This window comes from Tursiops truncatus, chromosome 8 (genome assembly GCF_011762595.2).
Source record: "Tursiops truncatus isolate mTurTru1 chromosome 8, mTurTru1.mat.Y, whole genome shotgun sequence".
In the NCBI taxonomy this organism is placed as follows: Eukaryota; Metazoa; Chordata; class Mammalia; order Artiodactyla; family Delphinidae; genus Tursiops; species Tursiops truncatus.
In genome coordinates, this window is record NC_047041.1 from 61,407,425 (window position 1) to 61,478,461 (window position 71,037).

General features: G+C 47.1%; 3 protein-coding genes and 1 long non-coding RNA gene across 4 annotated transcripts; 2 read left to right on the forward strand and 2 right to left on the reverse strand.

Moving 5' to 3' along the window:
* Positions 1–1,407: 1,407 nt before the first annotated feature.
* OR10A3 (olfactory receptor family 10 subfamily A member 3) lies at positions 1,408–2,066 on the reverse strand. The gene is given in 2 exon segments (XM_033861706.2): positions 1,408–1,800; positions 1,803–2,066. Coding segments are annotated over 2 exon segments (657 nt in total).
* Positions 2,067–16,363: 14,297 nt separating this feature from the next.
* NLRP10 (NLR family pyrin domain containing 10) lies at positions 16,364–20,926 on the reverse strand. Its single transcript, XM_004332584.3, is given in 11 exon segments — positions 16,364–16,511; positions 16,991–17,055; positions 17,057–17,583; positions 17,586–17,778; positions 17,781–17,874; positions 17,876–18,048; positions 18,051–18,268; positions 18,271–18,384; positions 18,387–18,461; positions 18,464–18,528; positions 20,916–20,926. Coding segments are annotated over 11 exon segments (1,683 nt in total).
* A 147-nt stretch (positions 20,927–21,073) lies between these two features.
* EIF3F (eukaryotic translation initiation factor 3 subunit F) lies at positions 21,074–28,434 on the forward strand. The gene is made up of 8 exons (XM_004320727.4): positions 21,074–21,481; positions 24,682–24,752; positions 24,991–25,070; positions 25,504–25,641; positions 26,954–27,045; positions 27,467–27,603; positions 27,732–27,845; positions 28,201–28,434. Exons 1-8 carry the CDS (start codon positions 21,100–21,102, stop codon positions 28,276–28,278), a joined length of 1,092 nt encoding a protein of 363 aa, XP_004320775.3. The 5' UTR covers positions 21,074–21,099; the 3' UTR covers positions 28,279–28,434.
* Positions 28,435–31,706: 3,272 nt separating this feature from the next.
* Positions 31,707–42,485, forward strand: LOC141279361 (uncharacterized). The gene is made up of 4 exons (XR_012333445.1): positions 31,707–31,835; positions 35,969–36,109; positions 37,016–37,218; positions 42,399–42,485. It is a non-coding gene; the product is annotated as an uncharacterized lncRNA (long non-coding RNA).
* The last annotated feature ends 28,552 nt before the right edge of the window (positions 42,486–71,037 follow it).

The window sequence follows — 71,037 nt, forward strand, 5'->3', positions numbered from 1 at the left end:
AGAATTGTACTGGACAAAGTTAAACAGGCAAAAGAGACTTTGTTCAAGATTATTGCAGCAGGGGAGATAGACTGACTCAACCTCTGCTGAACAAAGAGCTGGAGAGATTTTAAAAGCTGGAAGGAGGAAAACCATAAGCTACTTGTGCTTGCTAAATGGCTACCCAAAGGAAAAATAAACTTTCTCGTATCTTCATGACAGGGGTAGTTTCAAAGGAGGAAGAGAAAGAATGTGTGCTTACAAGTTTTCTAAAGCGCTCTGAGAAAAGGAAGGTCAGAGTCTATGGGCAGGAAAAAAGCCTGTCTAAAGTTTACTCAAGCTGAGGGGGACTGTGAAGGCCATCTTGGTTAGAGAATTCATGTCATTTAAAAGTCTAGCTCATAGAAATAGAGAGTAGAATGGTGGTTGCCAGGGGCTGGCTGGGGCGGGGTAAGGGGGACGTTGTGGGGAGATGGGGAGATTTTGGTGGAAGAGTAAAAACTTTCTGTTACTAAGTGAATAATGTACCACATGGTAACTACAGTCAACAATAATGTATTGTATACTTGAAATTTGCTAAGAGAGTAGATCTCAGGTGTTCTCAAACCCCCCAAAAAGGTAACTATGTGAGGTAATGGATGTGTTAATTAACTTGATTGTGGTAATCATTTCACAATGTATATGTGTGTCAAATCATCATTTTGTACACTATAAATACATACAATTTTATTTGTCAACTATATCTCAAAACTGGGAAAAAGACTAAAATACAGGCATTTTAAAAAGAAAAATTGGTTTATATAATCAATAAATGAACAAATGAACTAAAGAATGATTAAAAGGAAACTATTTAGTTTCATTTGATTGCTTGTTTGTTTTAGATAAGCCTTACTTAATTGGTCCTTTTAAGAGCTATGAGAAAGAAATTTCAGGATATCAAGGGATGAGATTCAATCAAAGTTTTTTGCTGATGCTCCTTTGATGTCTAACTGAGAACATTATGATACAGCATTCAGATATTTTCCACAAGGTTTCAGCAATCTGCTAATGTAATTTCTTTGTTTTGTTTTGATTTTTTTGAAAGTTGAATCAGATTTGCACTCCACTACCATTTTTGGCAGGGGTAGGTATGAATATAAAGAAAAGTTTTTTTCCATCAAAAGGAATGTTTCATAAAGAGAAAATGCTCCAACCTCTTTTTTATCTCACCCAAAGCATAAACGAACGGTGGTGCTCCTTTGATGTAGGTTCAATGAGTCGGATACTTTCTATTGCCTACTAGCAATATTAAAATAAGAAGCAAGAATGAAGTATTATGTTTGTCACAGTGTCTATTCTTTCTGGGAAAGATACACACAGATTGAAACGATTCATGGATAATAGAAAATAGGCACAACTTATCATATTTATGTTCTACAAGAAAAAAATTCATATATTGTTTGACAAATGTTGAGGGCATTTTTGCCCTATAACAGAAATTTCACCAGTGAATGCATAGATTTCAAATAAAAGGATGTCTGCACATGCAAGCTCTAGCCTTGGGGGAGTCTCACAGAAAAGATGATTAATTTCATTGGGGCCACAGAAGGGAAAACTAAAAACCCATGAGGTCTGCACAGTAGCCACCATGATCCCTGAGACCCATGAGAATATAACTAATTTCATGAAAACCCTTTTGTTCATAATCATTGGGTAGCTCAGAGGACGGCAGATTGCAGCAAATTGGTCATAAGCCATTGCCCCCAGAAAACATTCGGTCCCACCAAAAAGAAGAATGAAATACGTCTGTGCAAAACAGCCTGCAAAGGTGATCATACTTTTTTTTCATTGGAGAGGGCCACCAGCATTTCAGGCATAATGACTGCACTGAAACTCACATGCACCACAGACAAGTTCAGGAGAAACAAATACATGGGAACGTATAAGCGCTGTTCCAGGGAAATGATGACTATAATGATGGCATTTCCCATCAGAGTCACCAGGTAATCAACCAAGAAAACCCCAAAGAGCTGCCCTTGGAGTTCAGGAAAATTAGAAAAGCCCGAGAGGATGAATTCAACCACAGAGCTTTGGTTTTGCCTTTTCATTTCAGTAGTGGAGTGTATATCGTTTTTATGGACCATGTATGTAAATTATAAAGTAACAATCCAATAGCTGAGAGTTCAAGTCTGATATTCTTGACAGCAGATAAAATGATGAGTTCATTTTGACAAATCAACCTGAAAATTTTGAGAATGGCCAGTTACTGGAATAGTGAATCTTTCAAACATAAATAAAGAAGTGAAGAATTTTGGCTCGGAAATCTTGTCTCAAAAGTACAAAATAACAGCAGGTGTTCTCTGGCAACATTTTTGCCAGGTGGAAAATTAATCCTTTCCTTAAAACACAAACAGACATTATATTACTTAGAATCTATTGTCTATTACATTGACGTATGCATCTCTGTTCTTTTCAGTTGTATGTTTATATATGAATTTTCAAATAAAGTGTTTCAAATAAACAAAAAGCAAAAAATATCCAGAAAAAATTACAACTAATAATTCAAAACTAAAACAAATGTGGTGAGTATTTACGATAAATGTTAAGGTTCAAAATGCATTTATAATACTTTGTTTAGAATGAAATATATGAATAATACACCCCAACAAATACAGAAACACTAAAAAGGGGTTGAATTTAAATGCACTTATCTCAGATGAACATAAGTAAATTGCTTTAAGCACACTGGTTTCTGTTCAGAGTGGATTTGCCTAATTATACTGAAATTTGCCTGAATGGGAAAGTTCAGAGGTCAGTTCTCCATGGACTATCCTTGTGACCATAAAGTAGCTACCAAGGCTATAACCATGCCACTTCTATCTTTCTGATCCTGTGGTTTAACTCTCTCTCTTCCCCCTACACCAGCATTCTTTGAGTCCCACATCTCCCTGTTTTATTTTTTGCCATAACTCATCACCAACTGAAATAACACATATTTATTTGAGTTTTATGCTTATTATTTAACCCCCCCACTTCTGGAATATAAGCTCCAGGAGGACAGAAACTTTGTTCAGGTGTGCATTGTATTCTCAGAGCCTAGAGTAGATACTAACTTATATAATAGATGCTACACCAATATTTATTGAAGAGATGGAATAATAAATACTAAAATTAGGAAAACCCAGAATCTGCCCTTAAGGAATACAGTGTCTGAAGGAAAAATAAATCAAATTCAAAGAAATAGAGAGCCCCAGAATTAATCCATGGCTTCTGTAGAAGTTTGAGGCCCCCTGTGGGATTGGAAATACCACTAGACTGGCAGATTCAGCTTTAGTCCTGACTTTGCTACTACCTCCAAGGTGAGTCTCTGCTTCTCTCTGCACTCAGGCTCCCCGGTGTGGTTGGGGGCAGGAAAATAACCCAGGACATCTCTTCTGGCTCTGACATGCGTGTTTCTCTGATTTATTCAGGGAAAACTGCTGGCTGCAAGGCTTCCCCTCCATTCATATGACAGCCAGGCTGAAGGAAAGCTGGAACAGGGGTGGGTGGGCAGCACGTAGAAGGCACACGTGCTGCCTGAGTCCTAGGGGCCAGTCAGCCCCAAGCAGAGCTGACCATCTTCCTACCAGTTCAGCTGCTCTTCCTGAGCCCCTCTCTGGGCAGAGCACCTCACTCCTCCCCTGATCTCCCCTCCAGTCACCCAAACCAATTCTCCCCTGTCCCCAGCATCCTACTCACTGTTGGACACTTGGATCTTTAAAATCTGGAGTCCCTCTGGGCTCAGCAAGTTCATCACCACTGACACTGCTCCAGCTCACTGCCTCTTTTCCTCCCCCTTCAAACTCCCCCCATTGTTAAATGTTTTCCTAACTGGCTTCTCCAGGTTTTGTAACTTCTCCTCCAACCTATCCCTCATACCTCAACCAAAATAAGATCATCCTCCCTCCCCGAACTTTCAGAGTCTCCTTTTATCAGTAAAATAAAACACCCACTTCTCAGGCTGCCATTTAAGGGAAACCAGAGTCAGAGTAAGTATTCTAGAAATTTAAAGAGGGAAATATTACTTCTGAATGGAGTGCGAGAGTGAACAACCATAAGCGCAGGATGTCATGGTTAGAAGGGCCATTAAGTGGAAGGGAGAAGGCTGGCTTGCTGAAATCAAAAGTATTCCATGACATCTTAGTACTCGACTTGGCCTTTGGAGGGTGCTTTGAAAACTAGCAGAATTTCACTGTAGTTACATGAGGAAGCCAGGAGGACAGAAGGACAAGCAAGTGGAAGACAATGTAATGTGGTCTTGAGCTCAGATCATTAGGACAATAGCAGAGAATAAAAAGGTAAGTCGATTTACTGAATTTGGCCATAGCAATATATTAAAATCAAATGTCTATGTTAACTTTTTTTTTTTTTTTTTTTTTGTGGTACGCGGGCCTCTCACTGTCGTGGTCTCTCCCGTTGCGGAGCACAGGCTCCGGACGCGCAGGCTCAGCGGCCATGGCTCACGGGCCCAGCCACTCCGCAGCATGTGGGATCCTCCCGGACCGGGGCACGAACCCGTGTCCCCTGCATCGGCAGGCGGACTCTCAACCACTGCGCCACCAGGGAAGCCCCTATATTAACTTTAATAGTTATATTTTGGATATCAAAAAATCTCCCAAAATTAGTAAAGTGAACTCTACAGGAAAAAAAAAACAACCCTTTTTAAGGACCATTTCTAGTAGACAAAAGTATGTATTAAGCTCCAGGTGTATAAAACCAAATTAGTTTTGAAAATAAGAAAATTTTGAGTATCCTATTAAAAACATACAAACTTGAGGAATTCCCTGGCTGTCCAGTTGTTAGGACTCCACGCTCTCACTGCCAAGGGCCCGGGTTCAATCCCTGGTTGGGGAACTAAAATCCCACAGGCTGCACGGAGTGGCCAAAAAATACACACACACACACACACACACACACACACACACACACACACACACAAACTTCTGGGGCTGATAAAGTCAGAAAACAAATCTAAGTTGCTGTCTTCATGAGAGATTAAAAAAACAAGAAAAAGGGCTTCCCTGGTGGCGCAGTGGTTGAGAGTCCGCCTGCTGATGCAGGGGACACGGGTTCGTGCCCTGGTCCGGGAAGATTCCACATGCCGTGGAGCAGCTGGGTCCGTGAGCCATGGCCGCTGAGCCTGTGCGTCTGGAGCCTGTGCTCCACAACGGGAGAGGCCACGACAGTGAGAGGCCCACGTACCGCAAAAAAAAAAAAAGAAGAAAAACGGAACCCAAAGTCTCCACCTTTTCCCTTTAACACAAACTACAAATGCTGGCCTGACATTCACTGACATGTTCTTCTGGCTCTAATGCTAACTTTTTGCACGACCTTGGGCAAATCACTTCCTCCTCTGGGTTTCATCTTTCTCCATGACTGGCCTTATTTATGACCACTTTCCACCCCAGCTACAAACTTTTATGAATTAATGAGTAGTGCAAGCAAACTACTTATAGCTCTAATTATTACTCAAACTTTGATGTGAATGTGAAAGGCCGAGTACCTGGCATTCTTACATGAGCACTGATAGGCATCTCCAATTATCAGCAAGAAGAACTATAAATGGTAAACTCACTGACAGGTACGTAAGCAGAATCTCCAGTTCCTTACCTAATGATTGCCTCTGATTTTCATCCCATTTAAACAGATGTTTCACTTCTTTAGTTAAGAAACCCTCCCATAAATACAACTCAGTGATTCAGTGCACTGATTTTATAACATTAGATGACACTGAATTGTTTGCCTTGGGAGAATCTTTCTCTGGAGGACTTACTAACAATTTTTATAGATTTTCCCATATGGACATAAGAAAGCTCAGTTGCACAAACTTGGAGCAACATTTTCAGTTTCTACAGGGAATAAACACCTCTTCACTCAGGAGGCTTAATTCCACCATGACCTCCCCCATTAAGAAATTCTTCAGGGAATTCCCTGACGGTCCAATGGTTAAGACTGTCTATTCAGTTTCTCTGCCCATTTTTATTTTTTATTTATTTATTTTTGGCTGCATTGGGTCTTCATTGCTGCACGGGCTTTCTCTAGTTGCAGAGAGCAGGGGCTAGCCTTCATTGCAGTGCATGGGCTTCTTATTGCGGTGGCTTCTCTTGTTGCAGAGCACAGGCTCTAGGCATGCGGGCTTCAGTAGTTGTGGCACATGGGCTCAGTAGTGTGGCTCACGGGCTCTAGAGCACAGGCTCAGTAGTTGTGGCGCACGGGCTTAGCTGCTCCGCAGTATGTGGGATCTTCCTGGACCAAGGATCAAACCTGTGTCCCTTGAATTGGCAGGCAGATTCTTACCACTGTGCCACCAGGGAAGTCCCTCTGCCCATTTTTAAACTGGATTTCTGTTGTTGTTGTTGCTGTTATAGAGTTGTATGCATTCTTTACATACTTTGAATATTAACCCTTTTTCAGATATATAGTTTGCAAATATTTTATCCCATTCTGTAGGTTGGCTTTTCATTTTGTTGATTATTTCTTTTGCTGTGTAGAGTTCTTTTAGTTTGATTAGGCCCACTTGTTCATTTTTGCTTTTGTTGCTTGTACTTTTGGTGTCATATACAAAAAATAATTGCCAAATATACCCTGAGAAAACTGTAATTCAAAGAGTCATGTACCACAATGTTCATTGCAGCTCTATTTACCAGGACATGGAAGCAACCTAATTGTCCATCGACAGATGAATGGATAAAGAAGATGTGGCACATATATACAATGGAATATTACTCAGCCATAGAAAGAAACAAAATTGAGTTATTTGTAGTGAGGTGGATGGACCTAGAGAGTCTGTCATACGGAGTGAAGTAGTCAGAAAGAGAAAAAAAATTCCATATGCTAACACATATGTATGGAATCTAAAAAAAAAAAAGGTCATGAAGAATCTAGGAGCAGGACGGGAATAAAGATGCAGACCTACTAGAGAATGGACTTGAGGACACGGGGAGGGGGAAGGGTAAGCTGAGACAAAGTGAGAGAGTGGCACGGACATATATACACTACCAAATGTAAAACCAACAGCTAGTGGGAAGCAGCCACATAGCACAAGGAGATCAGCTCGGTGCTTTGTTACCACCTAGAGGGGTGGGATAGGGAGGGTGGGAGGGAGGGAGACGCAAGAGGGAAGAGATATGGGGATATATGTATATGTATAGCTGATTCACTCTGTTATAAAGCAGAAACTAACACACCATTGTAAAGCAATTATACTCCAATAAAGATGTTAAAAAAATAAATAAAATAATTGCCAAGATCAAAATCAAGGAATTTCTTCCCTAAGTTTTCTATTAAGAGATTTATGGTTTCAGGTCTTATGTTTAAGTCTTTAATCCATCTTGAGTTAATTTTTGTGAGTGGTGTAAAATAGGGGTCCAATTTCATTTTTTCAGCGTATGGTTATCCACATTTTTGAACACCATTTATTGAAGAGATTATCCTTTCTGCATTGAGTCTTCTTGGCTCCCTTATCAAGAACTAGTTGACTGTATATGTGGGGTGTTATTTCTAGGATATCTGTTCTGTTCTATTGATCTATGTATCAATTTTTAATGCCAGTAACATACTGTTTTAATTACTATAGCTTTGTATTATAGTTTGAAATCAGGAAGTGTGATGCCTCCAGCTTTGTTCTTTCTTAGGATTGCTTTGGCTATTTGGGGTCTTTTGTGGTTCCATATAAAATTCAGGATTGTTTTTCTATTTCTTCAAAAAATGTCATTGGAATTTTGATAGGGACTGCATTGAATCTAAAGATGGCTTTGCATAGTACAGACAGTTAAAAAAAATTAATTCTTCCAATTCATGAACATGAGGTATCTTTCATTTGTGTCTTCTTCAGTTTCTTTCATCAGAATCTTACAGTTTTCATTATACAGCTCTTTTACTTCCTTGGTTAAATTTATTCCTAATATTTTAGTATTTTTGATGTTATTGTGAATGGGATTGTTTTCTTTATATATTTTTCAGATATTTCATTGTTACTGTATAGAATCAGAAACTGATTTCTGTAGGTTGATTTTACATCCTGCAATGTTATTGAATTTGTTGGTTAGTTCCAACAGTTTCTTGTTTGAGTCATTAGAATTTCCTATATATAAGATCATATGATCTGCAAATAAGGACAATTTTACTCATTCCTTTTGATTTGGTTGTCTTTTGTTTCTTTATCTTGCCTGATTGCTCTAGCTAGGACTTCCAGTACCATGTTGAGTAAGAGTGGTGAAAGTGGGCACCACTGTGTTGTTTCTGACATTAGAAGAAAAGCTTTCAATCTTTCACCATTGAGTAGGATGTCGTCTGTGTTTGTTGCATAGGGACTTTATTATGTTGAGGTATGTTCTTTCTATACCCAATTTGTTGAGGGTTACTGCTCCAATCTTGAACCCTGGCAGAGGCATCATCATGAATACTTACGAGACCCTTGTTCTATCATGGCTGATGTGCCTCTAGACCCCTCTGGCATTGTACTGAGGGTTTTCTGCATCCACTTTTGTCATGATTGTCACTGACAATGTTCCTTCTCAGATAAGTTAGAATTTTCTCTTCCCTTTTTGGAACACTGGCAGAAATACTACCCCATCTTTACCTTTAAAAAGTGGCTACTGACGGTACTTACTCTGTTGTTTTTCTTCTTAGTTCGCAAGAGACTCAGGAAGAAAATAATATCTTTGTGTCACACTTCCTGTTCCCCACTTCCAGGTTTCTTACCATGATAGAAGGTGACTGGAAAATCCACACAGGGTTCCTAGCAATGCCTTTTATAGTCAGACACTCAGATTGTTCAATGAAGGAATGGTCAATTCCAAGGTCTTCTCATTAGTAGGATGAGTGACTATTTGCCCCTTGACTTCCTTTGTATCCCTTTCTCCCTCACTCCAGGACTTGGGAACTAACTCCTAAAGTGTGAAAAGTCCTTGAAGTGATTCATTTATGGACTTCCCTTACTGTTTCCATTTGTTCCCCATCCTCCCTTTCACCAAGATTTGAAATCCTCTCTTCTTCACCCACCACATCCATGTCCTTCAGGACTATCAATGAAACTGTTTGTAAGGTTTCTTGTTTTCCCATCCATTCTACCCTATCTATACTTCTTTCCAGCGTCTTGCAAAAACAACTAATGAAATTTGAATGGGTCTCAGCTTACCTCCTTGTATTTATACAATAATTTAAAGTAGGCAATGTGCTTTCTCATATGTATAGGGACATTTGAGTATTGACTCACCATCATTCATTGGCCTCCTTCCCCTGCTAACAATACCTTTATTTCTCTTGGGGAATCTTTTCATTAAACCATTTCAGGTATGCATAGCTGGGATTGATGCTATTCCCAGCTATGGAGTAGGGGCCATGAGAAGTGCATATCAGCAGCATTTCCCATTCTAGTCACCATCACAGTGTCTTGTTCGTGGCTTCACAGGTGATCCCACTACAGTGAACAATATGGGAGGCGTCCTTGAATGGGTTTTTGTGAATGAAAACCTTTGTTCCGCTGGATAACTGATATGTTTCCCACAAGACACAGATTAGAGAAAATGTATCCCTAAGTGTTGTTGACAGCCTATTGCCTCTAGGAGGGGAGAGTTTCCTTGAGAATGGAATCTACCCTAAGGAAGCAGAGATGAGAAATACAGAAAGGGAACACAGGTCATGGTTATATCATCAGAGTTCTGGATAAAGCCAAGCCTGCAGGTTCATTCATCCCTATATTCTGCTGGGACTGAAGCAACGATCTTATTGACTATTCAACTCAGTGTAGACTGAACACTGAGTCCTCTGGTTCTAACACATAACCCTGTGAGATTAATAACATTATCTTTATTTTAGCAGAAAAGTAATAGAGCCAGAGAAGTTACATATTTGCTCAAAGTTACATAGCTAGTCCAGAAGTTTTAACTCCAAGTTAAAAAGCACCAACTATAAAATCATCTGAATGACTTTTTCCCACTTAAATTTTCAGTGTTACCATATTCGTACTAGAAAATATTAAACATTTTGGTAATGACATCCAGGCTTTCCACAAGGTAACTTCAATGTACTTGTCTTAATATATTTCCTATCACTGCAGAATTTTTTTTTAGCCACACCGTGTGGTTTTTGGGACCTTAGTTCTGTGACCAGGGATCGAACCTGGGCCCACGGCAATGAAAGTGCCAAGTCCTAACCACTGGACCGCCAGGGAATTTCCTGAACTTCAGATTTGAGGAGTCATTGCCATACAGGTCCAGTTACACCACTAGCAACCCCTAAAGTTAGGATGTAAGGAGAGAAAGGGGTCAAAAGAGAATCACAGGGAACATTAACATTTAAGTCTCAGAAGACCGCGAAGGAGTTGATCAGACACATGAGAAGAACTAGACAATAGTGTCCCTGTAGTCACAGAAAATTTCAGGAAGGAAGGAATGACCAAGGTTAGCATCTCTGACCCTCCAGGAATCCTGAACCACCTTTCATATAAAAAGAGGAGCACAGTTTTCCCCAGACCTCTTATTATATTTCATAAGAAATGTTAGCGGGAGGAAAACCTCCCAGTTGCTTTATGCAAAAAACTATACGAAAAGTAATAGGGGAATAGTCCAAACCTTAGGCAAAGAGAGTCAGAAGTAGTCCTAGGAATGAGGTTCGGAGCTTCAAAAGTGACCCTAAAATGGCTCCTTAGAAATGACAGCAACAATGCAAACCCCACTTCAGAGAGGTGGACAAAAATCTTTAGCTGGATTAAACAACAGAAAAGGATAAAGAGGTTATCCCCATACTATATTTAAGGAGGGAAGGCCTATGGGTGGCAGTGCCTTTGTACATCTGGGGAGGGATCAAAATTTATAACCAATTTTCTGCCTCTGTACCCTGGGTCTAGTGAACTTAATTCCAGTTTTATCCATACCTGTCCACATGCTGATGTGAAAAAGACATACTAAAAGCAAGAAACAGGCAGAGTTGGGTGATCTTTGTAAGTGCCCAGCCACCTCACACATATCCGACTTCATGTATTCTCTGCCAATCACTCCCTACCTGGTAACCATGACCCAGATGTCACTGGACAGTGCAGGCTATCGTCAAGTGTAGCATACCAACCCAATCTCAAGGCTGCCATGGATTTACTAACATAAGTTCAGTCTTTTCCTGGTAACCCTTCCCCAAATATTCCCAAGAATACCCAGAAGCATTCACATTTTAACCTGCTACAGGATCCTCACCAGTTTATGAGTTGTACAAGGGGCCTCTTTCCTTTTAAGAGTCCCAGGGAAGGCAAGGAGAGGCGGGGGATTTCAGCAGTAGTTGGAGCTATGGAAGCTGATATCTTACTCCACATGACTCATGGCTGCTGCCTGTTCTACCATCACCCTGCTCCACATAGGGCAGCCAGATTGAGCAAATAAAAATATCGGATGCCCAGTCTGAATTTGAGTTTCAGACACACGACAAATAATATTTTAATATAAGGATGTCCCATGTAAAAAAAATTATTCGTTGTCCATCTGAAATTCAAATTTAACTGGGCATCTTGTATTTTGTCTGATACCCTCTTCCATCTGCCACTCTCAAACCCCACTCTTTCAGAAGAGGTTCCCACAGCTGTTATCTAGGGACGGAGTTCTTTTTTTTTTTTTTTTTTTTTTTTTTGCGGGTACGCGGGCCTCTTCCTGTTGTGGCCTCTCCCGTTGCGGAGCACAGGCTCCGGACGCACAGGCTCAGCGGCCATGGCTCACAGGCCCAGCCGCTCCGCGGCATGTGGGATCTTCCTGGACTGGGGCACGAACCCATGTTCGCTGCATTGGCAGGCGGACTCTCAACCACTGCGCCACCAGGGAAGCCCAGTTTTTTCCTTTTGACCACAGCCTTTTCTTTCCCATGGTTCACACCTCCTGCCCCCCAAAGGGAAGCTAAGTAAAGACCAGATGAGGAGAGCAGCCAAGACGGTGGAGTAGAGAGGCTCTCAGAGCTCACCTCCTCTCGGGAGGACATCAAAATCACAACTATCTGCAGAACAACCATCAGTGAAAAAGACTGGAACCTACCAGAAGGAATCTTCTAAAGCTAAAGACATAAAGAAGGAACCAAAATGAAACCAAGACCAGTGGTAGGAGGGGGAAACTCAAACAAATCAAACCCTATACCCCTCAGGTGGGCGATACACAAACTGGGGAATAATTATAGTGCAGAGGTTCTCCCACAGGAGCGAGAGTTCTGAGCCCCACGTCAGGCTCCCCAGCCCGGGGGTCTGGCACCGGGAAGACAAGCCCCCAGAGCATTTGGCTTTGAAGGCCAGCTGGGCTTAATTGCAGGAGCCCCTCAGGACCAGGGGAAATAGAGACTCCACTCTCAGAGGGCGCACGGAAAACCTCATGTGCACCAGGACCCAGGGCAAGAGCAGTAATTGATAAGAGCCTGGGCCAGACCTACCTGCTGGTCTTGGAGAGACTTCTGGAGAGGCGGGTGCGGCTCACCCTGGGAACATAGACACCGGCAGCAGCCGTATTTGGGAGCTCGTTCTACCGTGAGGAAGGCGGTGCCGGCGGGCGCCATTGTGTGGGCTCCTCCCTCTCGCATTTAGCACCAAGACGTGGCCCCGCCCAACAGCCTGCAGGTGCCGCTGGGACGCCTCAGGCCAAACAACCAAGGGGGCGGGGACACAACCCACTCATCAGCGACAGGCTGTCTAAGGACTAAAGAGCCCACAGCCGCCTGTAGACGCAGCCCTAGACACGGCCCTGCCCACCAGAGGGCCAGGACCCAGCTCTACCCACCAGGGGCAGCCACCAGAAGCAGAAAACTATGATTCTCCAACGCAGGCCAGACCCTACCCACACCCTACCCTGGGACCAGCTGGGCCCTGGCCTTTGCCCACCAGAAGGCCCATGCAACCTTCAGGACACCCCCGACCCCATACCCAACAGTGTCAGGAACAGCCTCCCACACCCACCAAGGATCTGAAATGGGCCCTGGGATGCCTGGGTCCTGCAGCCAGACTCCAGGAACCAGCTCTGCCTGCCTGTAGTCCCGCACTAACCCCAGGCCCTGGCTTCACCTGCCAGTGGGTGGGCAGCAGCCCCAGAATCTTCGGGACCCTGACTCTGCCCACCAGTGAGCCAGCCCTAGCCCCGGGGCCTCCTGGGGTTCCGCGACCAGCCACCTCGTGGCCAGGCCCCGCTAAACAGCAGCCAGCAGCATCTGCACGAGGGAGGGCCTGGCAGCCATCCAGACTAGGGGCCAACAAAGCCCACCAGACGACCCACACAGTCAACCCGCCACAACAGAAGGACCCACACGGCCCTCTTAGGGGGCATCGCTAGAGCGTATAGCTTGGGGAATGAGAGGGGAGTGCACTGCTGGGATGCACAGGATGCCTCCTGCAGAGGGCCACTTCTCCAAGGTCGAGAAACATAACTAACCTACCACACACATAGAAATACAAACAGCAACTTAGAATGAAGCAGCAGAGGAATATGTTTCAGACTAAGGAACAAGGTAAAACCCCAGAAGAAGAACTAAATGAAGTGGAGATAGGCAATCGCCCAGAGAAAGAGTTCAGAGTAATGATCATAAAGATGATCAAATAACTCAAAGGGAGAACAGATGCACAGAGTAAGAAATTTCTTTGTTAAGAAATTTAACAAAGAATTAGAAAATATAGAGAACAACCAAATTGAGATGAATACAATAACTGAAATGAAAAATGCACTAGAAAGAATCAATAACAGACTAAATGATACAGAAGATCAGTGAGCTGAAAGACAGAAATCACTGCTACTGAATAGAAAAGGAAACATAAATAAATAAAAGGACCAGATGAGCCCAGCTTCTCTCTGCACCTGGAATCACTGCTCCTTCCAGCCACCAGGTCCCATAGCCTGGTTGGGCCCATTCTTCAAGACTTCTACACATGGGGATCCCATTGGTTCTCCCTCTTACCCAGCCCTCTCAGGGTACCGCAGTCCATCAGACACACGTTATCTGTATACAGTATGATATATTATTTTGTCTACTCAGAACCCTTTCCTTTGGAGATCCACTCTTCCATTCCCTGTGTTTTAGGAGGTGCTGGTCCTTTCTTACTCAGCCCTTGGAATGTGGCCTAGGCCATGAGATTCACCCAAGCCAGAGAAGTTCATCTTCCAGACCAAAGAGATTGTTCAAGGCTTGACACCTGCTCAGGGTCAGGTCAGAATCCTTCCCCAATTTCCCTGTGGGAGATAAAGACTATTCCCTCCCTATGGGATTATTGGCTGTAAGGGTGGTTTATGTTGACTCCCCTTATGGCCATCTTCTCTACACATAAGGGTCACTCTCCGAAATAAGAGCAAAAGGCAACTATAGAAAGAGCAACAGAGGGAAGAGAGTGGAAGCCCAGATGACATTGTTAGAAAGAGCCAGACAGACCTAACTAGAAATCAGCTTAAAAAAAAAGAAAAAAAAAGAGAATATAGTTGGTCATTTAATTTTTGCTTAATCGTGTTTGATTTGAATGTAAATCCTAAGTGAAATAACGTGTCTAAACATCAACTGGATATTACATCCATGTTTTTTTAAACAGACCTCCTTGGCCCCATGAAAATCCAGCAATGTGGCTGGGCACCTGTTTTGCTGTTTGCAAAAAAATCTCTATGATACTCAGGAGTTGGTCAGCTGGGAGCATTCAGGCTCTCTAGGGGACAACACAGCCTAGCTCAGTGGGTTCCACCAGCCTCTTCAGTAACCCAGTACAAATTGCTCTTTAATTAAGTACATGGGCAGACATGCAGTTTCTTACACAGATTCTGTATATACACACAATCTACGTGCTCAACAGGCTACGTATATAATTATCAAATGTGGAGACACCAAACTTCCTGTGTGAAGAAGAGTTCATAATAATTAGTGTCATGGGGTCCCAAGTTGATCAGTCGAGGCTGAGTTACCTTGGATTCAGGTATCTGGGCACGTCCAGCAGATTTCTGGAATTGGTACACGTGAAATCAACTTGTGAGAAGTCATGACAACAGTAAAACTGTGTGAAAAACAAAAAGAGGGGTGTCTGTAACCTTCCTGTTACAGGAAGGGGCACGGAGGGTCCGAGGCAGCATCAGCCGTCCGCAGCAACTGCTGGGTGGGGGTAGGTTTGCGGCGCCTGCACAGTCCTTGAGGACCTCTACACAGTGGGCTGAGGTGTGGGAGCTAAGAGAGCTCCCTGAGGAACCCCAGAAACTGATGGGGCTCCTGACTGACCTTCAATTTCCTCATCTGTAAAATGAGGGCTGGGAACTGACCACACCTACATCTAGAATTCCCTTTTTCTTCTTTTCTCTACAGAGGGAACCAAAGCAGAAAAAAGAGATTAAGAGTTAGCGCTTAGAACTGACTGACATTTCCAGAAAGAAAAGTCAGTTAACGGCACCTCTGGGGACAGTCATGACATGTTATTAGCATGGAGCTAAATCGAATCACAGTAGAGCTTCCAGGACTAAAGGTCTGTGACAAGCCATGGCTCATTCCCAACATGGAAAATTGAGAAGTTTCTAGAAAGATGGGAAGCTACTGTTTAAGCAGCAGTAAGTCACAAATACAGAGTCAAAGGGTCATTCCATTATACCACAGTACAATACTTCTTTTATTTATTTATTTATTTTTGGCTGCGTTGGGTCTTCATTGCTGTGCGTGGGCTTTCTCTAGTTGCAGCGAGCGGGGGTTACTCTTCTTTGCGGTGTGCGGGCCTCTCATTGCGGTGGCCTCTCTTGTTTTGGAGCACGGGCTCTAGGCGCATGGACTTCAGTAGTTGTGGCTCATGAGCTCTAGAGCACAGGCTCAGTAGTTGTGGCGCACGGGCCTCGTTGCTCCACAGCACGTGGGATCTTCCCGGACCAGGGCTCGAACCCGTGTCCCCTGCACTGGCAGGCGGATTCCTAACCACTGCGCCACCAGGGAAGCCCAATACTTGTTTTAAATGTTAGCACTGATATGCTTCACATTTTCCAATATTGTGGAATGAGCACAGTCCACATTTTATTATATTAGGGAGTTTATTTCACAGGAAAGAGTCAAATGTCAGAATCACATGCTTGGTCACTGACATTAACATATAAGAGGAGCTACTGAAATAAGACTCTGCACTATCGAAACAGCCTGGAGTGGGGGGATGGGTGCTAAATAAGTGAATTTGAGCCATTGATGGCAAAAGTGGTTATTCCTAAGGGCTCATTCCACACGGCCTTTCCCCATGTCCTATGTTCCAAGTCTTCTGATCCCCTATTATCTAATCTCTTTCTTTTTGCTCTTCTGTCCTTATACCCCTTCCAGTATGCATTAGTCTAATCTCACATCTCTCCATTCCTTCCTACTGTCTGTCTTCCCCCATCCTCCTGTCCCTCCACCCCACCATTCTCCTAACCCTTCACCTCTACTGTCCCCACTTCTCTGCCCCACGTCCTGTTGCTCCTAATCCCCTTGTCTCTAGTTCCTCTGTCCCTCTGCCTTTTCCACTAGACGCTGACTTTTGGATCCCTGCTCTATTACTTTTGCCCACAATTGGATATTTTTTCTCCTTTCTGTTGTCAATGAAAATTGACAACCAAGTTAAGCCAAACTGAAGCTTATAACCCACAAGACAGGCTCTCAGAAGCTCTGAGAACTGTTCCACCTGTTAGAAGTCGAAGGCACAGTCATAGATTTTTGAGACAAAGGATCGTACATCAAAATGACGTACTGATATTCTACATAAAGTTCACCAAAGGTAAGTAGTTCAGGTAAGCATGTACAAAGCGAGCGGTAAGCCACCATGACCCACATACAGAGTTGGGAAAGAAAGCGAATCTTTTAAGAAGTTACACTGCTAGCATCAGAAGGAAGGGAAAGAAATGATCTTTACAGTTGAGCAGGCATTCCCACCGTTGAGGAGCTCTGGTTAACATGTAATGCAGATGCACACCACACGTCAGGGAGGGAGGGAGGAGGTCCAAACGGGCAGAGAGAATTTGATGTTTAAATTTTCTCGTCCTGCCTTAAAGTATAAATTTTATTTCATCACTGTCCATTACTCAAGCTGATTTTGACAGAAAATGAGTTCCTTCTATGGAATTTCTTTTCACTGAAAATGTTCCATCTTAAACGATACATCACTCATCCGAACACCCTTTATCAAACCCTTTACTTTAGATCCATACAGGGAGAATTCCAAATCCCAAGTCCTGAAATGCTTTATGGAATCCACTCGTTCTTTGAGGCACTTCAGATCCTGCTTTATCGAGGGAGAAATTTTGAGGCAGAACTTTAGCTCCCAGTTCGAGGAGCCCTCTTTTTTCGATATGTCCAATAAAAACTGCATACTGAGGGCCATCGCCTCACCCCCTGTCTGCTTCTTTTCATCTAGCAGCCTATTCACTTCTCTGCAGCACTCTCCCCCACCCCCCGCCAGCTGGCTCCGGTCCTCTTCCACCAGGTAGGACATGGCATGAAAAAATTCCTATAAGCTAATGCGGTAAAAGCTGTACTTCTTGATGTCAAGTCCCTCTTGGTAGCTGTTGCTGCTCACGAAAGCAGCAAGGCTGAGCCCATCTAAACTGTGCTTCCTGACGTCACCTTCTTCAAACACGATGCCCTCAGCTGCCAAGGGGCACAGCCCCTCAGGACCTTGTCCCGGGTAGGCTCAGAGCAGACCCCAGGGGCACTGTGGGGCAGGAAGGTGGAGACGTAGGCCGTGAAGATGTCAGTACAATTACCAGGCATCTCCAAGACCTCTCTGCCTTGCTCCATCTGCCCCTTCAGCCAGGAGCAGACCACGCAGCAAATGCCTGGAACCTGACATGGCTTTGTTAGAGAACATCATTTCTTTGTACAATGTCAAGGGCATTTCTGGCTTGCTCCTTATCTGTGAAGTAGGAGTTGAAATACCTCCTCCTCTCAGGCTTCTCTGAGGATGTGGACATGGGGTGGTTCTCTCAGCAAGGACTCCAGATTTCACAAAGCCAGCACCCGGGTGGTGACGAGAAGGGCGGACCTGGGAGCATTAGCATTCCTCCCCAACAGAAGGTGCAGCACATCCTCCGTGGGACTGGACCTCGGCGTCGTCACCCTCTCTGCAAAGGGCCCCTCTGCAGCTCATCACAGTCATCCAGGATGAACAGGAGCCATTCCAGCTGCCTCAGAGTCTCTGTGATGGGAGCTTGATTTTCCCCACAACGCCAGAAGAGGAGCTGGTCCAGTCTGCCCTCCGGCAGCAGGACCACTTCTCTGCAGCTCACATAAAAGACATCATCCAACTGGCCCGGATACAGGGTGCCAGTGGTCCAGTCCAGCACCATTTTCTGGCCAGTGTTGTCTTTCCCATGCCAGCCGACCCCTGTAGCACCACTATGGGTGGGACCTGGGAGGACTTTCCCCCTGGATCTAACAGAGCCTCCACTGTAACAGAGTCACAGTGGGCTGGGGCAGACAGGCTGATGACGCTGGGCTCCCTGAGCTGGGCGTGGCCACCAGGAGCAGCTGGTTGTAGCCGCCCTGATGCCCCCTTCTTGCCGCTCCTCTAGGCCGTGCACATGCTCTCGGTACATTTCTCCATAATCTGCACTATACAAGTGAGGTGTTAGGGGTGAGATGGGAATAAAAAGAGACAGACTCCGGCCTCTGCCCTTTGGTTTCATCTTCTGTGCCCCAGAACTTGTATCTCTCTGAAAGTTATACTTCTAGGGGCATGGGGAGGGACCGCTGCTCGTGTGTATGAGGGTGTGTATGCATGTGTGATGTGCACGTGCCCATCTGTACGAGTGTGTGAGGGTATGTTCTGTGTGTGTGGGGGGGTGTCCGTGGGGTGTGAGTGAATGCTTATTTCCCCATGTGCTCACGGGAGTGTGCTATGGACGCTTGTGTATTTTTGTGTGGGGAAGGTGTGTCAGTGTGCAACGGCACGTGTGTTTGTAAGAATACGTATACATGCAAAAGTCACCCTGTGTGTGAATGTCTGAGTGTTCATGTGAAATGTCCCCATGTGAGATGGTGAGGACAGAGAGAGAGGAGAAAGGAAAGGGAAACTGGAGAACGGCGAAGTCACAGGAGCCTGTTCCTGGTAAAGATCAAGCCAGGTGCTAAAGATGAGCCAGCTCCTGACTCTGAGTCAGCCTAAATTGTCCCCATCTCAATCCTACTGTTCCCCCTGCTACTGCTTTAAATGTCTCCTTTCCTTCCCAGGCAGTTTCCTTGAGAGAGTAGCCAGTACTCACTACCATGAGTCAACTCCCAAATTCTGGTTTCCATGCCCACCCCCTCCCCGCAGTTCCACTGGCACGGCTCTACCAGGGTTGGTAAAGATCCAAGTCATCAAATTCAAGGCTCGCTTTTCAATCATTTCCGGATACGCTGTTTACCTGAGTTTGGAGGAATGAAAAGAAAGAATGTGTGCCCACCCGGAGTACTGACAGGGGAGCAGGATCATGTGAATTCTAACTAGAAAAGGTAGATCCAGGGAGAAAGCAGCTCTTGGGCACGAGAGTCAGGGCTACATAATCCAACTTCACCCATCGACCTTGCCAGCTGGACGCTGGCACTTGACCCAGCCAAGGGAGTGGGCAAGTTCCTGACGGGCAGATGTTATCATCCTCGCCACACCAAGAAGGAAACTGAGGCTCAGGAAAAACAAACAAACCAACCTGTAGATTGCCCAAAGTTACACAGGAAGTTAGGATTGGAGCTCCTTCCACACATAGTAATGAGCATAGCAACCTTGTAATACTAATAACTAATGTACTTCTGGCATATGCTAAGAACTTTACAGAGCATCACCTCATTTAATCCTCTCCCATAGTACAGACTAGTATCTCCACCAGATCACTCCACACTTCTGCTTGCATGTCTAATCGACATCTCAAGGGTGACACATCCCAAAGTGAGCTTGGGATTTTTTCCCCAAAACCTACTCCACTTGTAGGTTTCATCATCTCAATTGACAACAGCCTCTTCATACTAGTCCGCTCAACACAAAAAATTGGAGTCATCCTTGACTCCTCTCACACCTCACATACAATTTCTCAGAAAGTCCTATTGCCTCTACCCTCAAAATATGTCCATCATTTCCCTACCTCTCATCGCTTCCACTGCTGCTGTCCTGGTCCCAGCCACCCTCATTTCTCATTTAGATTACCTGGCAATCTAACGTGTCTCTCTGCTCTTTCTCTCTCACCTCGCTCTGCCCAGTAACCACTCCCCCTTTCTATTCTTCTCAAAGCAGCCAAAGTGTGATTCTTTTAAAACTAAGACAGAGCATGACCCTCCCGGCTCAAAACTCCATCTGACTCAGACTAAAACTCAAAGTCCTTACATGGCCTGGTAAGTCCTTAATGATCTGCTCCCCAAGCCCTATGGAGAGATCCATGTCCTGCTACTCCCCGCCTTGATCCTAACACTCCAGCCATGAAATAGCCTCAAACACACCAGGCCTGCTCCTGCCTTAAGGTCTTTGCACTCTGTTCCCTCTACCTGGAGGTTCTTCTCCCCAATAATGGTTATACCCCTCGTCTCCTTTAAATCCACTCAAATCTCACATTCCCATTTTGACCTGCTCTAACTCCTCACGACTCCTGATTTCCTCCTTATTTTCAGCTAATTTTTCCTTTTTCATAGCACTTATCACCTAATACATTCTATAATGTACTTATTTGTCTCTCTCCAGTAGAATGTATACTTTTCGAGGACAGTGATCTTTGTTTTGTTCACTGATATATCCCAAAGCTCCAAAAGAGCATCTGGCACATATTCAAATTGTTGAATGAATGACTCACTGCATTGACACCTTAGGATGCTGTCAAGAACAAAGTCCTTTAAAAGGCACCTTGATGTCGATTATCCCATTGAAGTACCAATTGAGACCCTTGCGCCGCTCTCTGGCTCCATCTGGTGGCAGCTGTTTCTCTCCTCTCAGTGCGGTTCCAAGTTTACTCGGAACTACTTAGCTCGTTTCTCACCGAGTGCGCATCGGACCGAAATCAAAGAGCACAAACGCAGAGCAGAAAATTGTAGCCGTGAGTAGCATCATCAGAAGCCAATAAGCACAAAGATCTACTTCACGTGGTGCAGGTTCAGCCTATCGTGCTCCTAATCTTTGTCAACTCACTCCCTTCCGCTCCTGGCTCCTTCCTTCTCGACAAGATGGCCACACCGGCGGTACCGCCGAGCACGCCTCCCGCCACCCCAACCGAAACCCCGGCTGCGGCCTCAGACCCGGCCCCGGCTCCATCCCCAGCCTCAGTCTCAGCGCCGGCTCCAGCGCCGGTTCCTGCTCCAACGCCGGCTCCAGCCTCATCCTCAGACCCGGCGGCAGCAGCGGCTACGACCGCAGCTCCGGGCCAGACCCCGGCCTCAGCGCCAGCCCCAGCGCAGGCCCCGGCACAGTCGCTGCCTGGCCCGGCTCTCCCAGGCCCCTTCCCTGGCGGCCGCGTGGTCCGGCTGCACCCGGTCATTTTGGCCTCCATCGTGGACAGCTACGAGCGACGCAACGAGGGCGCTGCCCGAGTCATCGGGACCCTGCTGGGTGAGTGGTCAGAGAAAATTGACGTTCTCTTCTACTTCCCACCTCTCGTTTATCTTGTTCCCCTCACTTCCCACCCCCATTGAATAAATATTGTGCCAAGTGATTTACATTTTATCTTTAATCTTCCCCGTAGCATTTCACATCAAGTATGACTAATTCCAGTCTACGAAAAATGAATTCAAACTCTGACTAGGACGTCAAAAACCTTTGACTCCCTAAGCCCAGTGACCACGTTTTCCCCCCTTATCTACTGGTAAACGTCTTTATTTTCCAGGTGTTAAAAGAGAAGTTTTTCCTAACCACTTGGCATTGGAGTGGGGACACCTGTAAAAAGATATCCCTCTCACCAAGTAGACCGGTTTGGCAGGAACCCATTTAAGGTTTCAGTAATGTTCTGCTTTCCTAAACGTCTAAGCCTGAGCCTCTGTTCTTCAGTCTCCCTAATATTAGTCCCCAGTGAGATATGGACCCCGTTCCCCCAGTGCAGTCTCTGATTCTCCATTTGGACACAGACAATTGTATTATCTATTATTTGTATTAACGTGCACATGGAGGAATAACCTTTTCCCTGCCCACGTTCCAAATTTGGGAAATTGATATTTCATGTTACAGTAAAATTGAGAAGCCGTAAAGAGGGATTTCTGACAATATATCCCTTTCTCTGGGGACTGCTGGTCCCATCAGATTAATTTGCACTCCATCTTGGTCACAGAATTTGGACACTTGTGAATCCAGTTTAGTCGCATGTATCGTTTCTTTTTCTTACCCTTGAACATGTAATAGTTTCCATCGTAGAAGACAATGGGTGTATTGCGAAGAGGATGATAGTTGTCGGCAGACTCCAGCACGTATTAGCGAAGTCTGTTTCCTTCAGGGCCTACTTTAGATTTAGTCTGTGAGCACTAAATTATCACAGAAGGCGTCTAACTGTGCTGGCACAGACTAGGTAGAAAACAGCTGTTGGTTGCCATCTTCCACCACATCAGGCACCCTCCTGACACAGACACACACTGTCTCCCTCTTTATCTTTGAGAGTGTAGCATTTTACAGAAACTTCAGTTGGTCCATTGTCTTTCAAGCATTGCTATAGCTGGCTCAGATCAAGCCTTTGTATTCTCTTTGCCTGTTCTCCCTTATTTTATCCTTTAAGTTTCACTCATCTTCCAGGTTCCCAGGAAAAGTTTTCACTCTCAGTCCTTCATCCCATATCCCCACCCTCACCCCTATTCTTAACCTTCCAAAGTATGCCATCCTTCTGTGACTGCCCTGCTTTGAGCTTCTGTAGTAAATGGTTCTTGCGTCACTGACTTGGCACTCGATAAATACTAGCTTGCTCTTTCAGCTGCACTGTCAAATTTTCCAAACTCACTAGAGCTGTTTAACGAAATAAACAATTTTCCACCCTAGGTTTGTGCTAAGTGCCCCCAAATATTAGTGACCCTAGTTAGAACAACTGTAATCTAGATTTTTCAGATCCTCTTTCAGAATGGAGTCATGGTACAAGGCTAGGTGTTACAGAGGCATTGCTTACTGAAGAATGAAGCATAGATTCTGCTTGCTAGGAACTTAGACATTTTCAGTTAGAAATCAATTCACGAGACATATTCCATTTGGTTAAATGAAATCAGTGGTGCCTTTTATGTACCATAAAACTATTAGGTACTTAGAATTCAAAGTTTGATCAAACAAGCTCACTCTTAACCTTAAATTCAAGATGAAGATATACTCTTATAGGCAAATAATTAGAATATAATGTGATAAATGCTCTAGTAGAAGGGTGTTACGGTGGCATGCAAATATAGAAGACTTAACTATTTCAGATGCTTGAAGTGGTCAAGTCTGTTGACAAGAGGTCAAATAGGATAAAGAGTATGTATCGACACTCCTGTATATAAAATGAAGAACAAGGGCTTGCTGTATAGCACAGGGAACTGTACTCAATATCTTTTTTTAAATTTTATTTACTTATTTATTTATTTATGGCTGCATCGGGTCTTCGTTGCTGCGCGCGGGCTTTCTCTAGTTGTGGCGAGCGGGGGCTACTCTTCGTTGCGGTGTGTGGGCTTCTCATTGCAGTGGCTTCTCTTGTTACGGAGCACCGGCTCTAGATGCGAGGGCTTCAGTAGCTGTGTCTCTTGGGCTCTAGAGCGCAGGCTCACTAGTTGTGGCACACGGGCTTAGTTGCTCTGCGGCATGTGGGATCTTCCTGGACCAGGGCTCGAACCCATGTCCCCTGCATTGGCAGGCAGATTCTTAACCACTGTGCCAGCAGGGAAGTCCTCAATATCTTGTAATAACAAAATGGAAAAGGATCTGAAAAAGAATGTATATGTGTGTGTGTATGTGTATACATACATAACTGAATCACTTTTCTGTACACATGTAACATTGTAAATCAACTACTTCAATTAAGAAAAAGAAGTATGTATCCATTTGGTTTGGGGGCATAGTTTCAGCTAAGGGGGCAGAAACCATAGTGAAGTGGAATTAAACAGACGCTGATGGGTATAGGCAACATTGTGGTCTGTGGTGGAGAGGGAAGCACTTGAAGCCTGGGTGGGCAGTGCCAGTAGATGAGAAAAAAAATGGAGAGGTCAAGGGACCAGCAGTCTTAGTGAGGACAAGAAACAAATGTAGCTGGAGTAAAAGTATCAGAACTAGAAGAATAAAAGTTCGTGGTATGATGTTTAAGGTTCACAGGGAGAAGGTTTCTGGTTGATGGTAGGGTTAAGGTTGTGACTGTGGGACCATGGCTGAAGGGAGGTACAGGGGAAGCTCCCTAAGATTGAGCTCTCAGGATAGGCTACTATATGAGTGGTCTCTGTAGTCGTGATTAGAATCTTCCAGGGAGCTCTGCAGATGAAATTATATTAAGGAGAAAGTCTGGAGACTGAAAAATGAAGGTCACAGAGTGAAGATCTGGAGTAGGGCTGGTAGCAGGAAGTGACAGACAGGCAAAAGGAGACCTTGCGAAGTAAGAACAGACCCTGTTTGCTGATAGTTAAAGAAGAGAGTTGGAGATGGCTCCAGAGTTTCATTTCTCTGGAAAATCCTGGTTCCATTGGTGCTCATGGCTGAACTTGGAGCTTATGAGCCCAGTTTGGGTTTTTGTTTCCCTGACTTTGAGGAGACCTCTTGAAAGCATTTGGGACAGTTGGGAGCCCAAGGTTTTATAACACATGGACAATACTCTCTCACAGGAACCGTTGACAAGCACTCAGTGGAAGTCACCAACTGCTTTTCAGTGCCGCACAATGAGTCAGAAGATGAGGTGAGTGGGAATTTGAGACCCCTGTGCGGTCTGTGGCTACTCATTGGCTGGACTCTGTGAGGCCCCTCCTGCGCCACAGCGTGCTGTGCTCATAACTAGAGCTGCAGCTAAAGAGCTTCGTCCCATTTGTACATACTTCCCGGGCCTCTTCTGTCTGTTGGGAGTGGCCTCTTGTCCTGTTTATCCATTTGCTGTGGACTCTTGGCTTCTTAGCTTCCGTTCCTGCCTTCCTTCTCAGGTGGCTGTTGACATGGAATTTGCTAAGAACATGTATGAATTGCACAAGAAAGTCTCTCCAAATGAGCTCATCCTGGGCTGGTAAGTTGGGACGAGGGGATGGAAAGTCTCGGTGGTTGAGTGCCAACATCTTTTGTCACCTGACTAGGTATCGTACACCCTCTCTTGGAGACAGAGTATTGAAAGTGTATTATCTCAAGGAGCTATGAGTTCCGTGTGTTTTGCTGGCGGTTCTGATCCTGTGAGGCCAAGAATACTTATTTTGGACTGCAGCTTTTACTGAGCAAGTCTTTTTTGCCTTGCTGGTGACTTAGAATTTTCAAGAGCACTAAGGCAGCCCTTATTTGATTTGATACAGTTTTCAGTGTGCGTATTTTTTTGGCATGTGTTGTCCCTGGGCGTATAACTACACCCCGACTAGGGGTGTTGGGTACCTAGAGACACGCATGCCACCATCCTGTTTGGTATTGATGTCGCACGTAGACATGAGTCCACAACTGTGTTCCATTTCCAGGTATGCTACGGGCCATGACATCACAGAGCACTCCGTGCTGATCCACGAGTACTACAGCCGGGAAGCCCCCAACCCCATTCACCTCACAGTGGACACGAGCCTGCAGAACGGCCGCATGAGCATTAAGGCCTACGTCAGGTGACCAGAGTCTTGGGCAACAAGGGCATGAAAAGCTACCTCGTTCATACTGTGCCTGGGTGCCACCCCTGCCTCCACCCCCCGCAGGTGTCATCCTTCAGTGTGCAGCTCGCTGCCTAAGGAAGCCCCTTCCTCACTTTCAGGAGTTATCGCTGGAGAGGTTTTATTCCGAAACAAACTCTGTCCCTGAAATTTCCACCCACTGATCCTTGCCTACCCAGATTCCTGCTCTTTGCTCATAACTGACTTCAAAGGGCAGCCCTTTAGGTATTTGAGCAAGCTCGTTTTTCCTGTCATCTTTTCTAGAAGTTAACTGTTGCACAACTCCTACAGCCGATCCTCACACAGTGTTCTGGCCATGATTTCTTCTCCACATTCACTGATTTTCTGAGTTGCCCTTCAGTTTGTCGTTATCACTAAAACTGTGCATAGGACACAGGGTGGTACAGATTAAAGAATAGCTGTCCTTGTTTTGAACATGTCTATTAACTGGGGGTAGAGTACAGTTTGGATGACAGTAACATTACCCTGTTGGGACATTAAGCAGCTAGAATGCTGGTTGATGGGAGATATTGGGAAAGGCTCTAGAGGCATGCCGAAGAAGGGGCGGCTGTAGGCGTTGGAAGGATTTTATTTTCTGCTTAGAATGAAGCCCTTTGTTAGCACATCTCTTACTTTAACTTTGTGCCATTTTTGTGTGTGACACTGAAGTGACCAGTTACCTATTATGTGGTAGGACAAAGATGGTGGATGTCAAGTCCTCATGGGCCAGTTGATGTACCACGAACCTCTAGCTGTTGCCTGATTCCTTAGCCTTTCCAGGTATTTCAGACTCTTCAAGATGCAGTGAAAGTATAGTTGACACAGTAAAGGCAGTCACCTTTGCTAAGATTACTTACAGCGCCCAGTCTGACCTTGATGGGCCAGAGTCGACTTTTTTTTTTTCAATGCTGATGAGGAACTCGGTCCCAGAGAAGACCTGTCCTGTCACTTCTTTCTGTGAGGAAGGATGTCTAGGCAACTAGTTCCACAGGGAAATCCAGTGTCCTGTCCTCAACACTGAGATTTCAGTGTGTGAAGTAACTCGGTCCAAAAGCTGAGTCCCTTCTCTCAGGCCAAGGGTTTGATGTGTGGAATGAGCTAAGGGAAGAAAGTGACTTGTTCCCTTTAGCGCTCTGGGCTTCAAGTGGCCCAGCTCTCTTCTTTCAGAACCGTGGAAGCCATACTCTTGGTATGACTGCTTTCCCAGCCTGAACTAGACATGAAACCCCCTCCCAAGTCCATCTGTTAACCTTGGCTTTTCTCTCCCCAGCACTTTAATGGGTGTTCCTGGGAGGACCATGGGGGTGATGTTCACCCCTCTGACAGTGAAATACGCATATTACGACACTGAACGCATTGGAGGTGAGTGACTTGCCCATACCCGCTTTCTAGGTCTTGGGCATTTTTCAGGGGAGGGGGTTTCTGTTCTGTAACAAGGATGGAGGGCCTTGGGTGTGTTAAGAGGAACGGTTGATGTCAGGTTTGTGACAACTAGAAGTCATTCTTCTGTAGAAATGGGACTTAAGGAATTATTTGTGAAGTTGTTAGAGGTGGGAAGTCATCAGCACCAGAGGCTACACGGCCATTCATATGAGACCAGAACCAGTGATTAGCATACTGGGTGTAGGAGTTGAACTCTCTCCAGAGAAAGAAAAGCTAGTAAGGGCAGGGCAGGGGGGTTTGGGGAAGCTGACTCAGTCCAAAGGGAGGTGGTTAGAGATCTCTTTCCTGATGGGATGACTGAATTCTCTGTGTCACTTCTACCCCCAACCCACTCCCACAGTTGACCTGATCATGAAGACCTGTTTTAGCCCCAACCGGGTAATCGGCCTCTCCAGTGACTTGCAGCAAGTGGGAGGGGCATCGGCCCGCATCCAGGATGCCCTCAGCACAGTGTTGCAGTATGCGGAGGACGTGCTGGTGAGCAGCGGAGGGAAAAGGAAGGAGGAGGGCATGATCTCCACTCTGAGATGGCTGGGGATGTGCTGGTGAAGTGACGGTCTCGGTGGTGAGAATTAACTGTTCCTCGTTGACTCTTTGGTGCTCAGTCTGGAAAGGTGTCAGCTGACAATACCGTGGGCCGCTTCTTGATGAGTCTGGTTAACCAAGTACCCAAAATAGTTCCTGAGGACTTCGAGACCATGCTCAACAGCAACATCAACGTGAGTGCCATCCCTGGGCTTCTGGGAGCCTGTGCCTTCCCCCACCTCAGCCGTACACGTGTGGAGGGGGTTGGGAAAGGTGACCTGGAAGGGATAGAGGAGTCCAGGCTCGGTGCTCGGAGATGCCCCTCCTGCTGTTTCCTTGCTTCCTGTGGCTCGGGTGTATCAGTGGAGATGAGAAAGTGTTCTCGGGCATTTCCTTCCTGCCTTCCACCTTCCACTCTTGCTCAGCCTCTCCCAGCTCTTGTTTCCCAGGACTGCCCTCACCCAGCGTCCACCGTACAACTGGCCAAGACCAGCCTCTCGGCTCACTCTTTACCCAACCTCTCACTCATCCTGATTCCTTCTCTTCCAGGACCTGCTGATGGTGACGTACCTGGCCAATCTCACGCAGTCACAGATTGCCCTCAATGAGAAACTTGTGAACCTGTGAATGGTCCGCAAGCAGCCCTCTACCAGGCTGGGCCCCAGCCAACCCTGGGACTCAGAATGGAGTGAAGGAGAAATGGTTTCTTTGTGGTTTGAGTCACACTGAGTCAGTCAACTGCTTGTGACTGTAAATAAACATAGCCTACCTTTTGTAAATGAATTCCATATTATGTGAGTTTACCTCTGGGTGGAAGGGAGAAGACAGTTCTGGAGCTCACACGGAAACCAGGAAGCGAGTACCCTGGTGGAAGTTGGTTTGTGTGTGGCCTCACTCGTCTTCAGTAGTCGCACCCACAGCCCGAGCTGCTTTAGCTGCTTCTGACCTGAGACCAGATAGCCTTCTCAGCAACCTGCTGGTACAGGGGCACTTGCTCCCCACTCTTTTGCCTACGTTCAGAGCAAACTATCTCCCCCAAAAATGATTTTTACCACTTTTCTTCCATAGCATTTTAAATGGATGGCAGTATAAAGAGTTGCTTTGTGCAGTTTGAAGTACCTGGAGGTGTGCTAGTGAAGGGAGAGGGGTGGGAGAAAAGGGAAGGAGTGGATACAGACCTCTGCCCTGAGACCCATGAGTGTGCGCTGGTGGAAAGACAGCCTTCTCTGTGGTGAGGATAACTGTGCTTTACCAAATTTTTAACTTTGATTTTCAACCTGGAAAGGTGTCCACTGACAGTACTGTGAACCATTTCTTGATGGGTCATGTGGTTTCCACAGGAAATGAAGATGAGAATCCATGGAGGGAGAATCATTGAGAGACTTGGGTACTTAACCTGAACTGAAAGAGTAAAGGGTGTGGTCAGTGTTTTAAAGCGCCTGAATCATAGGACAGAGCTGTTTGCCGTGTGGTCCAGGGAGGTAGGATTAAGATCTGTAGGTTGTTTCCCTCCGTTTTGGTAGGGAAAACAGAAAAGTGAATAATCAGTTGAAAAACAGAAAGTCAGTGCTGGGTCTAACATTTTTTGAGCTCTTCCTATGTTTGGGGGCAGTTTTAATTATCTTTATATTGCGAAAGGAGCTAGGGTTCAGAGCAGTTGAGTACATTGCTTGAGGCGACACAATTAGTAAGTGATGAAACAGGATATGAATCCAGGTCTGGATTTTTTTCACGTGCCACCCTCTGCTTCACAGTTTAGCGGCCCGATGAAATTAATAAAGCAAAAATGCAACATAACAGGCATATATAAGGGTGGACCAGCTCTGTCAGAGAGAGTCTACCTAGGACGCGATATCCGAGCTGGTGTTTTTTGTTTTTAAACCAGGAAATCAGGAAATGGTGATCGGCACAGAGGAAGTAGATGTTAAAAAGCTTAACCCGTTCAGAATCCAAGGAGACGTATGCAGGAGCCAGACCGTAAGGCTGTCAGCCAGTGGAGGTTGGATTTTTATCCTGGAAGTCGTGGGGGAAAGCCCTCGTGTAGAGGAAGGAGGGAAAGGGAGAAAAACAGAAGGCAGGGAGACAGAGAGTCGCCGTGATTGTTGAGAGGTGATGAGCGCCCAGACTAAGGCAGGGGCAGTGGGGATGGTGACGGAGACTTGGATTCAGGGGGACTTGGAGTCTGGTTGACACCTGGATGGTGAGGGATGGGACGAGTCTAGGATGTTGCCTGGTTTCTGATAAAGGTGATTGAGAGGGTAGTGGTGTATGGAAACCCTGGCTACTCAAGAGTGGTGGGAGCTGAGGATGCAGAGAGGTGTGTCCAGAGTTAAGGTTACAGGAGTCATTTATCAAATGAAGTTTTAAATGCAAATAAATAATTGTGACTTATTTGGTAAACTGTGGGACCGCACCAGATCTTTTGAGGAAAGGCTGAAGAATTCAAATTACCTGTTTGCTTATGTTAATATTTAACTAAATGCTAACCAGTGTGCTAAGCAAAAGGTCCTGGTGCCTGCTTAGAATCTATGGGAGGGACAGACAAGTAAAGAGACCATCACCTTGGGAATCACAAGGTGTTGTAGGTCATGGAAAGCTTCCAGTTAGGGAATGAAATCTAAGCTGGACTTGAAGAATGAAAAAGAGACCGAAAAAGAAGAGAGAGGAAAATAAGGCATTCTATGCACAGAAAATAGGGTGTGCAAAGGCTCAGTGTCACCCGTGTCACTTCATCGTTGCCCACTCCTGTCTGTGGAGGTGTTCATAAGTCAGACACTCCTCTGTGCCTAAAAGGATGCTGGCTTCCCCAGCCTTTGCCTGTATGTGCACAAGTTTGTCTCCTGTGAAATGTGTGTTCACACGTTCTCTTTGTATGTGGTTGTGCCTGTGCTGAGAACACTGCAGGGTGTGTCTGGGCATGACATCTGGTAACTAACTGGTCCCTCCTCCTCTGACACCTCTCCCCACAACCGTTCCATACCCCAGGGTTCTGGCCTGGGTCCTCTGCCTGGAGGAGCTCAGGGAAGCCTGGGACTGATTACTGCCTGTGCGTTAAAGATGCCCAGGCTCCAGCTCCGGCCCCAATTCAGAACTGGTTTCCTGATTCCAGACTAGTTAAATGAACATCATATCTCTCACCTGGATGTCTCAGAAGCATCTTAAATTCAGCACTTTTCATATTGAATTGATTGTCTCTTCCTCACCCACAAATCACTTTCTCAGGTGATGCAACCATGTCCCCAGTTGTCAAAGCCAGAAACCTTGGATGAATCCTTGATTCCCCCTCCCCCCATCATGCCTCAACCAATTCACCACAACTCTGCCATCACTCTTGCCCTCTGTGATATAATAAGAAATACATATTTTCATCCACGTTCCTAGGTTCCTGGCATGCAGCTCTTAAACTCTTTGGAATTTCGTAAGTGATAAGACATACAAAGATGTCGAGAGACTCTTGTTATTCCTAACCAGCCTCTTTCAACCACACCTGAGTTTATGTTAATGACGTGATTTTTGGAAAGCTCCTAGATAACCGCAGGATGGGGGCTGGTTGCCATGTGAACCGACCATGTGATTGGCGCCCAGGGTGGGGAGAGGGGCTGAAGGTTGCATCACAATGACCACAGGTTTAATCAATTGTGCCTGTGTGATGGGGCCTCCATTAAAAGCCCAAAAGGACAAAGTTTGGAGAGCTGGGTTGGTGAACGAGAATGTGTCCAGGAGCAAGACACGTGCCAGGAAGATAGCGTGCCCCAAACTCCACAGGGGCAGTTGCTCTTGTGCCTGGGACCCTTGCAGACCTCGCCCTGTGTGCCTCTTCATCTGCTGTTCAGTCCTACCCTTTAATATCCTTTGGAACAAAGCAGAAATGGTAAGTAGACTTTTCCTGAGTTCTGTGAGCTGCTCTGGCAAGTTAATTAAACCCGAGGAGGGCGTTGGGGAGCCTCGCGTTTATGGCCGGTGGATGAGAAGCACTGGTGCCAACCTGGACTTGTGACTGGCATCTTAATGGGGGGCGGGGGGCGGGGAGCAGTCTTGTGGGACTGAGTCTTTAGCCTTAGGATCTGGCGCTGTCTCCAGGTAGATGATGTCAGAACTGAGTTAGACCGGAGGATGCTCAGCTGGTATCGGCATTGCTTGGTGTGAGGAAATCAGCTGCATATCTGGTCACAGAAGTGTTTGATGTGAGTAGTCAGCGTGGCGTAGAGGAAAACAGGTTCCCTATTCCCCCTCTTCCACCCCTTCTCACAGCAGGCGCACTGCTCTTGTAAATCCGACCAGCACGCACCTCAGATGAAGTTCAGGGGTGTCTTATTGCCAGGGTGAAGTCAGACGTCTACCACAACCTGTAGGCTCATCGTGGCCTCGCCTGCCTCTCCAGCTCTGCCCCGTACACTCAGCCTGGGCCGCCTTTGCTCTGTCCTCTGCCTAGAGCACAGCCCCTTTAGCTGGCTTAGTACTACTACTCCTTCAGGGTTAGTCTGGATGCTGACTCCTCTTGGAAGGTGCTCCTGTACCACGATCCCACAACTTCCTCCTACTTAGCATCTGTCTCACCATTTTGGACTTGTCTGTTTATGCTCTGTAAGAACACAAGCTCTCTGAGAGCAAGGACTGTCTGTTCTTTTGGTTGTTAGATCCCAGAGCAACCCATATACAGATTAGGTTCTCAGTAAATGTATGTGATGTGAATACATGAATGGATGGCTTGTCGGATAATTAGCATGAGACACTCTGGGCATAGTAAGTTCATCAGGGGCACCGGGATCCTTTGGGGAGGGGCTGGAGGGAAGGAGCACGCCAGACAGGTCATTTGTTTAACTCATTTATTCTGCAAATATTTAGTGTACGCCAGACCTAGTGTAGGATGCTGGGGATACAGAAGTAGATGAACTGTGCTCTCTGCCCCCTATGGGTTTCAGTCTTGGAGTGGAGACGCACAAAAATAAACAATTGTGACAAAATGGAATAATTGCTGTAAAAGAAATAGGAACAAATCTTGGGGAGGCACAGTAGAGGGCATGCTTAAATCTGCCTGAGAGCTAGAGAGGGAATTCAGTCTTGAAAGACATTGGGAATTGACTGGACACAAAACAGGAAGAGCTTTGAAGAAACTGGGGTGAAGATCAAAATATTACTCAATTTTACAATGACCTGTCTATAGGGAGTTGTGTTTCCAAGGATGCAGCAGCCTAGAGGTAAAAATTGAGTTGTGATAACAGCCACGACAGAGTTTCTGTTGCCCTGCTTTCTCTGTGGGGTCACCTGCTTCCTCAGATCCTCCCCAGAAGTCGTCTGGCGTGTCTCACAAGTTCTCTGAACCTGGGGTTGATTATGTATTTTGAAATTTCAACTAAATTTTATAAAATAATTTTTTAAATAGTATAAAGTACTCATTATCCATGCCATTAAGCCTTCCAAAACCTTATTTTGAATAGTTTCATAAATTTCTATTACATGGACAAGCTCTAAACAATTTTTTAGTGTTGGACTTGTGGGTTGTTTCCAGTCTTGTGCTAACATCATTTCATGGTGAACAACTGTGTGCAGACGTGAATGTCTGGCTTTCCATTTCTTTGGGATGATCTGTGTCCCCTACTTTGTGCACACATTGTCACCTGGGAAGCCCACACAGTGCCGTCCAACCTCTGCATGTGAAGGACACCTTTGTGAGAGTAAATCCCAGCTTCCTCTTGCCCTCTCTCCACTGTGGAGGGAGGGAGTGGGAAACTGAGGGGACCAGAGACAATATGATCCCCCTCTGCCCTCCATGGGTCCATAATCACCATAAAACTCTCCTCCATCAGCCCAAACCAGAGTCCCAGTAAAAATGAACTCAATCAAAGTAGCCTTGGAGAGCACGGGAGAGTCTAGGGACGTGGAAATCTGGACACGGTTCCCTGTTCCTAACTCCAGCCTATCTGCTCTCTTGAGCCTGTGGGCTCCTTGGCCGCAAGAGAGGCCTTGGGCTCTGCTGGAGTCCCAAGAGAGAGAATTACTTTAGAGCTTTGTCCCTGGTGGGCCAGGAGCGTGCTGGGAGGCCGATACGGAGAGGTCTTTGGCAAGACCAGGAAGCTCTGGATCCCGTGAAGAACATGGCCCACAGCCACTGGTGGACTCTTGAAGGCAGCAGGTGTGGGGTCTTAACTGGATTCTTGCTCTGGTCAAGAAAGATGGAACAGGTAAACTGAGCCGTCCTACCCCCTGAGGCAGGGAGTCTGAGGCAAGGGCTTCAGCAGGGGATTGGCGTCTTGCTTGTTTCTGCTCAGCTCGTCCTAGGCAGAGAGACCATTTCACCTTCCAGCACCCACAGAATTTCCAGCAATGGCCAGGCTCTACTCCACAGCAGGTCTCACTCAGGCCTCCTTGAAGAATCAAGGAGCCCTTTCTTACTGCAAGTTTGCTTGGCACAGCGTATGACTGTGATGTCAGGTTCCAAGCATAGATGAAATTAGCATTTCTCCCACGTGCTAGCCACGGTCAGCATTTCCAGGAACGTTCAAACAGGGCCCAACTGCCGGAACTGAGTTGCTTTTACACTTACCGTAATGTCTAGGAATACATGCACTTTCAGTAGTGCAAGCTCTAACAGGGTTAGCGAAATTTCAGATGTCCCCCTTTGCCCCAGTGACGTCTCCCAGAAGGGAAAACAGTTGCATTTGGTGATGATCTAGGCTGTGATTAGGTCCGTTTGTTCCATGATGGTCTGTCTGATCCTTCCTGGTCTATCTTCTACCTTATTCGGGTTGCCAGTCCTGTGTTTATGTCTCTGTCTCATGATGATGGCCATCAGTCTTATAATGGTCTCCATGTCCCACTATGTTGGTCCCTCTGCCACTTTGTTCCCTGAGAGCACTGCTCTATGTCTGAGGCTTTCTGAGTCATGGCCACCAGAGGGCGCCCTTGCGCTACTTAAAGTCTGTTGGTTGCCAGTTTACATTCCTTTTTCTGAGTAGTTTTCCAAGGGCCTGGTAAAGAAAAAGCACCTTCTGCTTTGGAGAGGCTAGATGGGTACACGGTAAGTGACCAAAGCTGCTGGAGATTCTTCTCTTGGTCGCCTTTGAGCCATAGAGTGATGACACCCAAGTATCTTACTCTATGCCCACCCCAATATCACTCCAAATAAGCATACTTCTTTTCAAAACATGGTTTGGAAACACAGTTTTAAGTAAATCTTCTAGGGCCCACTCTCCCTCCAATCAGATTGTAATCTACAAGCCCTTCTATACAGAAGTCCTGGAGCTTCCACTTTCCAGGAGAAACCCGGGCCCTGACCACCAAAATGAAGTTTCTGGGGCTTTCCAGCCAGGGAAGGAGTGGTACCAAAGCTCATATATAGTCCTGGGCACCCTATGAAAGAGCCTGGCCTCTCTGTATGTTACTAGAGTTTTGGGCAGGTGAGTGAGGGACCCTCTCCAAACTCTGGAGCTTGGAAGAAAGGATATGGTACAAGGCAGGAGCACGTCCCAACAGTCCCAGGTAAGACTACCTGGCTGATTGGGGTGCAAGAGATGGATCGAGGTAAGGGTTAGCTGAGAAACCCCAAAATGCAGCTGGAGAGGGGACATACATAGTGTGGGTCCCCTGAAAGTAAAACATGTGACGAGGACTCGTGGGGAAGGTAGTTGCTGGGGAAGGCAATCTGTATTAGATTCCTAGGGTTGTCATAAAAAAGTACCACAAACTTGGTGTCTCATGACCACAGAAACTTACTCTCTCACAGTTCTGGAGGCTGGAAGTCTGAAATCAAGGGGTTTGTGGGCCGTGCTCCCTCTGAAGCCTCTGGAGGAGGACCCTTCCTTGCCTTTCCCAGCTTCCGGTAGCCCCAGCTGTTCCTTGGTTGGCAGCTGCAGCACTTCAGTCTCTGCCCCTGTTGTCATCTGGCATTCTCCTCGTGGTCTGTTTCCAGACATCCCTCTTGTAAGGACACCAGTCATATTGGATTAGGGCTCGCCCTATTGACCTCATCTTAATTTGTTTACATCTTCAGAATCCTATTGCCAAATAAGGTCACGTTTCCAGATACCAGGGCTTAGGATTTCAACATATCTTTTGGGAGGGACACAATCAGCCCATAATATGCTCCAAGAAGCAGAAGTGAATGGAGACAAGGAAGGGAGGAAAGCCTGCCATACAATCTATGGTATTAAGCTGGTCGTTTCCATTCCACTGAGAATCTTCTAAGGAGCTGTGTAAAATACCCCTGAGAATTCTCCCGCTGAAAGACTTGAAGGCTGGGACATTTAACCAGTTCTCCCGTTGGTTGAAGAACTTCTTAGGAGGTTAACTTCCTCATACTTACAGGCTGCATCTACAGGTGGGCTGAGCGTACTTCGCTAGCTGATAAGGAGAGCTTGCAGTGGGCTGTGAACGCTGTGCGAGGAGCTGTCCACCACAGCTGTGCTGAAGTCGGGGAGGTTATGGGCTATGGCACAGGGAACAAAAAGTGTCTGTGAAGGTAGGTACACCCTTTGTATCACTCAGATCTGCTCATGACCCACAATAAGTCCACTCTGTCGTTGACTCTTAAAGGCAGTGGTCAGTTGCAAGCTGTGTTTAAAAAAAAAAACAACAACTTTCAACAGGAGAGTCAGTGGAATATAATTCCCCTGCTGTGGTGGCTCCTAAGCCACTAGTAATATTCATCATCTCCTTCCCAAAACCCGGCAGCCAGCGCTGGTCTGGATTGCGTGTCCTGAGGGTCTGAGCCCTTGGCTTCTTTGCCGTCATCAGGCTTTGTTGGCTGTGATTGCCTAGTCACTGTCATCACCAGGCCTGAAAGCACCAAGAGCCACTCCAGCACCCAGGTGTCAGGTGAATCCTGCCTGACCCCATTATACAGAGTATCCTTATCTCTTCTGGACAGTCAGGGATGATTGCTCTCTCCAATATGATAACTCTCTTTTTGCCTCATGGTCCACTGGCACGAGGAGCCCAAAATGGAAAGCTTCCCATGTTAACCAGGGGAAGATGTCCCCCACAGGGTCAGGTCCTCTAATATAACAGAGCCAGTCGCAGAAATGGCAAAGAGTTTCTGCAAGGAGGTCCCCGGGGTGATGATGAAAGGGGTCAGTTCTACTTCACCCCTTGGCTTCTTGGCCCTGTGTATTCTAACTACCGGGGACATAGCGCTGTATATCGGCTGATAGTTTAATGCATATACTGCACCCTGGAGGACAGTGTCCTAATCCACAGGGTGTCATCCTAAAGCTGGCTCCCTGGCTGACCCTTTAAGAGGGAATTCCCACTTTCTACCCTCTGCTTCCGGGTAACGAAGTATATGGTAAGACCCCTTGTTTTACAGAACCGTTGTCACAGTGCTTTACCATGATACACACTCTTCAGCTGAGATTTCACTCTACAGGATCCCAGGTTGATAATGAGACATTCTATAAGTCACTGGAGAAATGCTACAGCATGGAAGATAAATCCATATTCAGAAAAGCTTTCGGTTCCAGTAAGGAGAAGAAGTCTGATGCAATCAACTTGCCAAGTGCTGGGGTAGTCTCCTCAAGGAATGACACCATAATGAGATCCAGCCTCTGCGATGAGCGTTCAGTAGCAGCAGTAGGTATCCATAAATCAGCCTTGGTGAGAGGAATCCCTGTCATTGGGCCTATGCAGAGCTTCCAGCTCTGCCACCTTCCCACTCTGTTCGTGGGCCCAAGCACTTCCTTGGTTGAGGATAGAAACCAACTGGTAGCCACCAAACACGTCATTCTGTGTACCTGGTTGTTGAGGGCCTCCTCTTCAGCAGCAGTTGCTTTCTGATGAGCAGTGACTGGAGACAAAGATCTGCCCAATCTGACGCCTCTACTATTAGTCCATCCACTCACCTTTCCCCCAGACTTCCTTCTCCAGTATTCCAATCTTCCTTCACCCAGGCCTCTGACCAACCAATTGAGTTATTCTCCACTGCTCAGAAGTCCATGTATATTCTCACCTCAGACCACGCCTCCCTACATGCAAAGTTGATGGCCAAGTGTACTGCCCACGAGGAGGGTTTCCCTCACCACCCACTCACTTTTAGCACTTGTCCCAAGTGGGTGTGCGGTATGGCTGCAATTCAGTTTTGGTTTGTACCATTGTGTCAAGCCAACCCATCCATATGCCGGGTTCAGATTTTTTCCTCCTACAGCTGTCGTGGTCGGGAACCCCCCACATGCGTGAACGTGAGCTGAGGGAGCAGGTTGGTGCAGCAGGGGTATATGACATGGAGTCTAAGCCACCTTTCCGTGCAGCTCACTTGTGCCCTCTGAGCCTGACCTAAAAGTACCATTGTCATCATACAATGAAGCATCCTTTCAAGACTGGTGAACTAGCGAACATAATCGCCCAGTTCATGACTAGGCCAACTTATGACTGGTGGCCCAGACGGCAGTGGGCATTTCTAGTCGTACAGTGTCTTGATGTCCCATTTTCAGGTCTTTGCAGGCTGTACTTGGGCCTGGTGGCACACCATGAGCTGCTTTTTCAAACGAGTAGCTCTGTGCTGCAGAAGGCGTGGCTTAGCTCTCAAACCTGAAAGGTCTCCTTTTGGAACTTCCCACAGACTCCATCCACACAGTGTTCCCATCTAACACAGAGGCCTCTGGCACTGTTGGACTTTCAGGTCATAGAACTCAAGAGTCAGGGCAGCTGGGACCTCAGCTTGAACCTGCTGAAGATGCCTTTCTTGCTTTTAGAACTAAAAAGAGATAGTGGGTTGTCTGGTCTCATGTAATAAATCCATTCCAACGTACCTACCTCCCCGAGCCCCCCGACACTCAGTAACTGCCAACGTAGTTCCTTTCTCAGGGTGGGTTCTCCAGAGCCAGACTCTGAAGTGAATACTTACGTACAAGTGATTTGTTAAGGAAGTGCCCTAGTGGTGTGATGGTAAATGATTAACAACGGGCTCTTTGGAAAGAAAGCCTTGATTTGTAGTGTTTGCCCATTTCCATGAACACTCTGTGGTGAATGCTCCCACCATGGCCAATTTAAAGCTACCAACAGGACCTTTCTGAACATGGAGTTGAGAAGAGATGCTAACAATTGGCTTCTGGTTCTGGTCAGCTCCAGCACGCTGCTGAGATGCCTCTGCAGGAGACAGGGAAAGGAGTGGGTGCAGGAGGACACGGAAGTAAAGCGAGAATGTGATCTCAGAGACCACAGGGAGGCCCCGGAGCACAAGTTACACCTCCGTGTTGCACGTGCCCAAGGCAAGGATGCTGCACTTTCATACCCCTGCACCTAGAAGGTGTTAGGCGAGGGCCACCCAGGGTGGAAGTACATTCCTAGGTACCTACGGCTCTTTGTGTAGCTTCGTAGTATGAAGGCAGTCCTCTGAGGAAGAGGTGCAGGAGTTGGATTTTAGAAGCAAGAGTACCTAAAAGCTGTCGGTGAAAGTGAAAGGTGGGCAGGACACACAGAGGAATAGGAAAAAGGGACCCAAAAGGATCGGAGCAAAGCACCAATGTTGTCCTCTACACACCTCACTGCAGGGCCATCACCATATCCAAGCTTTAGGGAGTGATCGCAGCAAATGTGTCAGACCAGCTCCCGTTGCCCTTGCCTGAGCATTCAATCCCAAATCACGGGAGAGTGCTCCCAGGTCAGTAAATTCTCCCCACCCCAGTCCCAGCCCAACAGCCTCAAGTTCTGCTCCCACGTTTGCTCTCCATGGGCCTACAACTGTGTATCAGACAGGGTTCAAGCAGAGGAGAACACACTCTCCAAAAGAGGACAGAGACCTTTGTCTATCTCTGAGTGATATCCCTTCTAGCTGAGTCACATGCCCCTTTTGATATCATGTAACTTAAATCCTGAAATTAGATTACTATTTACACGTCTCGTATTAGATGGTAAGGGAATGGGAGAAGTGAAGGAAAAATATCGCTTAATATATACACAAACATATTCAGATCAGGAGAGGAAGAGCTCTTTCTACCAGCAACGGAGCCTCAGCATAATTTAGGGGTTCAAGGCCCCCACCTTCATCAAAATCTGCTCACGTGTCCTCATCCCAGTTTTCAGGTCCTCCCCAACCCCAATCTCTTTAATGAGACTCTGAGTGGTTGAGAATATAATTTGCATTATACTCTCAACCACCCAGGGGATTAGTCTCTGGATTTGGGTTTGGTTTTCAGGAATCTTGGCCCTGAAGCTACCAAAAAATAAGTTTCTTTTTGTTGTTGTTGTTGTTTTTGGGGTTTTTTTTGTGGTATGCGGGCCTCTCACTGTTGTGGCCTCTCCCGTTGCGGAGCACAGGCTCTGGACGCGCAGGCTCAGCGGCCATGGCTCACGGGCCCAACCGCTCCGCGGCATGTGGGATCTTCCCAAACCGGGGCACGAACCCGTATTCCCTGCATCGGCAGGCGGACTCTCAACCACTGCGCCACCAGAGAAGCCCAAAATAACAGTTTCTTTCAGGGCAACTAGAGAAGATTTTATGTCCCTTACCAGGAAGAAGACCTTGAACTAGGAATTTAAAACACTGACCGTATCATTTTTTCCCAGGTTCTCCATCTGCGCATAGAAGCAAATGGTCAACCCCATTATACTCTTTATTTTCACTAAAATGTTCTATGGCAGCAACTACTTGGTCATCCAAAGCCTGCCTTCTATAGGCATTTGATTACCAATGTCTTTAGATTATAATTTGAGTAACTGTTTCGCTCTTGCACGCTATGCTTTACCATTGTCCCCTTTGCCTATGGAAATAGGGTTGTTAATAATTTAAAATCTAATCAGATCCAATTCTGAGTAATCCAAAACCAATTCAGAGACCCCATCCTGGAACCACTTCCCCCATAGCATTTGATTCAGCCAGGGGTCAATCAGAGACACAGAACAACTGTGAGTGATAAGGAGTAAGGAGTTTACTATATGCATTAGAGCTGACGGAATCACAGGAGCTGGTGGAGTCTTGAAGAAGCTGAAGGGGAGATTTGGCAAGAGCTGGAGGAGCCACCAGCTTGGATGCTGTCCCGTGCTATCAATACCAATCAGCGACAGCTTGTGGAGCTGCCACCGTGCCTGGCCCTGCACAGACCTTCAGAGCATGTGTGTGCATGTCCATGTGCACACACACACACACACATATGCATACAGGCTGCTGCTTCTCTTCTGCCTCCAAATCTCACACAAACTGTTTCTCGGGGCCATTGTAACACAGAACCAGACAGGGAGGGATGTTCTGGAAAACATAGTTCCAGCTTAGCTAATGTGACACAGTACGAAGCTATTATGTACGTAAAGGCCAGATCTTTGGAAGACTGAGCCAGGAAGCAAGAGTGAGAGAGTGGAAAGAGTGATGCAAGAAAATGAGAAAAAAAAAAAGAGAGAGAGAGAGAGAGTGCCTTATTGAGCTAGTTACCTCTGTAGCAACCAAGGTGTACTCTTGCAAGGACTCCATGAAGAGCCATGTAGAAAGGCCAACCACCAGTTCTCCATTAGTTGGGTGTTTGCCTTGGGATAACTCTCTTATACTTCCAGGCAGCACCTGTGGCTGTCCATGCACTGTGTTTCCTTCAGAGAAATTCCTGAGCCAGAAAAGCAGAAACACTGTGGCAGGTTCTTTAGGTGGGATGCTGGTAATACGCACAGGAACTCTCCACCACAGCTGTACTGAGATCAGGTGGGTCTGGGGAGAGGGCACAAGGCACCACCAGCATTTGCTGCAGAGAGCTTGACTCCAAGAGCACTTATTGTCCTAGCAACCCAGGTATCACTCACATCTGGGGAGGAAGAAACCTACACAAGGCCTCAGGGAGATTTGGAAGCAAAGGCAAGGTTTGAGCTCAGGGTTCCTACACCCAGGCCAGAAGGTACTTTCTGAAGTTCTGCAATCTAAAGCATGTGTTACCAAAGGAAGAGGGTTAAGTGATACACACTTTTAACAGTAGAGGTGGTTGATACCACCAGTGCTGAAGGGGGCTAGGATTCTGGGGTTCTCTGCCCAGGTAAGTAGAGTTTGCTAAGGTCTTGGCCCAGAAGCCAACAACTTCAACTGCGGTGGGACCAGGCACAGTGCCCTGCGCTGACCAAAGCTACTAGTGGTGCCTCCATTGGCCACTTCTGAGCCAAGAGCGCCTGTCCTACAGCCCCACCTGCACTCCAAGGCAGTGATGCACACAGGGATCTTTGCATATCAGCGTTTCCTCAGGGGAATGCACAGATTCCCACCTCCACTGCACTGCCCCTTGGGCCCATTCCAAACATCACTGGAAATCACATTTAAGTCTGAAATTCAGTCAATGGAATCTTTTTAGCAGGAGCAGCCAATGTCATTGATGTTGCTGAGTTACAAGCAACATCTAACTCAAGCTGGGACTCTTAGCCCCTTTGCAGGACATTTGGTCCTGTCAAAAACATCCATGAGTTGGGCTTCCCTGGTGGCGCAGTGGTTGGGAGTCTGCTTGCTGATGCAGGGGACACGGGTTCGTGCCCCGGTCCGGGAAGATCCTACATGCCACAGAGCGGCTGGGCCCGTGAGCCATGTCCACTGAGCCTGCGCATCCGGAGCCTGTGCTCCGCAGCCGGAGAGGCCACAACGGTGAAAGGCCCGCGTATTGCACAAAAAACAAAAAACAAAAACATCCTTGAGCATATTTGGTCCCTGCCAAATGGTTTTGGACAGGACCAAATATCAAGGACCTTTTGGCGTGGACCGAAAGTCTCCATGGACATTTTGGACAGCACCAAATATGACAAAATATCAAGGACCATTTGGTGTGAACCAAATCTCTCACGGATGTCTTTGACAGGACCAAATATCTGTTAACCCGTCGCCCAGCTCTGAAGGCAGTATCCAGAGAAGCCTTCTGCAAACTGTGAGAGGGGCTGCTTTAAAGGTATGATATTACTTTGTCGATGTGAGTTCTAATGGGGGCAAGTCGTCTCAATGTCCAGGGCCAATAAGGTAAACTAGTTGGCTGGTCTGAACCCAAGGGAGAGGCCAGAGGCCAGTGACAAAGCTTCTTTGTCAAGGGAGGTGTCCATGTCACATTCTCAGTGCCCACCCCAAGGTCTGGCAAATCAGAGCAAGTTGCCACCTTGCTTAAAATCCTTCAATGACTTCCCATCCTAGACTTCTGGTCTAGGATATAGAACAGAATCTTCGTGGCTTTCAAGGGTCTGCATCACTTGCCTCCAGACCTCTACATCAGCTGTATTTCCCTCCACCACCAACCTTGGGCCATGGATTCCAGGTCCAGTGTTACCCTTTCTTTTTTTTTTTTTTTTTTTTTTTTTTTTTTTTGCGGTACGTGGGCCTCTCACTGTTGTGGCCTATCCCGTTGCAGAGCACAGGCTCGTGGGATCCTCCCGGACCGGGGCACGAACCCGTGTCCCCTGCATCGGCAGGCGGACTCCCAACCACTGCACCACCAGGGAAGCCCCTTTCTTTTTCTTAAACTTACAATATTTCTTTCCACTTCAGGGCCTTTACTCACGCTGGGCTCTGTGCCCGAAATGTTCTCATCCCCAACGTTACCTAATTAACTTATGTTAATCATTCAGATCCCAGCTCAAATGTTACTTCCTCAGGAAAGCCCTTTTGCATCCCATCAGACTAGACCAATTCCCCGAATCCCACCTTCCTGCACTTACATTCTCAGAGCATTCGCTACTTTATCATAGCTTTTTAATACAATTTGTAATTACGTATTTGAATACAAATGCCATAGTAATAAAGCTCAGGTAAGCAAAATTACAACTTTCCTTCTCTTTTCCTCTTACAAACAGCCCTTTAATACTCATTTCTACCAATGACAAAATTTAATCTTGCCGATTCAGGGTAAACTCAGGCTCTTGGGGAAGTTGCTCAATTTTGCTTCGGTGAATAGTCAATTCAGGATTCTCCTCCTACACAGAAAAGAGTAAACGTAGCAGGTCTGAGAAGGTGTGCTTGCACGCTTGGCCCTTGGCTAGCGCCTGGGAATTTGAATTTCAGGAGGGTTCCCCCCATTTCCTGATAAGAATGGCTCACTGTGCCTAATCTGTTTATAAAAAATATGGTTTATGCTTTCTTTGGGGATTCCAACTTTTGGTATGTGCTAGGCAAAGGGTGCCTGAGTAACCAGCCCCCCCAATAAAGCCCCTGGGCTCTTCAGCGAGCTTCTCCGGTAGACGGCATTTCACAGATGTCACAACTTGTTGCTGGGCATTTAGCCTGTCCTGTGTGACTCCACTGGGAGAGGACCCTGGGGAAGCTCATGCCTGGTTTCCTCCAGGCTTCATCGCATGTGTCTTTTTTCTCTGCTGATTTTGTTTTGCATCTGGGCAGGAAAGGACTAACTTAGCAGGCCTGGGTTGCTCAAACCTTACACATTCCAAAGACAGGTTTGTCTTCAGGACTGGTCCTTAGCCTGGCTTCTTGGAGATAACCTCTGGCCCCTTAGAATATGCTGGCTGATAAGAGGCTTTGGGCCATGCTGCACCAGTCTGACCAGATAAGTTTATCCTAAGAAAATGATTTATGTAGTGAACTCTTTCTGCTCTGGGGAGGCAGGGAAATTGTCGTGGTAGCTGAGGTCAGTCATACAGGCGTGGCGCATCAGTATGACTTAACCCTCTATCATAAACCTTGGACACCAAGGCTTGGGTGCGATTCCCTCGTTGGCAACATTGTTGCTGGGAGAATCGCATGTGTTCCCACGTGACTCCACAGGGAGGAGTCACTGGAAGCTTGCATGTGATTTCTCTTGCTCTGCCCCAAAGCCTTTTCTCCTGGCTGATTTTAATCTGAATCCTCTATCTGTAATAGACCATAACTAGGAGAATAAGAGCTTCTCTGAGCCCTGCCAAGTCCTAGTGAATCATTGAGCCTAAGGGTGGTCTTTTGGACACTGACGTAGTATCCTTTCCCTATAATAAATGATAGCAATGAGTAACAACTGTATAATGAACCCTGTGAGTTCTCTTAGCAAGTCGTCAAACCTGGGGGTGGTCTTGGGGATCCCTGTTATTCTCCATCGCCTTTCTTTCCTAAACTCCTGAGAGAGAGGGGTTTCTGTATCATCCTATCTTCTAGGGGAAGGAAGGTGTCTGATCCATGATCATCTCTGTAAGAACTAACTTGTCTCATCTGGTTCTCGTTGCCACGCCTGCCGACTTCGTTCATGTTTGCCATCCCATTGTAACCTCTCTGGTCGTCTGTCCCATGTACTCCGCATCCTCCGTACCCAAACATTTAAGCCCATTTGGGTCTACCAGCCCTGTTAGCCCTTCATTTCCCTTACAGGAAGCCCAGAACTTTCCATGGCATTTTCTGGCACCATATTAAGGAAAAGAAACTCCAGGAGGCTTCAAGACCATTAGTCTTGAATCAGCCATTGTTGATGTTCCCACCTCTGGCAATGAATGCTGGGAGCAGGGTATCTGTTTCCTATGCACTAGGCTTTCCACGAATTTCACTGGGTTTCTGTGTCCCCAGCTCTCTCTATTATTCTGCCTTGGATTATTTACATCACTATAAATATTTGTGGCTCAGGAAGAATGTAATGTTCTTTCTAAAGTTATCTAGCTAACTCGCTCTTAATATTCAAACTAACTGCCCATCTATTTCCAGATTTAACTTTTGAAAATTCTCAATCATTGATGCATTAATGTAAGAGCACACACAATTATAAATATTGCAACATTGAGTCATGCGATTATAAATATACCTGGCAGAATTTTAAACTACAAAGCACATAACTGATTTTTCCTCCAAGTTCTGCCTAGAGTGTTTGTCTATGTTTGAAAGTGAATATTCAGAGGTTAATAATAAATCCAAACAAGGTGCCTCCTTCGCACTCTGGAGGTTGTATGCAAGTTAGAGGCAACGGGAACACCCAGAGTCACATGATTACTGATCGTTCACAAGTTCAGGGTTGCCTGATATGGCATTTGGTGTCCTGGCCTCCAATAAAGCTGGAGCCAAGTTGGGGTTTATACATAGTTTCTGTCACTGCTTTTTCTAGTGAGACTAAAACAAAAAACAAAAAGCACAACAAGAACAACGAAGTATATAGACAGTTATTTTCCCCAACCCTTTTCTTTTGAATACCAGACCCTGAGCTCCTGACACTCCACACACCTTTTCATTGCATAGTCACCTCTTGCAGTTGCTCTTACAATCACTACCAGAAATTTAAAGAGCATTTTTGTTGTTACTGTTGTTGGTTTGTTTACTTGTTTTGGAGCTTCAGAGTTGAACATTGACACTGACCCTATCTTTTCACAGCCAGCCCTGCCTGGCCCCTTGCTCAGGCTTCCAAGAAGCCCACAGCAGGCTTCTCCCGCATTCAATGAGAACCAGAGCTCTCAAGTGTGGGATTACTTACCTGGGGAGATGTAAAGTCCTGTTCCTTCCTTAGACAGTGGAGTCGGGGATGCTAAGAAAAATTACCTGTCAATTTGTGTGGGCTTCTTAGATCTCTATCCCCACCCCTTTCTTTCATTTACAGAAAGCCCTGAGGACTCAGAGCAGGGTTGACGGGGTGCTCTTGTGAAGATGTTCCTGCCATGGTGCCCATCTGGGATGGAGAGGAAGGGGCTGGTGGTTGATGGGGGAGATTGTCATGTGGAGGTTGTTCAGCTGGGCCTGTGAAGGTCAAGCCACCACTCTGTGAGTGTGAGAGTGGGGACGGCCCATCATATCAACAAGATCATTCAAAATGCCAGTCACCTGGAGATGAGGCCCAGCTCTCTGAAATGGACATCTTCACCTCTTGACCTTGGGCATGATGGCGTCAGGATGACTAGGAAAGAAGTCTCACAAGAGAGTCTACCTTTTGGAATCGGAATATAGGTATCTACAGATGGCCAGAGGAATGGCACAGGGACCCTGCATTTATGCATTTCATGTGACGGCTCTGCTTACTTTCCCGTAGTTGTTCCTCTAAAATTAGTGATGTCATTAAAGATCTAGCCTGTTCTAGATCTGAGAACATGGGGACTGTGTCCACCAGGGCCAGATTGTTAAAAGAGGAGCATTGCCTCTTAGGGTGACATGGGGGTAGCAATGGGAACAGAAACTGAAGGGAGAGGATGAAACTTCAGGGCGCAGTGGAGGGTGCACCTGGTTCTAGCCAACAGGACTTTCTTCCAGAGTTTTACTTTGGAGAGTATGGAATTTGTTTCAGGATAGGGAGTGGTTGCCCTTCATAGCTTTCCATCTCTGTTACACCAGAGAATTTTTCCTTCCAGGTTTGTTCTCTGGGGACATAGACTCCCAGGTCCCTGCTCTGTGGTGCCGCGTTGTTATCTCCTCATTTTGCCATGGTGGACCCTTGGTCCTGGGTCCTCTTTTGGATTTCTCTGCTGCTTGTTTGCTCTCCCAGAAATGCGCTGGACAGTTTGGCCTTGCGTGGCTGAGGGATTCCACCTTACTGGAGGGTAGCCGGGACCCTAGTTCCAGGACCACTTGTCCAGGCACTTCTTCACAGACAGTCCCAAGCCCTCCAGCCTTTGAAGGTTACACTTTTCTTTAAAATGCAAATAGACTATTTCCAATCTATCTCCTTTGATTTGGAGAAGTCTAGTATGCCCTCCCTAATATGCCCAAGGATGTCCAGGAAGGGGTGTGTTCTCCTGGTCTCCTTTGCCTTTGCATCACTGTTCCTAACGTAATTCTTAATCTCCAACTAACTGCTTGGCTTGCTGTCCTTCTACTCCACTTTGTCTCACGTGAGGATGGTGCACTGTCTTCTGCATTGTCCAAGCATCATTTCAACAAGGTGAATCAGACTTCTACTCAAGGCTTGGAGATGACAATGCAGCACCACAGAGCAGGAACCGACTTAAAATAGCATGTTAGACATCTTTGTTCTTCAGGTGCCTTGGTCATCCCTGCCTAGGAATTTCTCATCAGCTACGTTCCCTCTTAGACTCTAGCCTTCTGCCACTCACCCTCTCCTACCCAAGCCTTTCTCCTGTATTCTCTCTCTCCAGACTTATCCCGCCCACCCATTATTTAACTACCATACAACAACACCTACATTCCTAATGCTTTACTATGCAGGGCAATTGAGTAGCCTTGTTGCAACTCTTCTGTGCAGACTAGTTGAGACCCTTCCTCTCATAACCAAAAGGCCCATTAATCAGCTTTCAAGGAAAAAGCACCAGCTCCTCTGAGATGAATTCTGCCTGCCTGGTTATCTGTGGTATAAAAACAACAACCATTTCATAATGCTCACAGGTTCTGTGGGTCAGGTGAGGGCATGGCAAGGATGACTTGTCTCTCCTCCATGATGTCTGGGGCCTCAGCTGGGAAGACTCAAGCAGGGGATGACTTGAAGGGCTAGAGGATGTAATCTTCTGAAGGCTTCTTCACTCATGTGTCTGGTGCCTAGTTGTGGTGACTTGAAGACTAGGTCAGCTGAGACTGTCAACAGAAGCATCTGCATGTGACTTTTGCTCATAGCTTAGGCTTCCTGACAACATGGCAGCCACGTGGAAGTCAAACTTCTTACACGGTGGCTCAGGTCTCCAATGAACAAGGGAACACTGAAAGGCCTTTTATTACATAACCTCAGAAGTCACACAGCACCCAGAATCAAGGCAAGGTACCATAGATTTTACTTCTCAATGAGAGGAACGTCAAAGATGTTGTGACCGTGCTTTAAGACCGCTGCACAGCTCCCTCCCACAGAATGCTGACACACAGCTCCTGGCATTGGCAAGGGTCAAGGGCCCTTTCTCTGCGGCTTTGTTAGGCTCCTCCATCTGCCTAGCCCAAGGGTTCCTCCAGGATGTCTGGGATGTAGCTTCCCTACAACTTTCAGCCCTGGTTCAGGACACCTGGCTTTGGGCTTCTCATTTGTACTTCTTATTTGGGTGTCAGGATTGGGAAATGGAGGTCTGGGAGTCCAGTACACCTGCTCTTGGCTCTTACAGCTACAGAACTCTTGTCTTTTGTCAACAACCTGGTTCCCTGGGGGGTAGAATCTGTGTTTATCATTACTACCTCCAGGCGCTTCCCCAAGGCAGGCTACAGGGGCCTGGTAATCAGTGCCCAGTGTCAGTCTCAGGTCTCTGTGGCTGCTGACTCTGAGTTCACATGGGTTGGAGTGGGTGATGCCGCTGGAGCGGGTCCTCTCTTATTGTGGGAGTCCCTTCTGAGGTCCTCTTGCCCTTCCGTCAGTCCTTTGGAGAAAAGACATCTTTGGAGGCTTGTCTTTTAACATATGGGTCAGAAGCAGTGGCTTCTGGTTCTGCAGCATTTGTGGGAGGCCCCACAAACTCCGCCCGTTCTCCAGATAGGGAAGTTCAGCCATCACACCTACCCCAACAGTGAAACAAGCCTTCACAGAGTTGCAACAAGTTGGTTTTGGAGTCCCAATCCACCACTCCTGAGGTTATGGGTGTGCCAAGAGTCTTACCATCAAGATGTGGCTCAGAAGCAGTAGTTCTGTTTGGGGGGCAGACCATGCAGGTCAGTCTGTAAACCCCAAAGGGGGTAACAGTGGCTGCTTGCTGTATACAGCGTTCTGCTGAGCACCCAGCCCTTGGCAAATCTGGTTAATGATGCTTTGGGGCAGGTCTGAGTGCGTGGCAAATTTCAGAGCTATAGGGACCAGCAAGTTATGTAAGTGAGAGAAGCTGGCTGGCTGGGGCCTGACGCTGATGGGAGAACACACACTCCCGGTAAGGACAGCAGCCACTTCTCTGCTCTGTACCCGCCGTGCTGAAGGCAGACCTAGAGTTGCCAGATTTTCTTAGTTTTCAACACAGAACAAAATCCCAGTCTATTAAATCTCCCAATTTTTGTGCTGTTAATGAAAAAAAGAAAAAAACCTGCTCGAGACAAACGAAAACACATTTGTGAGAGGGACGCAACAGAGGCTGTGCCAGTTGCAAGCCCTGTGACCCACAGGGTTAACAGGTAAGGCTAGTTCCACGGGAGTTGACCCTGATCCGTGGATTAGTGTAGCTCAGGCCCTACCGCCCTGCCCTCCACCTCCAGGGAACCTTGGAACCTCCACCCGGGCCTTGATCTCAGCGTGTTAGCGCAACCACCGCGCAACAGCGGCACTGGAAGGCCCTTCTTAGGCTTCCGTGACCTCGGCAATAAGATTATACCTGTAAATCCCCGCAGGCAGCAGCCCAGGGTGGGGGAAGGGAAGGGAAAGAGGGGCGGGGCAGACCGACCGCCAGGCCGGCTCACTTTACCCCAGACCGCCCCACCCAGCGGACCCCTCTCCCATAGACCTTCCTCCCTGGGCCACCCTCAGCCAGGCGTAAATGAAGTTAAGCCAACAAAGCTGGATTTTTTTTTTCCCCCCCAAAGGATTTTCGGTAGTAATGAAGGGAAAGCACAAAGGAAAACAAACAGAAAGAGATGGCCTGGAATGGGAGTTTTTACAGAGCTTGGTCCTCGGAACCCAAGGGGGCCACAATATGCAAGGGGAATCTGGTGGGGGAAGAGAGAGGGAGAGGTGGATTTTCACTCGGGTAAGGAGGCGGCTGAGTCTCGACAGTTTTAGGACGGGGGCACTCCAGTGGTTAAAGGATTTCCCTGCTGGGGGGATGGGGGCGGGGAGACGGCGGGAATCTTTGAAATTCTAGGATGGGTATTCCCATTCCTGAGAAGGGGGGCACTTGGCCGTGGCAGGTTGAAGGGGGTGAATGGGAAAGGAAGGTGCATCTCCGTCCAGGGTGTCTGTGTTATCGGGCGTTTATCCCGGACTCCTGCGCCAGCAGGAGACAGGAAAGCCTTTAAGTAGTCCCGGTCCCGGGAAGGTTTGAAAACAGCGGTGCCCTAGTGAAGCCGGAAAAGATGGAACGGTTGCTATGGCGACGTGGGGCACACATCGGAAATAAATAAATAAGTAGTCCAGGCTGCAGCAGCCGCGCCCCCGCAGGACTCGAGCGCGGGGGAGGGGGCCCCCGCGGGCCCGGGTCCCCGCAGCCCGCGCGTCTACGCCATTGGCAGAGCCGGAGGGGGGGTCACCCCCCCGGGGGTGGGGGCGAATGGTACAGTCCTCCGCCCGCGCCTTGGCCGGGCCCGCAGCTAGCAAGCTAGCTCAGAGCCTCGCGCCGCTGCCGCCGCTGCCAGCTTACCCCGAAGCAGAGTCGTGAGGCGGAGATGGAGGGAGTCAGCAGCCACCGGACCCTGTCTTACAGCCGCTGGAGCTACGACAGGTAGGGCGGGCGCCTGGAGGATGGGCTCCGCCAGGACCTCCGCGTGCCCCTGCGCGGGCGCCCTCCGACGCTCGCACTTTTGCAGGAGAGCGGGCCCTCACGCCCAGACCCCCCAGGGTGTACTCGGACCCTCGAGCGTCCGGGACATCGGTACCGAGAGCCTCAGATGTCCGAACCCGGAGCCGAGCGACAGTGTCCTCACACCCGCGGGGCAGAGTTGTCAGAGGAGGGCACCGGGGCACTGGGACTCGCGAGCTGGCTCCCACCTCCCACCTCCCCCATTCCCACCCCGGCTATCCTGCGGGTGTCGATCGGCTCTGGAACAGCGCAAAAGAGCTTGGAGGGGCTGCGGGGCGGGGTGGGGCGAGGAGGGGCGCCCCTCAAGTCCAGGCCGCGCCCCCCCTTGGCACCGCCGCCGCTGCCTGGGTCTGCGCCCCGCGGGGCCCTCGGCGGGGACAGGGCTAGCCCAGGGCAGAGTGCCCTGGGTCGCTGTCCGGGACCTGCGAGTCGCTGCCTGCTGGGCGGAGGTGGATGGCAGCCCGAGGCCGGCTGTCGGGGAGCCAGGAGCGGCACCGGCGCCCACCGGGTTGCCAGGCTCCGTGCCAGCCTCGCGGGGATGCAAAGCGGCTGCCGGCGCGTGGGCGGTTTGGAGCAGCGCTCCCCACGCACTAGTTCTGGAGGAAGGGATCCTCCATCCTTACTGATGAAATGAGAGAAAGAAGGACAACGGAATGAGTCGGTCATAACACAGAGTAGATTTATTCTGAGATGTTGTCTTTTCTACCTGTCTTCGGTGTGTTAAATAACACCCCTCTTTTTAAAATGAGGTCATGAGGATAGTAAATAGATTTTTGATGTTGTTGTTAAAGTCCGTAACCCACGTCAGTCTGCAGAATTCTGAAGTTAAGTGTTCTGATCCATGACCCTAAATGGTGAGGGCTGGAAGAGAAACTTCATTAGCCAGGCAGCTCTCACCTCCCTGAAGTCTTGCTTCCTGCCGTCCTCCTCTTCCCTCTGCTTAAAACCTTCCTGCATCTCTGACAGCCCTTGGTTTTAGAGATTCGGAGAAACAGGTGTTCCTCCTGCCCCAGGCCAATTCCCCTGGGACACCTCCTTACCCTCCCTCCCTGGGTCTCGCCTCCCACTGACCCCATGTCTCTTCTCCATCTTCACCTTCCTCTCTTTACTGGCCATCTCCCCTCAGCCTGTAAACCTTTTCGAATCTGTCTCGTCTCCCTCGGCAAGATGGGTGCACCTGGGTCACATCTCTTTCTTTGCTTTCATTGCCTTCTTTAAGGAAAAATATCAGTTTGATTCTGTTTCCTCATCAACCCTTCATTGCACAGTCCTAGCAATCAGCCTGCAGTCTGCCTCACAATTCCAGTGAACTTGCTCTTTTGAAAAGCAGTGCTCTCTATGGAGAGGAACTCTAAAACGATTGGAATATTAACCTTAAAAGAACAAAACCTGAGACTTACATGGTGGCACAGTGGTTAAGAATTCGCCTGCCAATGCAGGGGACACGGGTTCGAGCCCTTGTCAGGGAAGATCCCACATGCCACGGAGCAACTAAGCCTGGGCATCACAACTACTGAGCCTGCGCTCTAGAGCCCGCGAGGCACAACTACTGAGCCGACGTGCCGCAACTACTGAAGCCCGCGTGCCTAGAGCCCGTGCTCCGCAACAAGAGAAGCCACCTCAATGAAAAGACCGCGCACCACCACGGAGAGTAGCCCCTGCTCACCACAACTAGAGAAAGCCTGTGCGCAGCAACGAAGACCCAACGTAGACAAAAATAAATAAATAAATAATTTTTTAAAAAAAAACAACAAAACCTTCCAGCCCGTGTTCAGATCCTAAATCACACATTTATTCACTTAATCAACAAACATGTATTGAGTGCAAACTGTGTGCTGGGCCCTAGAGGTAAGGAGATAAAACTACATTAATTCCTTCCCCCACAGGAGCTCACAGTCTAGACTCTAGTAGAAATACATGGTAGCATATACCAAAGGTCTAAAACACATATGGGAAGACATTTTTAAATTGAGATAATTCTATATAGTAACTAAACTTTTCTTTCCCCTTGCATAAACAAACAGAAGTAGCAAGACTCTGGAATTAGACAGCCTGGATTCAAATCCTGACTTCACCTAGCTAACCTTGAACAAATTACTTTTCCTCTAGAGACTTGTTTCTTCGTCTGTAAAATGGGGAAGTATCATGAGTATTAGATGGGGTAATAAATATAAAGGGCTTAGCCTTCCGCCTGGGACATAGTAATAAGTGGTACCTATTTCTGTTTTATTAATAAATACTATAAATATCTCTTGGGAACCCTGGTTTTCCATAGAAACTCAGTTTGAAAATCATTGTTCTCCTTTTTAGACCCCTAAAGATAGATATTTCCAGGGGTTCTGTCCTCAGAACTCTTTCCTTCTCACCCTGACAACCTTAACACTTCGGGAGCTGTGAGAAGAAAACAGTTTCCCTGGCCTTGGTCCAAACTAACTGAATCTGATTGTCCAGGAATGGGACCTTGGAATCAGTATGTGTGTAAAACTTCCCAGATGACTCTGATACAGCTGGAAACATTGATATATACCGCCCACCTCCGTTTTCTAGTTACTACTTAGTTTTCAAAACGTAAGTATTGAATTATTCAAAAAGTTACACAGTCTTCAAAAGAGCTGTTAAAAAGATTATACAAGCAACAAATGCATATGGTACACGGTTATTAAAAGTGAAACTCAGTGATTCTGCAGCCCCCCAACTCCAACCCCTAGGAGTAAACCACTGGTAACAGTTAACCCTCACTTTCCTACCCTGTTCTCTGGCCTCTGCCTCTACCACATCTTTGAACCTGGGAGGCACTCTGCGTCACATTCCCATCGAAGCTGACCTCTCTGCTGTGTGTAACCTATTCATTTAAGCTGTTTTCCCCTTTGCTTCTTTTTTTGTTTATTTGTTGTTCTGGGTTTTTTGACCATGCTGCTTGGCTTGAGGGATCTTAGTTCTCTGACCAGGGATTGAACCCAGGCCCCCCAGCTGTGGAAGCGCCAACCCCTAACCACTGGACTGCCAGGGAATTCCCTCCCCTCAGCATCTGAGGCCATTTAAGTATCATTTATCTATTTATGTGGAACAAATCACTCCTAAACTTAATGGCTTAAAATAATAACTGAGCCCAAGATTTTGTGGATCCACAATTTGGGCTGGGCTCACCTGGGTAGATTTTGTGGTCTGGGCCACACTCAGCTTTTCTTGGCTACACTGGCTCACATACCTGGTGCCTCAGCTGTGAAGGCTAGCCCATCTGGGGCCTCTCTCCGCAGGCCCTCCCATCTTCCAGCAGGATAGCTCAGGCTTGCTCACATGCTGGTAGAAGGGCTCCCAGTGAGAGAGCAGAAGCTGTAAGGCCTCTTGGGGCCTAGGTTTAGAACTTGTACAACATCATTTTGCCACATTGTTATTGGCCAGAGTAAGTCAAAGGGTAGAGAAATAAGCCTCACCTCTTGAAGGGAGGAGCTGGCCAAGAATTCATGGCAATTTTTACAATCTATTACAATATACTGCCTACATTTTTTAAATTGCTGCCTCCTCTTGGTTCCTACTGTCCAAATGTGAGCACATGCCAAAGCCGTCTCCTCTTTTCCATTCTGTTCCATTCCATTCTATTCTCAGTTATCAACTCAATGCTTTATTTATTTATTTATTTATGCGATTGCACCGGGTCTTAGTTGTGGCAGGCGGGCTCCTTAGTTGCAGCACACGGGCTCAGTTGTTCCACAGCATGTGGGATCTTCCTGGACCAGGGATTGAACCCATGTCCCCTGCATTGGCAAGCAATCTTTATCCACTGTGCCACCAGGGAAGTCCAGCTCAATGCTTTTTAACATAGAAATCCATATCTTCAACCCCAATCTTTTTAGGAGTTCTTTATTTTTATATTTTTGGCTGTGCTGGGTCTTCATTTCTCTGCGAGGGCTTTCTCTAGTTGCGGCAAGCGGGGGCCACTCTTCATCGCGGTGTGTGGGCCTCTCACTATCGCGGCCTCTCCTGTTGCGGAGCACAGGCTCCAGACGCGCAGGCTCAGTAGTTGTGGCTCACGGGCCTAGTTGCTCCGCGGCATGTGGGATCCTCCCAGACCAGGTCTCGAACCCGTGTTCCCTGCATTGGCAGGCAGAGTCTCAACCACTGCGCCACCAGATAAGCCCCCTGGCAGGAGTTCTTTAGACCCAACCAAGTTGTCAATTACTTGCCGCGCAGTCTTAATTTGGATGTTTGGTGGTCGTCTGGGTGGATCTTTTCAAGTCCAAAGAGATAGAGCACTAGGAGAATGAGAAAGACTGAGGGGGAGAAGCCTTGGCCTCAGTGTGCTTCTTCACGGCCAGAGAACTGGTCTCTACCAGATCCCGCAGGCGACATCAGCTGCCCCTTAACGGGCTACTTGAATCTACGGCTCAGGGTAAGTCCCAGCCACCCTTCAGAGGGGAGCCAAAGCCCAACAGGCGGATCGAGATTATGGCCTTGGAGGCCCCGCACTGGGTGCCAGAAAAGATGTTGCAGGAAAGAGAGTGGGGTGCGAGAGGATGGTCACATCCCAAGTCATGTCTGAGTCCCTGGGATGGCCGCCAAGTGTGGGTTCCTGGCTTCGTGCAGGCAAGAATTCAAGAGCAAGACATAGTAAAGTGAAAAGTTTATTCAGGGAGATACACACTCCATAGACAGAGTGTGCGCCATCTTGGAAGGCAAGAGGCCAACCCCAATCTTTCTGTTGAGCCTTAGCCCTACATCTCTACATGCCTGTAGACCTCTCCATCTATATGGGTCGGCCAAAAAGTGCGTTTGGGTTTTTCCGTAGCATCTTACAGAAAAGCCTGAATTAACTTTTTGGCCAACCCAATAGGTAGTCCACAAACACATCTAACTCAACATGTTCAAAATCAGACCCTTCACTGATAACTCTATATTCTCTATTTAGCATCCTGATAGGCAAATGAACACTTCAAGACTTTGACATTGACCTTGAACTTTCCAAGTCTAGTCATTTCATCTGTCTATTCTTATCTATACCACTGATTATTATGAAGATAAAATGAAACAATGTATCCACAATGACTGACACAAAGTGTCATTAAGTCCAGGTGTTCTCAACAGCTTGGCACTTGGCTAACCATCTTCTCTCTACTCAAGCCCCAGTCATTATCCCCAAAAGTTTCAGGGTCCATGTAAATGATTAGCACTCCTTCTAATTTCTGGATCTTCCCATTCTAGAGACTTCTCTTCAGTTATTTACAGGATAAACTCCTAGATGTTGATACCTGGAATTGCTTCACTTCTGATATCATTCACATAAGCATCCCATTCTCTGGGATGACACTATAGGGTCATCCAGTGCCTTCATCTGTGCATTTTCTCCTGGCCTGCCAGCCTTTTCCGGGCCTCTCTTCCCTTCCCAGCCTGGACCACATGAGAGATCAGTTAACTCACTCACTATCATCACTTTGTATTTCCTCACATACGCTCGCCGCCACCCCAGCCCTGCACTTATCAGTGTTAGACTCTCCACTCCCTTTTCTTATTGTGGCACCAAAACGCTATATCACAAAACTACACAGCTATGCAGGTTGTCCTTACTTTCATGGTCTTCGTCTGCAGCTGGGACATCTCCATCATCTCTCAATCTTTTCATTTCTCCTGCGTTACCTTCACTCCCATTCCCTACAGCAGCCTCTCCAAACCATCATACTCAAGACCCCTGTTACTTGACCCTGACTCCACACCCCCATACTCTAAGCAAATGGTCTTGCCTTTGAGAAAAATTGATCACATCCAGCTTGATCTTCTGCAACTTCCTGTCTCTGCGTCACTTCTGCTGCACTTCAGTCACTCCCTTGTGGGGACCTTTTCGTTGTTTCCAAATCTTTGCTATTAGAAACCATTCCATGATAAACATCCTTGTATAACATTTTTTTCTCATGTCTGATTATTTGATTAGAAGAGGGGTTGTTAGTTTCAGATTTGGGGATCGTTACCAGATTGTTTTCCAGAAGGAGGGAATTGATTTATACTCCCACTGTTAGTCACTTTAGCTCCACGGTTGTATGATTATCTGTTTGTGAGTTTGATCTCCCAGACTTTGAGACCATGTAGTACAATTGCTCAGAACTTGAATTTTGGAGTCAAAGTGACCTGACTTCAAAGCCCAGCTTCCTCAATTATTGGTTATGTGACTTTAGGCCAGTGACTTAACCTCCATCTACAAAAAAAAAGATAATAATAATTGTACCTGCCTCTTGAGGGGGTCCATTCATTTAATATGTATTTATTGTGCACCTCCTAACTTCCAGACAACATTTTAGGCATGGGAGACAGAGCAGTGAACAAAGCAAAGTGCCTGGTCCCAAAGTTCCTACTGTCTAGTGTGGGGAGATAAACAGACCAAAATATTATATGTATATGTACACACACACACATCTACATATACACACACACATATATATATATCAGTGCTAAGTGAAATATGATATGGTAAGTGTAAAGAAAAAAAATAAAGCAGAATAAAAAGGACAGAGTCTGACTACATGCAAGTTGGGGTGGTGGTGAAGATGCTGTAGTATATAGTGTGATCAGGGAAACTCTTTCTGATAAGGTGCTATTTCAGCAGACACCTGAAAAAAGCCAGGGAGTGAATCACGTGGCTAATGGGGAAGAATGTTCCATGGAAGGGGAAAAGCCAGTGAAAAGGTCCCGGTGTAGGAGTGGGCCTAGTGTATATCTGGGAACAACAAGGAGGCCAGTGTTTCCTTGTGCCTCTTCATAATACTTCCTTTCTACTACCCCCGTCATCCCACACTCCCCGCATCCTCAGGGAACCACTGGTCTGATTTCTTTGCATTTCCTAGAATTTTGTATAATGGGAAACATTCAGTGTGTACTCTTTTTTGGTCTGGCTTCTTTCACGCAGCACAGTTATTTTGATATTCTTCCATGTTCTTGCATGAATCTGTAGTTCATTTCTTTTTATTCCTGAGTAGTATTCCATTATATGGGGATACCATGTTTTGTTTATCCATTTACTTGGGTTGTTTCCACTTTTTGGCTATTACAACTAAAACTTTGTGACTATTCATATACAAGTCTTTGTATGTACATGTGTTTTTATTTCTCTTTGGTAGATACTTAGGAGCAGACTGGCAAGATCATTTGGTAGGTGTACATTTAACTTTTTAAGGAACTGTGCAACTTTTCCAAAGTGGTTGTACCATTTTACATTCCCACGAGCAGCGTATGGGAGTCCCAATTCCTCCACATCCTTTCCCAAACTTGGTAGGATCAGTCTCTTTAATTTTAGCCATTCTAATAGGTATGTAGTGGTATCTCATTGTAATTTTAATTTCTTTAATGACTAATGATACTGAGCATCTTTCCACGTGCTTATTTGCCATCCATATATTTTCTCTGGTGAAGTGTCTGTTAAAATCTTTTTTCCCATTTTTTAAATTGGGTTGTTTCCTTATTATTGAATTTTGAGAGTTCTTTGCATATTCTGGATACATGTCCTTTATCAGATAAGTAAGTGGTCCCCAACCTTTTTTGGCACCAGGGACCGATTTTGTGGAAGACAATTTTTTCACAGGGGTAGGGGCTGGGGGATGGTTTGGGCGATAATGCAAGCGATGGGGAGCAACGGGGAGTGACGGGGAGCTACGGGGAGCGGCAGATGAAGCTTCGCTCGATTGCTTGCTCGCTCGCTCGCTCACCTCCTGCTGTGCAGCCCAGTTCCTAACAGGCTTCAGACCAGTACCAGTCCGCAGCCCAGGGGTTGGGGACCCCTGAGATAAGTGACTTGCAGATATTTTCTCCAAGTCTGTGGCTTTTTTTTTTTCATTCTCTTATGTATTTTGAAGAGCAGAAGTTTTACTTTCAATGCAGTTCAATTTATCAGTTTCTTCTTTTACGGATTGTGCTTCTGGTGTCATAGCTGAGAAATCATTGCCTAACTCAAGATGACAGAGATTTTCTCCTAGGAATTTTCTAATTTTAGGTCTGTGCTCCATCTTGAGTTAACTTTTGTATATGGTATGAAGTTCATTTTTTAAAATGAATATCCAATTGTTCCATCACCATTCGCTGAAAGGACTTTACTCTTTTTGCACCTTTATCCCTTGTCCTTATATTTATTTCTATACTCTCTATTCTGTTCCATTGATCTTGTCTTTCTTGATGCCAATATCACACTGTCTTGATTACTACAACTTTATGGTAAGTCTTGAAACCAAGTAGTTTAGGACCTTCAACTTTGTTCTTTTTCTTCTTCTTTTTCTTTTTCAAACCACAGTACTCATTTATTACTCCACAGTTGTGAAGATCTCTTTCCAGTTATTACAGTGTTTGTGGTCCTGCCTGGGGCTCATCCCCAACCCAGAATCAAGCTACATGGCAAATAAAATTTGGAGGTTTTTTGGTGAGTGTGGAGTCAAACAAGATGAAAGGGACGATTTGGAGAGGCCCTTTCACCCAAGCCCTGGAGATACCAGAATGTTCTTCTTTTTCAAAGTTTTGGCTATTCTGGGTCCTTTTAAATTTTACATTAATTTTACAATGAGATTTTCAAGTTCTGTAAAAAACAAAATGAAACGAAACAATACGCCTAATGGGATTTTGATTAGAATTATAGATGAATTGGGGGAGATTTGACTCCTTAATATTGGGCCTTCTGATGACCTAGGAAAATGATATATCTTTCTGTTTATTTAGATCATCTTTAATTTCTCTCAGGCATATTTTGTAGTTTTCAGAGCACAAGTCTTTAACCTGTTTTGGAAGACTTATCCCTAAGTATTGTATATTTTTCAATGAAATTGTAAATGACATTTTAAAAATTCAATTCCAAGTTTCGTTCTTAGGGTTTAGCAGTACAGTTTTTTTCTGTGTGGTCACAATTTTGTGTAACCATCACCACTGTAGATTTCTGAAACTTTTCATCACCCCAAACAAAAACTTTGTGCTCATTAACAAAAAACTCCTCATTACCTCTCCTCTCAGCATCTGGTAACCACTAATTTACTTTCTGTCTCTATGAATTTGCCTATTGTAGATATTGTATATAAGTGGAATCATACAATATTTTTTTCTTTGTCTCTTGCTTAGTTCACTTAGGATAATGTATTCAAGGTTCATCCATGCTGTAGCGTGTATGAGAACTTCATTCCTTTTTTGACTGAACAATATTCCATTGTATGCATATACCACGTTTGTTTATCCATTAATCTGTTGATGGACCCTTGGGCTGTCTCCACATTTTGGCTACTGTGAAAATGCTGCTGGGAACATTGGTGTGCAAGTTTTTGTTTCAGTCCCTGTTTTCAGATCTTTTGGATATATACCTAGGAATGGAATTGCCCAATCATATGATAATTCTACGTTTAGCTTTTTTTTTTTCTATAAATTTATTTATTTTTGGCCGCATTGTGTCTTCGTTGCTGGGTGCTGGCTTTCTCTAGTTGTGGCGAGTGGGGGCTACTCTTCATTGCGATGCGCAGACTTCTCATTGCGGTGGCTTCTCTTGTTGCGGAGCACGGGCTCTAGGCGTGCGGGCTTCAGTAGTTGTGGCACGCGGGCTCAGTAGTTGTGGCGCATGGGCTTAGTTACTCCGTGGCATGTGGGATCTTCCTGGACCAGGGCTCGAACCCATGTCCCGGGCATTGGCAGGCAGATTCTTAACCACTGTGCCACTAGGGAAGCCCTATGTTTAGCTTTTTGAAGAACCACCAAACTGCTTTTCACAGTGACTGCACCATTTTACATTCCTACCAGCAGTATATGAGGATTCCCATTCCTCCAGATCCTCGCCAACAGTGGTTATTTTCCGTTTTAAAAAATATTATTAGGGGCTTCCCTGGTGACGCAGTGGTTGAGAGTCTGCCTGCCGATGCAGGGGACACGGGTTCGTGCCCCGGTCCGGGAGGATCCCACATGCCACGGAGCGGCTGGGCCCGTGAGCCATGGCCGCTGAGCCTGCGCGTCCGGAGCCTGTGCTCTGCAATGGGAGAGGCCACAACAGTGAGAGGCCCATGTACCACAAAAAAAAAAAAAAAAAATATATATATATATATATACTTATTTATTTATTATTATTATTATAGCCATCCTAGGATGAGTGAAATGGTTTCTTGTTGTGGTTTTGATTTGCATTTTCCTAATGACTAATGACGTTGAGCATCTTTTTATGTGCCTATTGGCCATCTGTATATCTTCTTTGGAGAAATATCTCTTCAAGTCATTTGCCCATCTTTTTTGTTTGTTTTTCTAGTACTTTTTATTGAAGTATAACCTGCATAGGAAAAAAATTCACAAGTCATAAGTGAAGAGTTTGGTGAATTTTCACAAAGTGAATACACTCTTATAATCAGAAACCCTCCTTACCACCGCCCCTGACACAAGGGTGACCACCATCCTGACTTCCATTGGGCTGACTTCTAATAGCAAAGTTTAGTTTTGCTGATTTTTGCCTTAAGAGTGCCAGCTATAGTCTTGTGTCTTCCTTCTGTAGTTCAACAGCAGATTCATCTGAGTTTTTGCATCAAGTTGCAGTTTGTTTATTCTCGTGGCTATGCAGTATCCTACTGTATGAACTTACCACAATTCTTCCAATGCACTGTGACCAACACTTGAAATGTGTCCAGGTTTTGGCTGTTATTAATAGTGGACATTTTAATGCATGTCTTTTGGTAGATTTTCTTTGGTTGTTTGATTTTTTCAGCTTGAGATATAATTGATGCCTAGGAATTATTTATATTTAAGGTGTACAACCTTGATGTTTTGATATACATATTTATTGTGAAATGATGACCACAGTCAAGCTAATTAACAAATTCGTCACCTCACATAGTTACCATTTTCTTTCTTTCTTTCTTTCTTTCTTTCTTTCTTTCTTTCTTTCTTTCTTTCTTTCTTTCTGTCTTTCTTTCTTTCTCTCTTTCTCTCTCTCTCTCTCTCTCTCTCTCTCTCTCCCTCTCTCCCTCTCTCTCTCGGTGAGAACACTTAAGATGTATCCTCTTAGCAAATTCAAGAATACAATACAGTGTTGACAACTGTAGCCTCCATGCTGTATATTAGAGCATTGGCATTTGTTCTTGCATAACTGAAACTTTGTACTCTTTGACCAACATCCTCCCATTTTCCCCCATCCCTCCAGTCCCTGGCAACCACCATTCTACGACTTTGACTATTTTATTTTATTTTATTTTTTTGGCTGCACTGCGCTGGCATGCAGGATCTTAGTTCCCCAATCAGAGATCAAACCTGTGCCCCCTGCAGTGGATGTACAGAGTTCTAACCACCGGACCACCAGGGAATTCTGACTTTGACCATTTTAGGTTCCACATATAAGTGATACCATACAGTATTTATCTTTCTGTGTCTGGCTTATTTCACTTAACATAATGTCCTCCAGGTTCACCCATGTTGCCCCAAATGGCAGAATTTTATTCTTTTTTAAGGCTGAATACTCTTCCATTATATTTATATGTGTGTGTGTATATATATATATACACATATACATATATATATATACATATATATAATCTATTTTCTTTATCCATTTATCAGCCAACAGACATTTAGGTTGTTTCCATATCTTGGCTATTGTGAATAATGCTGCAGTGAACATGGGAGTGGAGATATCCCTTCAAGAGCCAGATTTCATTTTTTTCTGGGTATACCCTGAAGTGGGATTGCTAGATCATATGATAGTTCTATTTTTAATTTTTTGAGGAACCTCCATACTGTTTTCCTCAATGGCTGTACCAATTTATAGTCCCATCAACAGTATACAAAGGTTCATTTTTTTCATAATGTCCTTTGAAGCACATCAGTTTTTAATTTGGACAAAGTTGAATTTATCTTTGTTTTTGTTTATGCTTTAGGTGTCATATTTATAATCCATTGCCAAATCCAAGGTCCTGAAGATTTACCACTGATTCCTTCTAAGTGTTTTGTGGTTTTAGAACTTATATTTAGGTCATTGATTTATTTTGAATTACTTTTTGTATATGGTGTGAGGTGGGGGTACAACTTCAATCTATTGAGTGTGGAAACTAAGTTGTTCCAGCACCATTTGTTAAAGAGACTGTTCTTTCCCCATTGAATGAACTTAGGGCTCTTGTGAAAAATCAATTGGCCCTATCTCAATTCTAAAAATTAAAAAAAAATTAATTGGCCCTAGATATATGGATTTATTTCTGGACTTTCAATTCTATTCCATTGGTCTACATGTATATCCTTATGCCAGTACCTCACTGTTTTGATTACTGCAGCTTTGTAATAAGTTTTGAATAGGAGAGAAGGGCAAGGAAGCAAGATGTAACCTGTGCTAAACATGTCTAGGGAAGGCTGTGACTCCCAAGAGACTGGGTCACTGGGATGGCACAAAAGGGGCAGTAGAAAGAACTTGAGCTTTAGTATTAAACAGACCTGGTTCAAATCGCAGCTCCACCTCTTAGTAGCTGTGTAAATGTAGCACAGTAAGGAAAAATCCTTACTGTTTTGGTTGATTATAGAAGTTGTATCTGCTGCTTATAAAAATAACAGTTCAGAAATGTATCAAGTAATCTCCTTTAGTCTCAGTTTCCCCATCTGTAAAATGGGGTGATGATTTCCTTATAGGGTAGGGTCATTGTGAGAACTGGATGAGATAATGCTTGTGTACCCTTTCAAGTGGGCTGTGGATTAACAGAAACAGGCCACACACATATCCACTATAGGACTAGGTAAAGCGAATTTCCTAATTGGCCTGGATCTTATTGGTGACAAGGGACCACACTGGCCAGGGGTCTCTACAACATATTTGGATCCCTGGTTCCCCACACAGGGCACAAAGCTTCTGGTGATAATCTCTGCCCAGGTAGGTTTCTGTCAAGTTGAGAAAGTAGCTAAATTCTTACTGTAAAAGGAACCCTTTCGTATTTAAGGCTTACTTTACCATTCCAAGAGAACGTGATACTAACAAAATATGTGCTTCTCTTTTCAAAAAGTAGGTCTCCTGTCACAAGAAAAAAAAAATTAGTCTATCCTGGTTCTTGAATCTAACTTGATGTCAGCAAAACCACAGACTTTTGGTGGGTTGGGGGGTGGGGCTGGGGTGGGAGGGGCAGCCAGAGTCATGTCTGGATGTTCCCGAACGTTGGATTTGTTCTTTCACAGTATTCAAATCACGCACGGTGTGACCTTGGGAAAGCTACTTAACTGCTATGAGCCTCCATTTCCTCATCTTCATAAAGGATGTAATAATAGTACTTATCTCTCATAGGGTTGTTGTGAGGATGAAATGAATTAATATATGTAAAGCTTAGTAAATGCTGAGTGATTAGGATAGTGCCTGGCGCATAATAAGTGCTATTTAAGTGTTAGCTGTTGTCCTTATGAACTGGCACACAGCAGGGCTCCTCCACTAATATTAGGACTTTTCTGTCCAGTGGAATCTGAAAGTTGGGCCATTCCTAGGGAGAGGGACAGGTGTGGTGACCCAGGCAGGAGGAGCTCTGTGAGAAGAGTGGGCAGGAAAGGGGAGGAGGTGGAGATGGGTCAGACCTGCATGGAGGGAGGCTGTCCGGGGGTTGCAGAGGCTAATGAAGATCCAGTGGGCACCATTTGGGACCAGTTGAGTGAGAGGGCACATTCTAGGACCTCTAGGCCAGTGATGAGAAGCAAAGTACGATGGAGACTTGAGGGCTGGGAACTTAGCCAGTGCCTGAGGCATGGGTGACAAGGTTCAGCTTCCCTGGGAAGGACTGGGCCTTTAGCCCCCATGGAGAATTCACAAGTAGTTCAGGACACTGAAACAGACCCCTGTCTTAGGGCTTGGACCCATGCCACAGCTGTTGAGAGACCACTGCAGAGGGATCTGTAGGGATGAGCCAGCTGACTCCAGTCCCCACTGCTGGTGGGTCAGAATCAGCAGAGAAGCTGGAAGGAACTGGGCAGGAGCAGGGCAGCCCAGGCCCTGGGGCAGCAAGGGCGATCACTGTGGCCTGTAAGTTCACAGGCAGCTTATTCTGAGCTAAGGAAGGGACGCTTTTTTTTTTTTTTTTTTTTTTTCTGTATGCAGGCCTCTCACTGTTGTGGCCTCTCCCGTTGCGGAGCACAGGCTCCGGACACGCAGGCTCAGCAGCCATGGCTCCCGGGCCCAGCCGCCCCGCGGCATGTGGGATCTTCCCAGACCGGGGCACGAACCCGCGTCCCCTGCATTGGCAGGCGGACTCTCAACCACTAGGCCACCAGGGAAGCCCAGGAAGGGATGCTTTTGCTGTCTGTACACTGGGTTTTAGGAAGCAGGAAGATGTGTTGCACAGAGCACTTGGAAGGGGGTTGGAGTCCAGGATTTGATTCCGGCTGCCCCATTCATTCCCATTCTGGCTCTGGGTGAGTCCCTTGGCTCTCTGGGCCTGTTTGCCCTGAAGTTGAAGGGGCTGGACCAGGTGACGAAGCACTCTTGTAGTTCTGTGAATGCATGACCTGTGGCCTCAGTGTGTCCTGTGGTTGGAAAGGCTGGGATGGAGAGAGGAGAATGGTGTGGAGGGCTTGGGGGTCCTGGCCATGTGTTGCTGGGCGGGGGAGGCTTCTTGGCCACCAGAGGCAGGTGACTGGAGGCCTGCTTTGTTCCAGAGCTTTGGGAGTATCGCTACTTTTCTTTTGATGGATTTGTGGCAGTACAAGACCTAGACAGCTGGACGGGGTGGGGCAAAGGGGAGAGGTGGTCCAGGGGTCGGTGGAGGGATAGCTGTGGAGGAGGGTGGTGAGTGGGGGTGGTGTGTCTCCCATGTAGCTGGGATGATGGAGGCTCGGGGCGATTAGGGGATGGGGAAAGGAGCCAGTCATGGTTGTGACGCAAGCACTTCTGGTTTTGTTTCTTTAAAAAAAATTTTTTTTAAATTGGGGTATAGTTATTTTACAATGTTGTGTTTGTTTCTACCGTACAGATAAGTGAAGTAGAGTTCCCTGTGCTATACAGCAGGTTCTCATTAGTTATCTATACATATGAGTGTATGTATGTCAATCCCAATCTCCCAATTCATCCCACCCCGGCTTTCCCCCCTTTGGTGTCCATACATTTGTCCTCTACATCTGTGTCTCTATTTCTGCCTCGCAAACCGGTTCATCTGTACCATTTTTCTAGATTCCACATATACGCGTTAATATATGCTGTTTGTTTTTCTCTTTCTGACTTACTTCACTCTGTATGACAGTCTCTAGGTCCATCCATGTCTCTACAAACGACCCAGTTTCGTTCCTTTTTATGGCTGAGTAATATTCCATTATATGTATGTACCACATCTTTATCCATTCGTCTGTCAATGGGCATTTAGGTTGCTTCCATGACCTGGCTATTGTAAATAGTGCTGCAGTGAACATTGGGGTGCATGTGTCTTTTTGAACTATGGTTTTCTCAGGGTATATGCCCAGTAGTGGGATTGCTGGGTCATGTGGTAATTCTATTTTTAGTTTTTTGAGGAACCTCCATACTGTTCTCCCTAGTGGCTGTATCAGTTTACATTCCCACCAACAGTGCAAGAAGTTTCCCTTTTCTCCATACCCTCTCCAGCATTTATTGTTTGTAGATTTTCTGATGATGCCCATTCTAACTGGTGTGAGGTGATACCTGATACCTCATTGGAGTTTTGATTTGCATTTCTCTAATGATTAGTGATGTTGAACATCCTTTCATGGAGGCAAACACCTCCTGAGTCCCTTAGGACTTGTCCCCACTGAGGTGTGAAGTCATCAGTCACTGCGGTTTCCCAGGTAGGGTTACTGGATGCATTCAAGCAAAAGCAGAAAGACCCTGGGACAGGGACATCTTATCTGTGACCAAAGGAGAAAGGAAGAACCGGCTATGCCCACAGTCTGGAGAACGATTGCCAAGTAGGGGCTTGTGGGCACCTGCTGATATCTAATCCCTTCATCCTGGAAAATCCTGTGGCTTGTCGATGGATAAATGCCAGCTGAGCCTGGGTCCCATCTGGGAGATTCCGGCCCAGCATGTGCTTGGGAGAGATGCCCACCTGTGCTCTCCATCCTGAGCCAGGTGTGTGTTCCCAGTCAGGCCCCCTCTGAGGTCTTGGGCAGATGATCTGGTCTTCTAATCTGAAGATGGACAAAGAAAACCCAGCATGTGTGTGTATGTGTGTGTGTCGGGGTGGGGTGGGGGGAGTCAGCAGGCTTTAGGAGACAGCCTGTCCGTGCTGTTGCCATGGAGGCATATTTCCACAGGTGGACGATGCTAGAGCACCGTGCCAGCCCGAATGGAAGCCAGGGTCGGAATGAGGGGCAGAGTTCAGGTCAGGGAGGGCCTGCAGCAGGGTAATGCGGACCTAGGATTATCTTCTAACAAGGGCACATTCCTCAGCAAAGACTTCATCCCAACCCGGCTCTGCCTCCTCTGTGCCCCCTCCAGCGCCGCAGACCAACTAAACCAGGAATGCACAGGGCACAGAGAGGGCACTGCCCTCGTGTTAGCCTTTCCCTCCAGGCTGGTTTACCCTGGGTGGGACATTCTGGGTGGGATTCCCTCCTCTCCAACACCAAGTGGCAGAGAGCAGATGCAGTGATGGGTTGGGCTCCTCTGGGAGAAGGCTTCTGTGAGTGTGTGCACCAGTAAGAGTATATCTGGTGGGCGTTCCTGTTGTGCCAGGGAGTGTGTGCACCACTGTGTGTATTGATGAGTTTGTGCATCTTTGCACGGAGGGGTGTGTGCAGCCACCAGGAGTGGCTCTATGTGGATGTGCATTTGAGTGGAGGCGGTGTGCTGGACAGAATTGACTCTGTGTATGCTGGGGGTGGACTGGCCAGCTCCCTCCCTGCCTTCTCCCCTCCCTCCCTCCATCTTTTGTCCCTGCCCCTGGCAGGGAGGTTTGGGAAGTGGAGGGAGGACGGGTCCACTGCTCTTTCCCACGGCCCAAGACTAGGCGTGGTTGGGCCAGGAGCCTGCTCTGACAGCCGCCTTGCCTGGGCAGTTTCTGGGGGCTGGTGGGCTGTAGAGATGCCCAGGACCCAGCAAGGCCCCGTGGCGCTGGAGGGGCTCCACTCAGATCGCGGGCCTGAAAGGTGCAGGTGTGACCTTGGGTGGTGAGAGGTGGAGAGGAACCTCTCCTGCCCACCTGGCCCTCCCAAAGGAGCTGGGAGCGGGGACCCTGCGTCCCCCACGCCACGAGGGGCTCTGGGGCAATGTGGGGCCGCATCAATGTTGGATGAGCCCGTACTGCCTCTGCGCGGCCTCGATAGCATCTTGCTCGGTCTCACTTTTAGTGTAACTGGAGCGCCTAGGCACCTGCCCGAGCCGGCGATTCGCGATCTTCTCACGACGGCGCCACCTGCGGGGGGGACCGGGGGTGGGGTGGGGAGGCTGGCGCAGGCTCCGGTGCTGTGTCCCGGGACCGGGACCGGGTGGGCGCCCGCCCGGCCCGGCCTCTCGGGGCAGGGGTCGGTTCCAGCCTGGCCTCTCCTAGGCCCGTGGGGCCCGGTGCCGGGTTACACCTCCTCCCCGCCTCGGGCCACCTCGCCCTCCCTGGGGTGTCATCTGTCCGGCGGCGGCGGTGTGTCCTTGGGCCGGTTCAGTCCCATCCCCCTGCCTGGCTTTGGGGGTTTTCTGCTCGGGAAGGGGCTGGAGGGGCATCAGCTAGACGGAGAGAGATCCCCTAGGGGAAGGAGGGGGAGTAGCCGCCACTACGGAGAGCCTCTCCCTGCAGGTGAGTGTCAGGGGCCCTGAGTGCTTGGGGGAAAGGGAGAGGAGGGCAGGACTGTGATCTGGGGGGTCCTGACTGGCCAAGCGTCTCACCACCCTGACCTTTTCTACTCCAGCCCCTGCACCTTAACCCTTCTGACACCACCCCCAGCCTCACCCTGGGAGGCAGGGGCGAAGTGGACGGGTACTTGCTGGCAGCCTTTGGGGTGAAGTTACTACTGGGTTGAGTCCTGGGTGGTGGAGAGTGGACAGCCCCTCTGGTGGGCAGCAAGTTTGGATTGGTTGTGCAAACCATGGCTGGCAGACGGGCAGCCTGTTTTTGTAAATAGTAAGACGGTACCCAGGCACGCCTGTTGGTTTGTAAATAGTAAGATGGGACCCAGGCACGCCTGTTGGTTTGTAAATAGTAAGATGGGACCCAGGCACGCCTGTTGGTTTGTAAATAGTAAGATGGGACCCAGGCACGCCTGTTGGTTTACATATTGGCTGTGGCTACTTTCACACCACAACCTCAGAGTTGCACACAGCTCGGCTTGCAAGCCTAAAATATTTACTATCTGGCCTTTAAGAAAAGGTTTACCCACCTGATCTATCCCCCAGTACATGCTCCCCTTCACCCTCCACACCTCTCTTCCTCTCCCCCTACACCTGCATCTCCACACATCTGGCTCACCCCTGGCTGAGTGCTCTCCACACCTGGGGACCTTACTCTGGGGACCGCTCACCTCACGTCTCCTCACTGCTACTTTCTCTGGCGAGAGAGGAAAATGACTGGGGGCAACAGGCGTTCCATAATCAACAGGATATCTGAGAGCTGAGGGTTGAGTGCCTGCAGCGCCTTTGCCTGACCCCAAGCAGAAAGTGAGCCCCTTCCTAGGCCACAGGAGCAAGGTGAGTTAGCTGATGATGGGCGCAGCTTCTCTGGGAGCCCCCCATCTATCACAGCAGCTGAGAGGATGAACAGGCCCGTTCTAGGTGTGGGCTTCCTGTCACCTCTCCCTGTGGGCCAGACCAGGAGCAGGTGACAGAACTGAGGTCCCAGTGGAGCAGTGGGGAGACGCTACTGAGTGAGCAGGTAATTATAGGGCACAAGTATGCCCTGGAGGGAGACAGGGAGCTCCAGAGTTTCAGCCCCTCCCCTGCCTGCTACCCTGTGGCAGACCCTGGGGCCCATTGTGCTCTCTTTTCTCTAAGCCTCAAGCCTTTGAGAACAAAACTAACTCCCTTTCCTTGGTTCCCCTTTGCACACCTGAGTTCAGGGGTCTGTTTTAGGGAAAGGACAGGAGCAGAGGGAAACGCCAGGGCCTGAAGACAGAGCTGCATTCCTGCCGCGCTGCCACTAGGTGGCACCCTTGAGGTGTCGGCTCCCTCTGGAGAGGGCCCTGTGTGTTCTGCCGCTTGCCCCCTGTTCAAGGTCCATTTCCAACCTGAAAGGCTGTGGTCACACACACTCTGAGTCCCACTAGGCCTGACCAGCTCCGTCTGCCCCGTGAGGCAGCTCCTCGCCACCTCCAGACTGTAGTTCAGGGCATTTTACTTGGGTCATGGGGAGGGACCATCAGGGACGACCTGCAGTTGTGATGACCTGTCATCACATGCCTTCTCCTCTCCGGCAGGACAACTTGAGGGCAGTTGTTCTATTCTCTGGGCCACGGGGCCTGGCACAGCGGAGGGGGCGGAAGGTGTTGGTGGTGTATGATGTGCAAACAGGAGGGAGACTTGCCCTCACTCTTTATCCCTGTGGTGTGTCTAGCGCTTCTTTAGTATGCAGCTACCCTGCTGAGAAGCTGGGGCAGAGGGAAGGAGCCAGGCACCAGTGCACCCTGGGAGGCAAGCTGGTTCAGGATCAGGGGAGTCTTTCTCCCTCTGTCCTGTTCTGGCTGGTGCCAGCCTTCTAGGTGTCCTCTAGATGGGATGAGGGGTGCTAAGGGGACACAGCCTAGGGCCGGAGAGCTGCTTGTTTCCGGGGAGAGCTTCCAGGCACACCTGGCTCTTGTCTGGCACTTGGAGCAAGCGCATGCTCACCAGGGATGGAGACAGGCTGTGGTGGGCTCTAGCACCTGTGATGGCCTTGCCCCTCTCACTTGGCCCCAGCTCAGCCCATTCCAAGAGCCACCCAGTCTAACAGGGAACAACTGTGTGGCCACCCAGGGGTCCCAGACAGAGGCCTAGAGAGCTGCATCAGTGTTGGGGAGGACTGCCATCCACCAAGCAATTCCTTCTGACGGCTAGGGAAGATGTCCGCGCGGACCTCCACCCAGCCCAAGGGGGCCGACAGTGCCAGGGAGGTCTGAGGTCTGGATTCTGCTTAGAAGCAGTGGATGACGAGTGGGGGTTTCTTGGAAGAAGGGTGGATATTTCTGTTGATTCTGTCCCATTGAGTCAGTGGAGGCCAGGCCAGCTTGTGCTCTTGGGAAAGGGCCCCTTGCAGAATCTTCTACCTGAAGGGCTGACACTGACACGCAGGTGCCATTTCCCTGCCTAGAACAGTCTCCAGAGTGAGACTGGCATCACTCACCAGGGTAATTACT

Coding starts and splice junctions, on each gene's coding strand:
- EIF3F (XM_004320727.4), top strand. CDS start 21,100: ATGGCCACACCGGCGGTACCGCCGAGCACGCCTCCCGCCACCCCAACC. Junction 24,753..24,990: donor ACAATGAGTCAGAAGATGAG/GTGAGTGGGAAT, acceptor CTTCCTTCTCAG/GTGGCTGTTGACATGGAATT. Junction 27,846..28,200: donor TGCTCAACAGCAACATCAAC/GTGAGTGCCATC, acceptor CTTCTCTTCCAG/GACCTGCTGATGGTGACGTA.